Genomic DNA, 72,089 nt, shown 5'->3' with positions numbered 1-72,089 from the left:
ACCCAGCTTCACTTCCCTACAGATATTTCTTTCTTTCTTTCTTTCTTTCTCTCTCTCTCTGTCAGGTGCGCAAGTGTGAGCATCTGGTGCAGGTGGGGGACGGAGAACGAGTGTGAGCGTTTGAACTTTGCTTTTTTCACAGTGGTAATTCACTTTTTCATCCTGTTGCAAAATTCTTTTTCACTTGTTTTTTGTTTGGTATTCTTTTCGGCAGCGCTGAGCTCTTAGCTCGGTGCGATGGCCGGAAGAAATCATGCGACGGAGGGCTTTCGGAGCCTCTCCCGGTGGCATGGTATTAAAATACCGGTTGGTACTGATTTTTCTGTAGAGGAGTGTGGTCTGGCTGTAGGGGTGGTTGTTGGGTATGAAAGTATAAAGGCAGCTTCTAGGATGAATAATGCGGTTGTTATGTTTCTGGATTCTATTGACAAAGTGAATAGCGTAGTTGAGAAGGGAGTTGTTTTGAGAAGTACGTATACCACGGTCTTTCCTCTAATGAACCCGGCGAAGAAAATCATTCTGTCTAATTTGCCGCCTTTCATCAGTGATGATATTTTGCTGAAAGAGTTGTCACGTCATGGTCAGATTGTGTCAACTATGGTTATGCTCCCTCTGGGTGTAAATCTGCGAAGTTACGGCATGTTGTTTCATTTCGCCGACGGGTGTATATGATTCCTAACAATGAGAATGAGGAGCTGAACATCGTGATGAAATTTAAGGTTGACGGGTTTGACTACACAATTTTTGCAACGACGGAAAACATGAGATGTTTTGGGTGCCATCAGGAAGGGCATTCGGTCTGTAATTGCCCTGAGAAGGTGCGTAATGAGGCTGAAACTGTGCAGGTCTCTGACGACGCAGGGGAGGGGACTTCAGCGGGTACTTTGGCAAGGGTCTCAGCAGGTGAGGGGGACAAAGGTGTTGCTGCAAGTGACGCACGGGACGGTTCCCCAGTTTTCGATGTCGGAGATGGAGAGACGGGCGGAGTTTCAGGATGTGAGACTCTTAGCAGTCATGATACCAGTGAGGTTGCCGCTACTTCTGCTGAAGTGTGTCAGGAGTTTGGCCAGACGCCTACGTCAGTAGGAGTGCAACAGGAAATGGATGTGGATGGAATGGTCCACAGTGACGGGAATTTGTGTAGGGATAATGAAAATGTTTTTAAGATTCCACATACAAAAAGGAAACCTAAGGACTTTAAAGGTGCAAAGCCAAAAAAGATGCAGGCGAAAGAAAAGGGTGGAAGAGAGAGGGAGTCGGATGTTTTATCCGATTCTGATAGTGATAGAGAGTCATCTGACTCTTCTATTCCTGATGGTCAGAGAAGTAATGGGTACAGTTTAGAACAAATTAGGAGTTTTTTGGAAGTAACCAAAGGGAAGCGAGATGTGGTTGTACAGGATTTTTTTCCCTGATAGATAGTTGTTTCTTGATTCAGCTAGATGGTTGATACGACAAAGAACCCCTGATGGTTTGAGGGACACTGAAGTGTATAGACTGCGAAAACTGATGCAGAAAATTAGAGCCAGAGTTTGATGTTATACCTGACAGGGGAAAAACAGCAGATAAGATGCTGTATTCTTGTTTTTTCGTCGATCTTTTTCTGTGTGGCTATGAGTAGCTTTAAAATCTCATCCTTGAACCTTAATGGTGCAAGGGATATGAAAAAAAGGGCGATGTATTTTGACCTTTTAAAATCTAAATGCATTGACATAGCGTTTGCTCAAGAAACTCACAGTAGTTTTGATATCGAAGTTGACTGGAAGAAAGAATGGGATGGTAATATTGTTTTGAGTCATAACACCTCACTGAGTTCTGGAGTTGCTATTCTCTTTTCAAAGACCTTCCTTCCAGTTTCTATTGATGTAGATGATATTGTACCTGGGAGGTTGTTAAAGGTCATTGTCACATATGAAAATTCAAAGCTAACATTATTAAATGTGTATCCTCCAGTGTCTCCACATGATCGCTGTGTCTTTTTAGACAAGTTGACAAGTACGCTGTTAAGTTGCACATCGACTGATTATTTGATTTTAGGAGGTGATTTTAATTGTACTATTGATGATCTGGATCGGAATCACTTGGAGCCTCATATGCATTCAAGGAGGATATTGAAACGCATTGTCGAGACCTATAACTTAGTTGATGTGTGGCGTTCTAAACATGGTAAAACCCGACTTTTTTCGTGGGCTCATTGTAAGGAAAATTTTATTTCTTTGGCACAATTAGATAGGTTTTATTGTTTTGGTCATCATTTGCAAATTTTCAATTCTTGCAACATGTGTCCGGTGGGTTTTTCTGATCATAGCATGGTTGAAGCTAGTGTGTTTATAAATAGACTAAGACCTAAGAGTGCGTACTGGCATTTCAATATGGTTTTGCTGAATGATGGGTGTTTTAGAAAAGGTTTTTTCTTTTTTTGGAATCAATGGAGAACTATGAAATGTCAGTTTGCTTCCTTACAGCAATTGTGGGACATTGGTAAAATAAAAATTCAGCAGTTCTGTATTCAACACACACATAATGTCACAAGAGAGATGCTGAAATCTATTGAAGAATTAAAGACTGATATAGTGGATCTTCAACGGTTGAGTGAGTCCACAGGAGATCGAGGCCATTTGCAGGCCCTCAAAACTAAAAACACTGTTTTGGCTGTTCTGCTAGGGCTTAGAGCACAGGGAGCCCTGGTCCGTTCACGTTTTCAGACTTTTGCTGAAATGGATGCTCCCTCGAAATTCTTCTTTAGCTTGGAGAAAAATGGGCAGAATCGTCTTATTCATTGTATTCGATCTGAGGATGGGAAGGAGTTGACCAGTGTTGGGACTAACGCGTTATTAAGTAACGCGTTACAGTAACTACGTTATTATTGTGGTAACGAGCACGGTAACTAGTTATTATGCCAAAACCAGGAACGCGTTACTCGTTACTGGGATTTAGATAGGCTCGTTACTCGTTACTTCGTGTGGTGGATATTGCGGAGCTTCCACAGATTCAATAACATTAGCAAGTGGTGGAAGCCAGCAGGTGGATGAAGGAAAAGGGAGGCAAGAGGAGAGACCCAAAGCGGCCGCCGGTCCGCGTGTCAGGTGAACTGAACTTCAGGTAAGAAGTTATGACCTGCAGTCTATCTGGGTCAGATATAAACCAAGTTTAGGTGGAGTTTATTTTCGGTATGCTGACATTTTCGTACTGCGTGCTAGCTAGCATGACGGAGTTTCTATACAGCTGGGTGGGTGCTATGTTACTGATGTTGAACTTTATTTTGTTCATACGGTTAATTATTAGAGTTGCCAACCGTCCCCTAAAAAACAGAATCGTCTGGTATTCAGAGAAAATATTACACGTTTCGTACTGAGGTGAAAAGGAACAGTTTGTCCCGGACTTCAGCTACAATGAAAAAGACACAAAGCTGAAGCTGCACAGCTGCCTCTTCTTCTCTCATTCTCTCCTCTCCTGTTTCTACTTCAATCATGAAACTGATCAATGATCAGCTGATCGGCTTTTCTCTCTTGTTTGTTTATCGCCCACTTTGTGCCAGAAAGAGGAAACCAGCGGATGTCGCGTTAAACAACAGCAGCACGTTTAAGCTTGATCAGCTGTTGTTAGAATTTATTTAATATTAATTTCTAGTATCAGCTGATGTTTGTTGGAGCCACAGCTGTAAAGCTGCTGGTCATGATATCGGTTTGGTTATCTGGTGAGAGGGAAACATGCAGATGAAACCAGGAGATGTCCTTACTGAATCATCAGAGCTGAACAGGTGATGGAGAAACATGTTTACCTTTTAGGTGACATGAATGAGTTGAAGGGAAGTTATGAGCTGTTTCTGAGAGACAAATAACACCAGCATCCTTTTCTACGTAGCTGACAGCTGGTAACTGTGCAGGGGCGGGTCTAGCAAATTTTTGCCAGGGGTCCAGGTAGGGCATTAACAGGGAAAGGGGGGGACAAGGAAATAGTTTTTTTTATTATTCTCATTTAAAATGTCCCGCTTTTAAAAAAACAATTATCTGAGTCTTACAACAAACAATTGATAGATTGATACATATATACCATCAGAACAGTGTACATCACTGTCACAACAGTGTTTGTTTTCATTCAAAGGCTTTATGATTTTTCCTATAATGGTGGGCGGTCTCTAGTCAAAATGCCCGGGACGATTTTTTTTGTCCCAGTCCAGCTCTGTATGCAGCTCATCTGCAGTCTGGTGTTACCTACATCTTCCTATTCAGAAGGCAGAATTTCCAAGTTCTGAGTACAATCAAAAGCACCACGACTGCAGTTTTGTGTTGGATGTAAAAACAGGCTAGAATCATGGCGGCGGTCAACGACGGTCCAGGCGTGGGATTTCTCTCATGGAAATGTGCACATTATTTTTTTCTTTCTATTGGTAGGTGGCACAGTGCACTTGTGGCAAGTAAGCAAGCTAGAAGACTAGCAGTCTTGCTGGGTATCCAGTTACAGAAGCAACACATTAACAAGAGAATTCTGAGTAAAACCAAAGTTACTTTCCCTAGTAACTAGTTAATCTGAAAGTAACGAGTAACTTGAAGTAACTGAGTTACTTTTTTAGAGAAGTAACTAGTAATGTAACTAAGTTACTAATTTAAAGTAACTTACCCAACACTAGAGTTGACTGAACCCACTGCATTGCGTCAAAGGGCTGTTGATTACTTTTCAAAGCTGTATGTCAGCGAGTTTAGAGAGGACTTCGTGGTGGGTGCTGAGTTTCTCAGTAACTTGCCAGAGGTCTCAGAGCAAGACAATATCATCTTGGAGAGTGCCTTGACTTTGCAGGAACTGCAGGACGCATTGTCAGGTATGGAAAATGGTAAAGCGCCAGGAATAGATGGCTTGCCTGTGGAATTTTATAAATCATACTGGTCTGTGTTGGCTGGTGATTTGTTGGAGGTTCTTAATGACAGTGTGGTTAGGGGGAAGCTCCCCCTAAGCTGTCGCAGAGCTGTGCTCACTCTTCTTCCCAAGAAGGGGGATCTTTATGAAATGAAGAATTGGAGGCCAGTCAGCCTCTTGTGTGCTGACTATAAGATCTTCTCAAAAGCACTGGCATGCAGGTTACGGAAAGTGATTGATCAAGTTGTGCATGAGGATCAATCCTATTGTATTCCTGGCAGATCAATAAGAAACAATGTGGCACTAATTCGGGATTATTTGGATGTCTCTAATTTATTGGGCTTAAACTTTGGTCTGATTTCCCTCGACCAAGAAAAAAAGGCTTTTGATCGGTGGAGCACCAATATCTTTGGAATGTTTTGACGGCTTTTGGTTTCCCCTCTGGTTTCATTGCCATGATTAAGACCCTCTATTGTGACATTGAAAGTGTTTTGAAGGTCAATGGTGGTTTAAGTGCTCCATTTAATGTAAAGAGAGGTGTTCGACAAGGTTGTGCAATGTCTGGTATGTTGTATTCTTTGAGTATTGAACCTTTATTATGTCAAATTAGGGGGAACCTGCATGGGATACAGCTGAATGGCATTTCTTTACCTTTTCAACTTTCTGCATATGCGGATGATATTATTGTGGTTAACGGGAGAGCCAGATGTACTTGCTTTAACGCGACTTCCTGAATGTTTTGGTAAAATTTCATCCTCTAAAGTTAATTGGAGTAAGAGTAAAGCTTAGTTAGTAGGTAAATGGACAAGAGCAGGACCCAGTTTACCTGATGGCCTACAATGGACAAAAACTGGTTTAAAATATTTGGGTGTTTATTTAGGGGATAACATGGAGGTCATGAAAAATTGGGAAGGGTTTGTTGAACTGGTAGAGGGTAGGCTACAGAAATGGCATTGGCTTTTACCACGAATGTCTTACAGGGGTCGTGTACTTATTATTAATAATCTTGTTGCATCATCGTTGTGGCACCGTTTATCGGTTTTGGAACCTCCACCTAATTTGTTGGCCAAATTACAAACTATTATTTTGAACTTTTTTTGGGACAGGCTTCATTGGATACCTCAAAGCGTTTTGTTTCTGTCAAAGGAGGAGGGAGGGCAGGGTTTGATTCATCTCGAAAGTCGGAAAGCAGCTTTTAGGTTACAGTTTGTACAGAGTTTTTTGTATGGGGATCAAAATGTTTTGTGGAGGCAGGTCACAGAATACTTATTTTCTAAAGTTGGTAATTTGGGGTTTGGTAAGACCTTGTTTATTTTTGATCATTCAAAGTATGGGGTAAAGTATTTGTCACCTTTCTATGTTAGTGTGCTAAAGGCTTGGGGGCTGATGGAAATAGAACGACGTGGGAGGTCTACACCTTTGCATTGGCTTTTAATGGAACCTATTCTCAAAGGGTCTCGTTTGGGTTCAGCCTGGGATGATGCGGCAATGATGTCGGAGCTACTGAAGAGAGGGGGAGTTACAACGGTACGGCTTTTGCTTGAACTTGCTGGAGCCAAAATGGAGGATGCTGTGTCCTTGGGAAGAAAACTTGAGGTTCGCTCTCTCCGAATTGTGAGCTTGATGTTGACAAGATTCAAGCAGGCACTCTCAGACGATGATAAAAGACTTTTAAATGGCTGGTCTAATGGACTATTGATTCCTGATAAAATGGACAGCTTCTTTGGCCTGTGCTTTAGACCACAGCTCACGGACTTTGAAAGCCCTGGTCCTTTTTTGGAGAAGGAGAAGTACCGCTGGACACCACTGGATTCGGTGACTGGGAAGGTGTTGTATAAAAGCTGTGTTAAGGCAATAAACAAAGCAAAGTTAAATGGTAAAACTGATACGCCTTGGAGGGGACATTTTAAGGTTGGTTTTGATGTGGGCCCTGCATGGGGTCACTGTACAAGCCACCATTGACCAAGAACGCTGGTGATTTACAGTGGCGGATTTTACATGGTATCATTGCGGTAAATGCTTTTGTGTCCATCATTAAGCCTGGGTCTTCAGATGCATGTCCTTTTTGTTCGATGAGAGAAACTGTTTTTCATTGTTTTGTACAATGTTTCCGGTTGATTGATTTATTTTCAGTACTTACTGGTATTTGGGAATCCTTTGGAGAGTGTTTTACACAACAGTGTTTTATTTTTGGGTTTTCATATGATAAAGGGAAGAAGAAAAAGGGGCGATTGCTGAATTTTTTCTTGGGCCAAGCGAAGTTGGCAATTTATTTGAGTAGAAAGTATAAGATTGATAAGGGACGAAATACTGACTGTGTTGAGCTCTTCAAAGGTTTGTCGAGAGCCAGAGTGATGTTAGAGTATAAATATTATTTCAATATGGATGGATTGGATGCTTTTCGAAATCTTTGGGATTATAAAGGCAGTCTGTTTTCTTTAAACAATTCTGAACTTGTGTTTAGCAATGTGTTGGTTTGAGCTGACTGTTTGTATGGCTCACTATTGAGTGAATAAATGTGTTTTTAAAAATCAAATCTTTCTTTCTTTCTTTCTTTCTTTCTTTCTTTCTTTCTTTCTTTCTTTCTTTCTTTTTTTCTTTCTTTCTTTCTTTTTTTGTTGCCTGTCCCACGGCACTGTAGCAATCAGAACTATTGTCTGAAGGCCAAGAAAAATGCCCAACACATTTTTTTCCCAAGTGGATCATTACGGCTTTGGTCCACTTGATTGATCTTTATTATTTACTTATTTATTTATTTATTTTTTACTTTTAAGTTATTACAATCGGAACAGACATGACCAGGGGATAAGAAAGGGAAAGATGAAGACAAAAGAAGTTCAAGAAAAGCAGAGGGAAAGAAAAACAGAGGGAAAGAGGGACAGTGAGAAAAGATGTGAAAAAATCCGCTAGATCACCTGTTAGAAAAAAACAGAAGAAAACAACCCAAAAGAGAACAACACAGTGGGTAAACTACAGCGACAACCTAGATAAGCATAAGCAACGGTAAATAATAAATACTGAATGTCACTGAGCAGCACACAAGACCGACAACACGTGATATGTTTAGAGGCAGCAGCCAAGGAAGATGGTGTGTGTCTTTGAACACCTGTGTGCGTGACCACTTGTATTCAAAAGGTTTCTCCATATAACTATCTAATATTAGGTGTGGGGACCCATAGCCCTGCCCCCCAGGACATGAAGCAGACATGGAGGAGATTCAGGCACCAGACATCTAGAGGCCCCACAGAACATGAGAGCCCAAGGAGGACCACCGGAGGGGTGGCCCGCCACTCTCTGAGAAAAGAGCTGAGGAAAACCCTAGACGGGCGGGGCCCAGAGGCCCAAGGGTCCCTCAATCCCCCCGAAAGGGTCGGATGACTGAACCACAGGCGCCAGGCTCCGCCAAGCAGTGAACCAGTACACACCTTAGCACCCAGCCCCAGACACAGTGAACCACCAATGCACTGAAGGGTGAGGACATCAGTCATTGGGTGGGAGTGTAATGGGGGAGATAGGCCCCCACACTCCCCATTAAGCTCAAATTGGAGAATTTAACACAAGCATGTGAAAATCACCTATCAGACAGTCTTATTTACACTATTTATTTTTATTTACAGCTGAAGTGTGACAAATCATTTCTAACCAAACTTTTCTTTTTTCTGATTATGCTAAGTTGACACATGGAAGGACCATGTGTGAAAACAAGGGAGGGTACAACAAATACAGCAACAGTGGTTTACAAAGCAATTCCAAATGTATCCTCATTTTCAGTTCTTCAGTGGTTTGTGTAACTAACAATCCAACACATCACCTACAAATAGAAGTCACTGAACTCAAACCATACGAAGAAAAAACTATCAATTAGTGTCTGTTGATATTTACTCAAAATGGGTGGAACTTTTCTCTCCTAGCAAACAGGAGGCAGGTGCAGTGCCCAAAGCCTTATTGTGAGAAGTCAACAAGAGCATGCCAAGCTTCAACTGAGTGACATACAGAGTGAGACTCTGTGGCTCACATGGGACCAATGATGGAGCACAGATGACACCTGTTTAAAAAAAGCACACTGGTGTGGCTTGAAAGGTTCACCATGTTGGTAGTTACGGTCGCTGTCGGTAACTCTTCTGAGCATTTTTACACATAAACATTCAAAGAACTCTTCAAACATCACAAACACAGGAAAGCTTGTCTCAATCACTCAGGTTGTTTCCCAGAGAAAGATTTGAACCCTTTCTCTAGTTTGTTGTTACTTGAAAAAAACAAGGCATGTGGGTGATATTTGGCCGTATGTATACCTTTATTTCTGTATTGTAGCAGATGATCTTTACAAAAGCTCACTAAACTGGAAATATTAGCTGATTTAAAGAGAAATTTTGGTAAAAAAACAAAAAAACAAACAAAACAAAAAACAAACAAACAAACAAATGGCTTCTTTAATCAAATAGCAATCTCTTATGAATGAACAACTCAATTTAAATAAACTTTTAAGTCTCTCTATACAGTTTGGGACTATTAGAATGCCAATGTCCAGCTTACAATTCTCTTAAATCTCTATTCTTTGGAAGTTTTTATTTTGTCTTTCTCCAAGACCCTCATCTGTTCTTTTCACACACCCTCCAGTGGAACTGCAGCCCAGGCAACAGCTTGTTTTGAAAAGTGTGTTCACACCTACTGCAGAGTACACCTGGAGCTCCTATCTTCATACTGGGAGATTTTAACCACTGTAGACTTGAACTAACCCTCCCAGGATTTTAGGATTGTGTAAAGTGTGGCACTGAAGATTACAGGATTCTACATAAATGCTATGAAAATATAAAGACAGGCGAAAATGCACACTCAAAGGCCCCTTTGTCAAATTCAGACCATAATAAGAACAGTAGAGCCCACACTAAAACAGTAACTGTCTGGTCATAGTATAGTTAAGGGCTCAATCCTCAAAATACTGAGGCCTTAATCCTGACAGCTCTGCATGTCACAGTTTAAAAATCAATAAATATTATCAACCTTCAGGATCAATAAAGTTTTATTGAATTGAATTGAATATCAGAAGCAGTATTAAATGTTTTGTTAAAACACACACACACACACACACACACACACACACACACCCTAAAGCAACATGCCAAATAATGTCATTTTTCTTGTGCTAGGGGCTAGGGGCTCTCCATCATTTGTCCACTTTTTTCAGTCCCTCAAAACTTTTACTGTGCTACAGCCGGGAGTTCCTTCCAGCTCACGGTGTCTCAGATTAACTGCTGAACGAATTTGTCACAGATGTGTTTCTGAGAAGCCACTATCAACACACCAGAAAATAAATCTAGTTTATATTTTATCTTCAAAAATGCATTTCGTTGCTTGTTATCTTTGAACATGACTCCATTAAGTAAGTAATTGTGCCAGAATTGTATCGCAGTTTTGAAACCAACAAATTGACGCATCTAATTATAATCATGTAGGGTATGTATACATATCTTTATGTATCCCTTCTACCCAAAAATGTGTGGGCAACGTAACACGAGCAAAATTAGAAAATGGAATAAAATGGTCGAAGTAGAAAAAACTTGTACTTGAATCCTTGAGTCTCTCCCGTCCTTATTTGGTCCCTCCAGCTACTTTCTTACCACGTTAATTACGCCTCCCCTCTTCCTCGCTGTCTGCTGTTTCACCTGCTGCTGTGCAACAGCTCCGGCATGCAGCTTACTTTGACAAATTTTGCTTAATCTCTTTCTAGTGTATTTATCTTCTTTCTTAACTGTTAAGTCCGACTTTTTCGCTTTTGTTTATCAATCTTTATCAACTTGCATGAGCGCATTGGCAAGATCGGGAATGGCCGAAAAGGTTAAAAGATCTGATTGGCCAATCCAGTGTCAGTAATGAGAATGAACGACTATGAATAATTATAATTAGCACATGTTTTGGAGAAATACAGCAACATCATATATATATATATATATATATATATATATATATATATATATATATATATATATATATATATATATATATATATATATATATATATACGCGCTGCTACCTAAAAGCAGCAGGTAGCAGCGCATGGAAGTGGGAAGCGAGAATTACAAAGCCCAGTCCAAATGATTGGCTATGGATATCCTGGCGCTGGCTCCTCCCTACCTAGAATATATCACCTTGGGAAACTCCATGTTTTGACCCACACTTTTAAGAAGAGTGTTAAAACATCTGCGCCTCTTAAGCTCGACACACTGTGGACACAGAAGTATCCATATTCCACAGCTATTGGTCCTCCCAGATTCACCTGCAGTGCTCCACCCTGCTCATCAGTAGTAGATGATACTCGTTGTTTCTCACTGACTGCAGTAACTAGTCGCCTGGAAAATCATTTAACTGCAATGGATCTTCTTGTGTTGCTGCTGCTGTGCACTGCTCCACTGATCCGGGGCTACCGCTCAGGTCTGGTTATAGACAGCTGTGAGGACATGAAATTCCACTACTCAGGGCTGAGCGCTCAAACGGCACCATCACCCTTCACTGTCACTACAGAGCAAAGGCGCTACAGACTCGGAGAGGATGTCAAAGGTAAGAAGACAGGAGTAAAAGTAAGCCAGAACGATCCGGGCCGGAGTTGTGCCAAAAGGTGATTTCCGGCACTGTCAGTTATCGAGCGGAAGAATCCGATGTATAGGTTAAGGCATATTGGTGTCGGTGGAGTTCATTTATCGTGCGTTAAAGCCTGGCGTTCTTCCCAGCTGACAATGTTTCATATTAGTTGGTGTCGGTCAAACAGATGAACCGCTACGTGATGATGATTGCGCGATTGATCGACTGTTCGGTGAATCCTGTCGTTGCCATTAATATGCTTTCCACACACTTTTATATGATTTGATGATAGTCAGCCAAACAAATAAATCCATAAAAAGCATTAAACCTCAAAGCAGCAGAATCTCAACCAGAAAACAACAACAAAGAAAAATCATAATACAATGTGTTTATTATTATCTAAGAGTGCTGTTTTCTAAGGTCTAACCCCAAAAGAGGGAAACAGTTATATATTTTCAGACGATTTAAGATGCATCTGGGTTTTAGAGGTCAGTCTCTGACATATTTGCTTGTAATACAGTAAAACTTCTTTTGTTTGTGTGTGATCATCACATGACTGTCCAACTGACTGAATAAAATGTTTTTCTGTGATTCCAAGTTGAGCTACAGGGTCCGGCCTCCACACCGTTCACTGGTTTCCTGTTGGAGGCTATAGAAGTGGGAAGCGAGACTCCTGTGGGTTCCTTTGCCATACCAGCAGGGGCTGCTAAACTCCTCACCTGCAGCCAAAGACCTGTGAGTTTCCTTTAATTTTCTGGACTTTAATGTGAGCAGCATGTATGATCACCATGTTTTACCTTAAGTCTACTGTTAGTTTGATGTCAAACATGTTGCCAAACAAATGGATAGAAAACTGCTAAAACACTCAATGTGTCACCTATGTAAAATAGTGAGAAGCCCTAAAAAACATATCAGTCAATGAAATTAAATGAAAGCATTTAATGTATTTCATAAGTAGCTGAAAAAGAGATTCGTCAGCTTTTTTCTGTACCAAATAATAAGAAAACAATGTGAAGATGTGTAGTACAGCAGATCTTAGACCCACCTATCCTAAAGACAATGTTATTAGTTATAGTGACAAGCTGCAAGGTGTATAATTAAAATCATGTTACAATAAAGTATGCTGTAATGATTGTTAAGGTTAATTTACTAAGACATGTTGACTATCTCTGTGCACTGTTGCTGTTTCTTTAAGAGACATGTTTTGGTTGTGCTGCAGTAAAAGTAATTGAGTGTGCGAGGGAAGGGGAGGGGGTTCTTGTTGTTGTTGTTTGTTAGCTGGAGAGTGAGTTGTACCGGAGGACTCTCCCTCGAGATTAACAGCCTGTTGTTGTTCTGTACCTCCTTAATAAAGCATTGTGAGAACAAAACATCATTAAGCTTATGCGACACTGGTGTCAGAAGTGAAAAAAGAAAAAAAAACTCAAACACCTGGAGCTGGTGCTATTGGCGCCGATCGCTGGTCGGAGACACAAGACCCAAGGATGTTGCCAGTCAAGATTAAGAGAGAGGGAAAAGGGAAAAGGGTAACACCACCTGGGTCTGGGCGCAGTTTCCCCCTCCAGGGGCAAGGGTACCTAGACCCGGGGCTTAGAGTACGCTTGGGCAGTGTGATTGTGTGTACAGCGTCTCTTTATGTCTGTCTCCACGTTGGGTGAGTGTCGAGTAATTGTATATGAGAGCATGAGGGTGGGAATGGATGTTTGTATCTGTGTGTGCCTGTATGTCTGTGTCTATATGTCAGGTTGGGTATCAGACGCCACCTCTCTGGGGACATCTCAGGCCCTCCAAGGTTTGGAGGCCCATCTCCCCCCACCACTTCCCCTGCCGGTGGCAGACGCCCTCAGACATCGGTGCGTTGGTGGTTCTTTGTGTCCGGGGGTGGGTGCCCAGGTACCCACCGGCTCACTCCTTGGTGGCTGCTTATCGGGGCCTGGAGCCTGGGGCTCGCTCGGGCCACTTCGGGGGTGGGGTGCCCTTGGCCTCTCGGCCCGGGGCTTGGTCACTCAGGCACAGCTGGCTACCGGCGGAGCTCACGGGCACGTCACTGCAACCCCCCCTGGCTTCTGCTCCGCGGCTGCTGAGTGACCCCTCATCTGGGACTCTCTCAGCTCAGCTCTTTCTGGGATAGCATGCTGCTGCCCTCTGTTGGTCTTCCTTGGTCTCTTGTGTTCTGGGGGCCTCTGGATGTCTGGAGTTTTGATCTCCTCCATACCTGCTTCATGCCCTGGAGGACGGGGCAGTGGCCCCCCACACCCTCTAGCAGATCATTACATGAAGGAACCTTTTAAAAACAAGCGCGTTCATGCTCACAGGTGTACACACGGGTGATCACACACACACACTTTTTGGCTCCTACCTCAAAGCACACTGTGCGCTGTCAATCTCATGTGCTGCACAATAATGTTTAATATTTAGTATTTACTGTCATATTCCCATAGATCATTGTGATCTTGTTTATTACTCTCGTTTTCTTCTGCTTGCTTTCTTTTTTCTTTCTCAACAGGTGATCCAGGTGATCGATATATGTATTTTTTGTCTGCTTATTCTGTTGGTTTTTGTTTTTTGCCCTTTTTCCCCGTCCCTCTACTCAGGTTTTTTTTTTTTTTTTCCTTTCCCTCTTTCTTTCTCCCCTTTCTTTCCACCAGTCAAGTCTGTCCTGTATTCAGCAAGTGAAAATAAAATAAACAATAAAGGTGAATCAAATGGACCATTACGGCAAGGCTGGGATGGTCCATTTGGTAAAAATAAATCCGTTGGGCATCTTTCTTCGCCTTTAGACAATAATTCTGATGGCAAAAGAACCAAACGGGACAGGTTAAAAAAAAAAAAAAAAAAAAAAAAAAAAAAAAGATTAAGAGAGAGGGTCAGGAGAGAGAAGTTCGTCCGTGCTCACCTGCCCATAGAGTGAGGGACATGGCACTGTGGCTGTCTGCTGAGACTGGATTTTGTCCTGGTTTGACTGGACTCAAGAACTTTTTGTGGAGTTCCACCATGTAATCTTGGGGCACTTCAGGGACTGTTTGGGCAGTCGGTGCTGCTAAGGTCCGAGTTCCACAGCAGACACAGTCTGCCTGGAGAGCCCCTTCGTATTTTGGCCCATGACATTGGGTGTCTTTGCAGGAGGGCTTATGACAACATGCCACCTTCAGTGGCAGGTGGAGTTATCTCAGGATCAGTTTCTGCAGGCCCTTAATCACCGAGCACAGCCTTGATTTTATGTTTTTAACTGAAACTTGGTTGGACCAAAGTAACAGTGGAGCTGTTCTCATCGAGTCGACCCCTCCTAACTACAGTTTTATCAGTGAGGCCAGGGTGAGCAGGAGAGGAGGAGGGGTTGCTGTCTTATTTAATGAATCATTTCAATGTAAGCAGCTATCTCCTGGAAGTTTTCAGTCTTTTGAATATGTGGCTTTACAGCTGAAGGCCCCATCCAAAGTTATGTTTCTTAATGTTTACAGGCCTCCCAAATACTGCACAGACTTTTTTAATGACCTCAGTGAACTGCTGTCTGTGATCTGTGTTGATTTTGACTGTGTAATTATTGTTGGGGATTTTAACATCCATGTGGACAACCCTCAGGACAAAGGGACTAAAGACCTGAGTAACACTCTGGGCAACTTTGGGCTGACTCAGCATGTAACAGAGGCCACACATAATAGAGGACACACTCTTGACCTACTGATCTCCAAGGGCCTGAGCATTTCAAACGTTACTGTGTCTGATGTGGGCCTGTCTGATCATTACTGTGTTTTCTTTGAAAGTAAAATCTCAGCCCACACAAATATATCAACAGCAGTGATCACAAAACGGTGTATAACTGAACACAGTAGTGAGATCTTTAACCAGGTCTTCCCATTAACACCTGACCTGTCCAGAGGTTCAGTCAATGAGCTCGTCAATAGCTTCAATGCTAAAATGTTAAATGTAATGGACACTATTGCTCCCATTAAGGTGAAGGTTATCTCTGGAAGGAAAAAGTCTCCATGGAGAAACTCCACACTGGTGAAAAATGAAAAAAGAGAGTGTAGGAAAGCTGAGCGCAGATGGAGAAAAACAAACCTCCGGGTTCATTATGACATCTATAAAGAGAAACTTCACAATTATAACTTACAACTGAGGAGTGCAAGGAGGTCCTGCTTCTCTGACATCATCACCAAAAACAGTCATAACGCTCGGGTCTTATTTTCTACAGTTGACAGGCTAACAAACCCTCCTGTGTCAGTGGCAGCTGAACTTCATTCGACCATGGCCTGCAATGACTTTGCCAAATTCTTCACAGAAAAAATCCAAAAGATTAGACAAGCAATTAATACATCAACAGCTGATCCAGGAAATGTACTGTGTCCACCGAAAAACTGTTTAAACACCATCAAACAGTTTCACCCTATTAACAGCAAAGACCTGGAGGACATCTTAGGTCAACTGAACTCCTCCTCTTGCTGTTTAGATGTCCTGCCAACAAGTTTTTTCAAAAAGGTCTCAAAGACTTTGGAGTCAGACCTGTTACAGATCGTCAACTTTTCTTTAATATCAGGTGTGTTTCCAGAATCACTAAAAACTGCTGTAATTAAACCTATACTGAAAAAGGACAATCTTGACAAGACACAAATGAATAACTACAAGCCGATCTCAAATCTCCCATTTTTAAGTAAGATTATTGAAAAAGCAGTTTCTCAACAGCTCAATTACTTCCTAAAACAGAATAACTGCTATGATGCCTTCCAGTCAGGTTTTAGACAGAACCACAGCACTGAAACCACTCTGACCAAAGTGTTTAATGACACATGTCTGAACACAGACAGTGGAAGAATGTCAGTCTTAGTTTTACTGGATCTCAGTGCAGCATTTGATACAGTTGACCACAACATATTACTCAAACGACTGGAGAACTGGGCAGGTCTTTCAGGAACTGTACTAAACTGGTTCAAAACATACTTAGAAAACAGGAAATACTTTGTATCAATAGGTAACTTCACATCTGAGCAGACAAGTATCACATGTGGAGTTCCCCAAGGTTCCATCTTGGGACCCCTTCTGTTTAACATTTACATGCTCCCACTGGCACAGATTATAAAGAACAACAAAATAAACTATCATAGCTATGCAGATGACACATAAATATATATCACAATGTCACCAGGAGACCGAGGCCCTGTACTATGGGCTCAAAATGTGGTCATAAATATTTTGTACTTGTAAATCAGGATTTGTATGTGTAAAAGAATTTGTGCGTGCGTAAAAAGATTTGTATGTGTAAAAAAAGATTTGTGTGTGTAAAAAGATTTGTATGTGTAAAAAGAATTTGTGCGTGCGTAAAAAAAGATTTGTATGTGTAAAAAGAATTTGTGCGTATGTAAAAAAAAGATTTGTATGTGTAAAAAGAATTTGTGCGTGCGTAAAAAAGATTTGTATGTGTAAAAAATTTTTGTGTGTGGACTTAGCCAAAAAAACCCTGCAAGTTACAAGTACAATTTTGACCCTATTTTTCTTCCTGTCATCTGATTGGTCAATGTCATGTCAATCACAAATGTAACAATCCAATCAGAGAACAGATGGGTTTGGCTGTCGGAGGGGCACTTTTTGAACTGCAGGTCCTTGAAGGGTAATACAGTTTGAAGCTGGAGGATCTCTATATAAATATCCGATAGCAGCTAGGTCCCCTTACTTTCAGCAGCTGTTGAAAGGATAAAGTTGTGGTATGTCAGTGGTTAGAAATACCATTATTACTTTAGGATTAGTTTAACACAAAGTCAGGGCTGACCCGGGACCATTGCTGTGAGTCACAGTGCGCAGCATAAAGGTCCTTTCACATCGGACGCAGGATGTGCTGCTAATGCTAACTGCTAACTAAAAGCAAAGGATCCAGAATTTGTTGCGCTGGCTGCTGAGCTCTGTGGGTTTTGCAGCAGCTCTACCTGTACTAGATGCACCTGCTCCTTGTCGTTTCTATCTCTGACTTTATGTCCTCTACAACAGTTTCTGGTTTTTTTTGCTAGTTCTTCAAATGTTCAATAAAAACATGTATGCTAATTCATAACGAAGAAAGCTTTGTAATGAAGACTGTCATTTCCAAAACACTGCCCCCCCCCGCGGTCCGCAGCGCTGTTGAAAAGCCTGTGGAAGTCCCTGTATAAAGCACGTAGACCTGTGACACAAAAATCACCAAACTCGGACGACCACAGACTGTTTTCCTTCGTGGTGATGAAGGAAAACGCTGGGTTGGCATGTAAAAGGGCATGTATTCCTTCAAGGACCTGCAGTTCAAAAAGTGCCCTCCGACAGCCAAACCCATCTGTTCTCTGATTGGATTGTTACATTTGTGATTGACATGACATTGACCAATCAGATGACAGGAAGAAAAATAGGGTCAAAATTCGTACTTGTAACTTGCAGGGGGGTTTTTGGCTAAGTCCACACACAAATCTTTTTTATGCACGCACAAATTCTTTTTACACATACAAATCTTTTTTATGCACGCACAAATTCTTTTTACAAATACAAATCTTTTTACACACACACAAATCTTTTTACACATACAAATCTTTTTACACACACAAATCTTTTTACACATACAAATCTCTTTTTACGCACGCACAAATTCTTTTTACACATACAAATCTTTTTTACGCACGCACAAATTCTTTTTACACATACAAAACTGATTTACAAGTACAAAATATTTATGACCACATTTTGAGCCCATACTGTACAGGCTCTTGGTAAATGCATTGAGGAAATTAATGACTGGTTGTGCCACAATTTTCTCCAGCTAAACAAAAATAAAACTGAGGTAATAGTCTTTGGTACAAAAGAAAAACGATTACAGGTCACCAGAGAACTCCAATCTATACACCTAAAAACCACAAACCAGGCGAGAAATTTGGGTGTAGTGATGGATGCAGACCTAAACTTAGAAAAACACATTAAGACAATAACAAAATCAGCTTACTATCACCTCAAGAATATTTCAAGGATAAAAGATCTGATGTCTCAACAGGACCTGGAAAAACTAGTCCATGCATTCATCTTTAGTAGGCTTGATTACTGTAACAGCATCTTTACTGGTCTACCTAAAAAATCAGTCAGACAACTACAGCTCATTCAGAACTCTGCTGCTCGAGTCCTCACTAAGACCAAAAAAGTGGACCACATCAGTCCAGCTCTGAGGTCTTTACACTGGCTGCCTGTCCGTCAGAGGATAGACTTTAAAGTTCTGATGCTGGTCTATAAAGCTCTGAATGGTTTAGGACCAAAATACATCAGTGACCTCCTGACCCAGTATGAACCTTCCAGATCCCTCAGGTCATCTGGATCCGGTCTGTTATCAGTCCCCAGAGTCAGAACCAGACACGGAGAAGCTGCATTCAGCTTTTATGCTCCTTATATCTGGAACAAACTCCCAGAAAGCCTCAGATCAGCTGAAACACTCAGTTTATTTAAATCCAGGTTAAAGACTCACCTATTCTCAGCTGCATTTGAATAAAGCACCAAATCCACACTTAAGTTTACATTTCAAAACCTACTTTTTAACTACTGATTTTATCTACTGTTCTGATTTTATCTACTGTTTTGATATTTGATTTTATATACTGTTTTGTTCGTTTGTTTGTTTGTTTGTTTGCTTGTCTTAATCAAATTTAAATCATGCTTTTTATTTGTTTTTGTTTTTAATGTCTCTGTAAAGCACTTTGAATCACCTTGTTGTTGAATTGTGCTATATAAATAAACTTGCCTTGCCTTGCCTTAGCCCTAAAGAGCTCCGTATACAAACTTGGCTTGCTTGACCAGCCACACTCAGCGCAGCCCTCTAGTTAGCGTTAGACAGGGGAATACTTACAGGATCCTCTGGGTGAGCTGATGACACACCTGTGGTAAGAGCTACGTCAGCACCCGTGGAGCAGCTCGAGAGGCCAGGGGGCCTGTGCAGTATGGTTCAGACAGCTACTCTTCAGTCGCCTTCCCCTCAGGCTGGTCCACGCCGTCGACGACAGAGCTGCTGTGGACAAGTCAGACACCTCATCAGGTAGTGCCCCAAGCTTGCAGAGGTGCAGGGAAATGCCCAAGGGCCCGTGTAGGTGTGAGTACACAGGGCAGGGAGACTGACACCCCCACACCACCTCCATTATCATCTGGTGCAGTCATTGGTGTGGGCTGGACCCAGGTTGGCGACTTTTGCCATGTTCCGGTGATGAACGCAGGGGTGTCCTGTACGGCCCTCCTTGACATCTGGTCCAATGCAACACTGGTCCGACCCGACATTGTCCCAACTGGAGTTGCTGTGCAATCAACTAATGTCCGACTTAAGACGGTGACCGGTGACCTGGCCCCAATTAGAGGGAGGGGAGTGTTCCAGTTTAAGGTGGAGACCTCGGTGTGCCTTATGCTGTCTGGGTGGCTGATGTGCAGGACACGTGTATCCTTGGGCTGGACATTTTGTGAGCAGTTGGTGGTGTACTGGACCTGGGCAAAGGCTTTCTAAGGTGCAGCTGCTCTGGATGCCCTAAGACAAGTGATGGAGAGTGACAGCTGCAGGCCTGAAGCTGCAACCCGGATAGGTACCACTTCATGAGGAGGGAGGTGGAGTTTCTGGGCCACAAGCTGGGTCATGAGGGCATAGGCACTTTGGAAAAAAAAATCCGCACCATTAAGGACTGGCCCATTCCAGCAGACCAGAGACAACCCAAAAGCTTCCTAGGACTAGTTTCTTGTTACAGGAGATTTGTGAAGGGTTTCTCCTCCATAGCTGCACCACTCTTCCGTTTGCTGCAGAAGGGCCGTGACTTCATCTGGACCCAGGATTGTCAGCAGGCATTCAACACCCTTCGCAGATCACTGACAGAGTCCAGAGTCCTCGTCCCTCCTGACCCCAACCAACCTTTTATCCTGGACACTGACACAAGTAACGTGGAACTGGGGGCTGTGTTGTCACAGGTCAGACCCGATGGTGAGAAGGTGGTGGTGTACTCTCTCGCTGCCCATGTGTTGCAGTAGGCTGCTGTTACTGTGAAAAGGGGAGCAACACGGCTTACCTCCAGGGCGCTCCTGGTGGTGGATGCGGCAGAGTGCAGGGCACCACAGGAACAAGATACTGACCTGCAACCAGTCCTGGCTAGAGAGTGAGGAATGACCCCTTTGGGATGAGGTCACTGGGCTTTCCATCTGTACTAAGGGCCTGTGGGCCAAGTTTAATGCTCTCAGGCTGAAGGAGGGGGTGTTGGAGCATGCCTGGAAAGATTCTGCCACAGAGGAGCAGAGGTGGCAGGTTGTGGTGCCAAGGTCAATGAGGTCATCTATGCTGGAAGACTGGCATGGGAGAACTGGCTCTGACCACTTTGAGGTCTCCAAGACCCTGCGCCACCTCAGCCAGGGCTACTACTGGGGTCAGCATCGGAGGGATGTGGAGGACTTCTGCCGCAGCTGTGATGCATGTTCCTCTTACAAAGAGCCACAGGACTAGTCCCGGGCTCAGCTTCAGCAACAGCCAGCAGGAGCACCAATGGAGTGAGTAGCTTTGGATGTCATGGGCCCATTTCCCCATACAGACAGAGGAAGCTGCAGGACTGGCTGGACTCTGCACATTCCTACACCTGAAAGCAGCTGGCGAAGGCACGACTGCGTCAAAAGAGAAATTACAACATCACCACTAAGGGAAGGCACTTCCATGCTGGGGAGCTGGTGTGGGTCTACAGTCCAAAGAGAAGAACGGGATAGTGTCCTAAACTGGAGAGCAGGTGGGTGGGGCCCTGCAGTGTCTTGGAACGAGTTGGGGAAGTAGTTTACATGGTGGAGTTGCCTCCGACAGGGAGGAAAATAGCGCTGCACAGAGACCGAATGGCCCCCCATAGAGGACACCCCCCACCCCCCCTTTCCTTGAGGGATGCGTACAAAGCCCTGATGACCCTGCATAGAGGGATCCCCCACATGTACATGTATAAAGATTATAGACATGTGAAATGACAAAAACAGATGACATGCAGTATATTCAAACAACACAATGATGCCACAGTCTCTCTCATGTGTGTGTGTCCAGAACTCAGCTGTGTCCCACACATCAGGCTTTAATAGCAGCTACATTCAGGTGGCATGGAGATCAGAACCATCCAGAGACATCAAAGCTGTTCAGTTCCGGTAAAGTTTATTCATTCTAGCAAAGCACTTTCATAACACTCAAGTGTTTATACCCCAGTTCACACTGGTTTCGGTCTCCCTACAGTGCATCCTTTGTGCAGAATTCTACAACATTTTGGGTTAATGTGACGAGCCCTGTCCTGACCTTCACTAATGGCAGAGCTGCCAGATCTGCAGGTTCCCTCACTGGGAATGGCAGTACACAACTTGCTCCACTTGTTGTAAGTAATATTATCTGTTTTGAACAGAGTAATTAATTCTCTACCAAACTACAAAACAAGCAGTTAGTCCAATCAGCCCATCGGCCAGTTTAGCTGATTTGAAAGTATCCATTGGTTTTGAGACTGATGGAAGTCTACCATCTTTTATATTCTGCAATGCATCTTATACTTAGGCTGACTGCGGATCAGAAGATAGAGCAAGTTATCTAATTGTTAGATTGGTAGTTTGCTCCCTGTCATCTCCAGTCTATATGTCAAGGCATCCTTTGGCAAAATACTGAATCCTCAGTTGCCCATTATGCATGAGCATGTGTGAGTGTGTGAATATTAGACAAGGAAAAAAGTGCTTATATAAATGTGTGCGTGATTAGGTGATTGAGGCTTGTAGTAAAAAACATTTTACCATTTATACTGGTGACTGTACACCTATCTAGCACAGACACACTAAATGAAAAGCAATCTATAATCTGGCCTGGAAAACTGCTGCTTATGTATTTTATGTAGTTTATGTTTAAATCAGATTTTTTTTTTAGAAATTTGCATCAAGTTAGTCATACACTCTTAAATTTCTACAGCTTGTCTTGAGAGCCCAGAGTTAGCATGACCCACAGAGCTCGGGTGCTTTCATTCAACAGGTGTTTTTCTCAAAATCTGAATTTTCCCTTTCGTTCAACATTTGACTGTCTTTTTATTTACTCTTAACATCTATCAGGGTTGGTGTTTTGTTTTCTCTCAACTTTACCAACAATCATATTTTCAGCAACTATACACATTGTGACTTTTCAAGCAAAGTCTTACACACGCATTTTGGTCTTGCAGGAAATTTCCCAGTTGGGTAAATAGGCAAAAACGTCAGAGGTTGATGTTAGGGCCAACATGGTGGTTCATGGTTAGTACTGTCATTGACTCAGGAACCTTGCATGTTCTCCCTGCGCCTCTGTGGATGATATGCTTGATAGATTAGCAATCCATAGGTGTGTATATGAAAGCTGGACAAGTGGTGAAGAAAATGTATGGATCTATTCATGTACTTAAGCATGTACATGGTTTCTAAATAGGCTGTTAGCAGAACTATAAAACAGTAATGTGCAGTACTGAACGTGGCTTCATGTACATGCAAATCGAGAAACTAAAATGGTAAACGGTATATTCAAGTACAACATAATGATGTCATAGTTCTGTCTCTCTCTCTTCTGTGTATGTCCAGAAATCAGCTAGATCCATCTCTAGTGCTAACTGTGGTGTCACCAAGGTGTGCTTCAGTCACCCTGCAAGCTGTGACCCAGCAGTCAGTTCTAGCTGTTATTTCATGTCGGCCATGATGTCATCCAATGGTACAGCTGTCCAGTATGAGATGACCGGTCCTTATGAAGGATACATCGCTTTTGGATTCTCTGATGATCAGAGAATGGTACCGTAAAGAAAACATTCTTGATTCTATGAAATGTTAAATGTTTACAACAATAAGGCTCTTGGTGTACTTGTATTGAGCAGCACCTGTTGGTGAACAGCTGCTGTCTGAACTTCAATTTGTTTTTGAAAGTTTACAATTTTAAAAAAACGTCTGGTTGTCTTGTTTACACAAACACTCTTTTTTTTAATATCAACAAATTTGGATGTTTTATCTCAAAAGAATAAACCAGTAAATAATAGTTAAAACTTTCATATGTGTAAAAGCATGCTAATTCTTGACTATATTTGTCTTTCCTCAGGGAAATGATGACATTTATGTTTGTGTAACAGACAGTAGTGGACAAGCTGTTGTGCAACACATGTATTCAACGGGACGCACAACTCCACAAGCGCGTCCTCTGGTACTAAGGTTTTTCTAATATCAGTGATTTATATAAGGCTAGAACATTTAGATTTAGAGCTTTGATGCTGCTCTTGGAAAAATTGAACTGTGTGTATTTTTTGTGAATTCTGCTTGATTATATAAATTATATCTGTTTTTCTGTGTCTGTCTGTTTGTGTTTAACAGGGGAATGTTTATAATGTAGCAACGTCATTGCAGAACAATGTTATCAGTTGTTCCTTCACTACTACAGACATCATTTCTATTCAGGGGACTTCAGGTTTCAGCCAGTCCTACTACTTCATGTTTGTCCATGGACGTAGCAGCAATGGTAACGTAATTACATAATATACTCATATGTCTCAAGACATGCGTGCATACGTGATTGGATGAACAAGCTACACAGCCAGTAGCTTTACTGACCAATAGTTCGTCATAGCTTGCAGATTGGTTGGGATCAAAGTGAAGTTTTAAGGTGTATAAAACCTCCATTTCTATTAAGCAAATACAATGTGAATAAAAGGAGGAGGTATGAATATTACCTACAAGCCTACATGGTGTGAGAGTGTGTCGTCCTTAAGAACAATCTGTTCCATCACTCTTTAAATTTAGCGGATTATTTAGATGTGCAGTTTAAGCACTTGACTCTGAAAAAAATGAACTATTAACAAAATTTTACTCCAGTAAATACTTTTATTTTGAAAGTTAAGCAGGGCCTTTGACTGTACTTCCTTTTCCAATAATGTAACTAACTGCAGTGAATTTTTCATCTAGGCCAATGGAGCAGGTGGTTCTTTTCCTTCATTCTTTCTCCTTTTTTTCTGGTTGTTACTGTTTTTTATTCAGCTTATTCTGTGAAACGTGAAAACTTCTGTGTGCATATACACACACAAACATACATATAGAAATATGAGTCTATAAGCTTTGAAATATCTTTCCTACAGGACAAATCCAAAAACATAACACTGACTTTGTCAGCAATACCAAGATGGACATTTCTGCTCCTACGGTTGCCAGTAATAGTGGATTTCCTGATATCATCAGAGACCATGGTAAGACAAATATGATTGTGCAATTACAGTGGTTTTTAATTCATAATAATGTTAAAAAAGTCCTTTGTTGACTTTGTCACTTTTTTATCTGTTGCATTTTACAGCGTTAATTGACTAAATGGACCAAAAACATGGGTTGGGTTTTGCACATTAGACATTCCTTGGCAGTAACTCTTGCCTTTTTTATGACACAAGGACTTACCATCATGCAAAACAATAATTAGTAACATATTGTACGAATGTTTAAAAACTCATCATCGAAATTTACCATTTTATACAGTTTGGAAGCTATAAAAATATGTCTGTATTGTTCTTCTAATGGCTTGCCTCTAATAATTGAAATGTGCTCAGTTGGTTTCATTCTATTTATAGTCAGCTGATATATAGACAACATGGGACCAAGGGAAGAAATTCATCTTAACTCATAAAACAATGAGAAGTGGAGAGAATTCCAATATTTAACTGTGTTTCAGGATCACTGATGCTGATTGCCTGGATGACCACGGGAACACTGGGAATGATGGTTTGTCATGTCATTAATAAACACTAGCGGCCTAGTTCCATTGGCAGTTACAGATACCCATACATTAGCAATGCCTCCACTATGTTTGACAGATGATGTATGTATAATATGAGCTTTTATTTTTTTTTTAAGACTGTACCAGACTGTTGATTTGGCTCCTCTTTTAAGTATAAAATATATACACGTATTCACAAATAAAAATACACATGTATATACACAAACACACACACACACACACACACACACACACACACACACACACACACACACACACACACACCAGTTAATGCAATTGTTAATGCATAGTTAATAACAGAACTTCAATCACATATTTTATGATTCCAAATGGTTTAAATAATATGTAAATTAATTAAAAGAATTTGAAAATAAATGAAAGCTGAAATCGAATAACTTATTCTACAAGTATAAATCAAAAAATTAAAAACAAGCTTGAACAAAACTGAAGTAAACTGAAAAATAAGATTCAGATGTATGAAGTTAAGGTCAACGACACACTCGGGTCGTTGGTTGTGGCCTGCAGTTTTTAACTGTTGTTTCTGTTCTGGATTTCAGATAGTGCTACTGTAGAACTGGAATCAGAATTGGTAAGTTGAAAGAAATATAAAAGCAAATAATAATTAATCACATTATTATACATACATTAACCATAACATTGTGAGGAATTCTTAATCTAATTTATATTGTTTTGTTAGGTAAAAATTAATGGTCTGGTGATCTGTCTGTTCATTCTGGGAAACACATTTTTGGTGGCAGTTTTGGTTGGAATTGGGGAGAGATAAGAGCACCAAAAGAATTGTCTGAAGAATTTTGTTTTGTTTTTTTTTAATCCAAATATACCTGATGGGAGACTGTGCACTGAAAATTTGGACCCATTGAGATTGTTTCCTCTTTCAGTAAGGTCTTTCTTGAAGGAATGAAACAATTGCTGATTCAAAAGTCAATAAAAAAGTGATGTTTTGAATGCTTCCTTCTTAGTTTTATCTTATTATTATTATAATTATAATTATTGTTATTGTTGTTTTCATAATTGTATGACTTTAAAGTAAGAAAGAAAATTCTTATGAAATCTGTGAAATATTGCTTACACTTTCATGTTTAAATCTGTGTATACAAAGAATATAAAGGTTTAAAATAACATTCACCATGAAGTCATATTTACTATTGTCCATAATGAATCCATAAATAATGAACTTTTTAGTGATATTTTCTGTAGGAGAAACCTATGGGAGAAGCTAGTCATGTACATTAGTCCATATAGGGTCTACATACATACATCGGAAAAATAAGGATCAGAAGTTTCAGTCTTTTCAAAGAATATTTAGTTATTAGTTTCAGTTAAAATTGCTGCCATAAAAAGTCACTGCAAGGATGTGGAAGGAAGTGCATTTTGTTGGCTTTCGAATTTATGAGGAAATTTTGTTATTTTGTACACATGTCTGTTCAGAACTCTATGAAAAAAATAAGATCAAATTTCTGTCAGACAATGTAGAGTACAAAATGTCAGTACCTTTCTAATGATATTATAATTATTTATAATTATTCATGGTTTTCACATTCACTCAATTCAAACTCTAATGACAAGTGAAGACCACACTAATTCACCACAAATTCACTTTGATGCAAAGTGACTGCTTAATTTGGCCTACCTTATCTGTTCTGTAGCAATCCTTGTCACATTCTTTACTAATGTGCCAATTTCTACAATGCATTTTGGGCCCTAGAGGGCACCCACATGTCAGCTAGTCCACTCAATTGAAACTTGTGTTGTGTTTGCGTCACTGGTCAATAGATACCCCTTTTACTGAAGAACTCTATGCTGACATACATAGATTATCAATTTAATGAAATTAAAAAATATATTGTCTTATTGTCATTTATTATTGACAGTCTGCTTTCGCTTCCTATGAGATGTAACATATTTACTGTCAGTGGGCAAATAACAACATATATTTGAATTTTGACTTTTTTCCATTAAATGACCACACCTGGCACACATTCTACAAAAACTGCACTCCTTTACGGTCTTTACATGAAACAGATAAATGTAAGTTCATTTTCTTCTTCTGAATTAGTCCAGTGAACTTCTTTATCTTTAGTTAATGCCTTAAAATTTAAGTAGGCAGGCAGATGAGGTTCCTGAGGTCAGGCTAACTAAACCTAGAACACAGGGATATCAAAGGTAAGCAGAAGGCATTTAATACAAAACAAAGAGCACAAGGGAGTCTCTGAGTATAATACTGCTGTAAATATTTTTCTGAAAGTGAGTGGAAGAAGCAAAGGCAGGTATTGTTAGATATTAAACAGGCGTGGCAGCCTGTCATCCACTGGGGACAGGTACAGAGACACGCCTCCAGGAAGGTCTGACAAGCACAGAGAGCTTTAGACACACATTGACATTAGAAAAAAGAACACAGACTGAAAAATGAAATGGAAAATTAATATGGAATTAACTATATACATTATAATATATAGCAATTACTGGATTGAGAATGTTTTAGTGGGTTACCTGACAAACTTTGCAATGTAAGATGACATTTTATTCACTTTAGTAATTAACCAGTTTGTGCTTTATTTGTAAAAGTTTTTAGTTAAATGTCAGTGATCTTCATTTATTTAAACTTCATGTATTTGTTTAATAGTTTTCTGTCAAATTTCTGCTAATATTTTAAATGTACATCCAAAAACACACAAAAGCTGCTGCTTTCAGGCTGTCAACCACTTCCACTGTCCATAAGCCTGTGGCTTTTGATCACAGGCATCGGGTATTGATTTTTGGCCTTGTCGATTGTGCAGAGATTCAGTACTGTAGATGACACTTCCACGTTTATACACTGTCAAAGCAAATATAGAACCGGTTCCCATAATAGAAAGTTATAGGCTAATTAGCACGAGTATTGGATAATTGCTACAAAAAGGTCCATGGCTCTCCAAACATTTTCAGATACAATAGTACCACTTTAGTTTTATTCTACTTGTACAGCAGTTAGGAAGTATTTCTTCTTTGGAAGTTTGCGAAGCACCCAGGGCACAAGGTACAAAGACACTGCATTACCACCTCTTGGCCAAATCTGTTGGGGATTGGCCAATGCTGGAAGAGACCATGTGGATCACTGAACTATACAACCAACATGTGACAGTGACATTTTCAGCATTGCTGACAACAGAGCAAGCTCCTCTTCCTTCTGTTTTAAGTTGCTTTTCACTCTTTGGCTTCAGTTGTGCTCCCTGTATCCTGTTAATTCTACATGTGCCATTGCCATAGATGCCCCTTTGTTGTAATTCCTGAATGAGTGGAATGGTGCAAAAGAAATGGTCAAAAAACACCTTGTAAATCTTTTGCTGTATGTCATCACAGAGACGCATGACTACATATGCAGCCATTCCTAACTGACTGATCTGAAACTCTACCAGCTGAACCCTGATACACTTCAAACCTGTACATGTATCCAGATGTTCCTGCTCTCACCCACACTTTCAGACCAGAGGGTTTGTTTTTTTTGGGATGTATTGCTTGACAGATTAGTGGCCTTTGAAGGGAATAATCTGCTCATCAATCGACTGAAATTCTTCAGGATCAACTGATGAATGGAATGTTTTCTCAAGTGCATCTAACACTGGTCGGATTTTGTAGAGCTCATCAGCGGATGTCGCGCTAAACAACAGCAGCACGTTTAAGCTTGATCAGCTGTTGTTAGAATTTATTTAATATTAATTTCTAGTATCAGCTGATGTTTGCTGGAGCCACAGCTGTAAAGCTGCTGGTCATGATATCGGTTTGGTTATCTGGTGAGAGGGAAACATGAAGATGAAACCAGGAGATGTCCTTACTGAATCATCAGAGCTGAACAGGTGATGGAGAAACAGGTTTACCTTTTAGGTGACATGAATGGGTTGAAGGGAAGTTATGAACTGTTTCTGAGAGACAAATAACACCAGCATCCTTTTCTATGTAACTGACAGCTGGTAACTGTGCAGGGGCGGGTCTAGCAAAGTTTTGCCAGGGGGCCATGTAGGGCATTAACAGGGAAAGGGGGGCACAAAGAAATACTTTTCTTTCTTATTCTCATTTAAAATGTCTAGCTTTTATTAAATAATCATCTGAATCTTACAACAAACGTTTTCATCTGATGTAAAATGTATAGACATAGTAATTTTTTTTAGGGTCCCATCATATTTTCTTCAGAAGTAGCTAAGTACTAGGGGTGGGTTTTAATAATCGATTCATCGATTAAAATCAATTCTGGCTTGGATAACGTGAAATCGATTCATTAAAATCCTGAATCGATTTTTTAATATAAATTTGTTTTGCCCGAAACGCCAGAATCTCAGGTGAAACCTCACAAAATTTCAACAACCACCAAATAGCTAAGACAGTAAATGAGAGCAGGTACACGGATTCTGCACAAGGACGTAAACACAAAGCGCGGACAGGCGGATCATAATCAGTGAGATGTTGCCTTTCTCACGGTCGGGGCTGAAAGCCGACAGCTCGCTGATTCTGATCTGTCGGCGGGTCCGCGCTTTGTGTTCACGCCCTTTTTGCGCTGATTCTAAAGCTGTTGGTTTGATCTCTCTCCAAACAATATTGACCTAACCAGCAGCAAAAGAAGATCCAAACTACGCTTCACATAAACGTCGTCATGAATTCACTCTGACTTTTACTGTTTTGCTTCCACCATGATAAAATCACACACAGCTCTCTCTCTCTCTGTACTTGAAGAACAGTTTCCCGTCTAAAAATCTGTTTTCTGCATTATTCGCTTGCTTGTTACGCACAAGACTACTGTTGTTTACAGCGCTGTCGGACGCTGGTTGTTTTGTTTTTTTTGTTTTACATACTTCCGAAAAGAAAACCTAATTTCTGCCGTTCAGTACTGAACAAATTTAAACTTTTTAAAATGATGCTAAATGCAAAACGCTTAGCCGTGTCTCTAATAAAACCGCTGTAATGTCAGAGGTAACGTTCATATGTTGATTAATGGTTTTCTTTCGTTTTTGATGTACTGCAGAATATTTTTATAAAATCCCAGGCCAGGAAAACCACCTTCATGTTTTTCTGTGTTTTATCTTCAGCTACTTTGACACAAAGGCATCTGCTGTGACGCTTACACCTTTGATAAAGTCTTGCGTGTGTCAGCTTCCTTTTTATAGATACAAAAATATGTAAATGTACTGATCTGAATTATAATATTTCTGACTGTCAAAATTTCCCAGATTCAAATCGAATTGAATTGAATCAAATTGAATCGAATAGAATAGAATAGAATAGAATCGTGGATCGGATCGATTCGGGACTTTGTGAATCGGAAACGAATCGATTCTAGAAATCAGTGACGATACCCTGCCCTACTAAGTACTGTATATGATGCCAGTATTTCCCACATTTTCTAGATTCTGTACCACTACTGTGTGTAAAATGCCATCAAAAAGTCAATTAAGTTTTATTCTTTCTCACCTGTCTTTCTATCTCCTTTCACTTTTTAAAGGTTGCCATGTTAGAAAAAATATTTTGCCCTGCCATGCTATTTATTGATGTGGCAAATGAATGGTTTATGAAAAAATATCTAAATCTGTCATCAGTAATCAGTAATGATCATGTCTCACCTCTAGTCTTCTCTGTCTTAATTTCAGGTTTTCACCATGTGTTCTAGATAGTTCAGGAGGTTAACTCGACCAAGCAGTCTACTTCCGGGTACTGTTTAGAATACCAGAATAGGGAGGATGGTGTAGGTTTAAGTTTATTAGACTGATACATATATACCAACAAGAAAGTGTACTTCACTGTGACAACAGCGTTTGTTTTCATTCAAAGGCTTTATGGTTTTTCCTATAATACCTGGTGGGCTGGTCTCTAGTCAAAATGCCCGGGCCGATTTTTTGTCCCAGTCCAGCCCTGCTACCCTGTAGGTTTTTCTGTCGCCTATTGCACTTGAGCCCTATGAAAAGTATTAAGACAGTAATTGTTACTCAAAATGGATCTAATCTACACAAAATATTGTTTTTGTTACAAAAAAATGGAGGTCAATACAAAAATTAAAGATTACAGTCTAATAACATTTATAGATTATTTTAATGCTGAAGGTGTTACTGCTGTTGATGTATTTTCAAGAACAATAAAGTCAGAGTAATAGTATGAATTTTAGTTGAAATATAGTCAATGATGCATGATGTCCTTTTTAATGGACTGATTCTTAATCCTAATTTCCCACCAATATAAAATCAGTAAATGTTTAACAATTATATGAATCCTTAGTTGTTAATAGATGTTGATAATTTTTTTCAACTTGTAAGGGTCTTCTACTTTAGAAGAACTGGCAAAATAATCCCCAGGTGCTCTGCATTTCTGTCTGTTTGTCAGCTATCTTGGTTTGAAGAAATTTTTTGTCCACTTACACTGGCTGACCAGTGGGTGGCAGGGTATGGAGTGACACATCAGTGTCCAATGTAATGCTTTATGTGCAAGTATACCATCAACACTGACACAAATACAAGAAAACAGCCTTTGAATAGCTGTCCACTGTAGTGACCACTATGCGTGAAAGAATGAACCTAATTAGTTGCAAAATGTTGCTCCTGGTATTTCATACTTTTCCAACACTTTTGCACCAATCTATTTTTTGTTGTGTTGCACAAATGTTGTGTCAGTCAAATTCAAAATAAGCTATTATTTTAAGTGAAACAGTAAAATGTCTGAGTTTAAACATTTGACATGTTTTCTAAATTCTACTCTGAATAAAATGTGGATGTATGAGATTTGCAAATGGTTGCATTCAGTTTTTATTCACATTTAAAAGTTTTTATTCAAATTGAAAACTGTGTCACAACTTTTTTGTAACTGGGGTAGTACTTTGTGTAACTATCATATAATAGTTACACAATAAAGACAGTATTTACTCTGATACCCGTTTCAGTATATTTCAAAATGTTTTGTGAGTCTTCGGCCTGCAAATAATCTTTTACATTTGTTCAATAAAACCTATATAAATTACAAAACAGGATAATACACTGTCTTCTTTTTTCAATAATAATATGCAATCAACTTTTTTGTAGGTGTCTCAGTGTGCATGCTGGACACACTTTATAAGAAATAAAATGTGAACCAGAGCTATCAGGTTAGCTCAAAGTGGAGCTGATCCTAAACAATATGGTGAGAGCACAGCTGTTATATCTCAAAGTCTAAACAGAGTAAAACTGTCAGGAATGTTTGAATATGATTTGTGGAAAGCTGTGACACTCAAAAATGGCCTTTTTTATTTTTACAAGCAAGTGTGCACAGCTGCTTGCTGTTTGAATTGTGATTAGCATTTTTTACATCCATTTTCTTTTTCTTCTCTGGGGCCGGGTCACGGGTGTCAGCAGCCTAAACAGAGAAGCCCAGATCTCCCTCTCCCCAGCAATCCTACAATTCAAGGGAACACTGAAGCATTCCCAGGTCAGCCAAGAGACACAGCAAGGCCTCCTCCTCCTGGGATATGCCTGGTACACCTCACCCAGGAGTCCTCCTTGTCAGATGCCCAAACGCTGCCTCACACTAACTGTTCCAGTGTGAGCTTGACTCCACCACCTGATGAAGACAGCAGGACCACATCATCCACAAAAAAGCAGAGATGAGATTCTGAGGCTACCAAAGTAAAAGCCTTCTGCCACTTGGCTCTGCCTAGAAGGAGGGTAGACCCATGTCTCCTCCTGTCACTTACCATCAGTAGAGGGTTACTGAAACCATCCATGCATTCATTCTCTGCTGCTTATCCTTTTCAGGGTCGCGGGGGGCTGGAGGCTATCCCAGCTGTCTGGAGGCGAGAGGCAGGGTACACACCCTGGACAGGTCACCACTGTGTCGCAGAGTTACTGAAACCCCATTCTAATAATCAGAATATGCATTTTTTTCTAGATTTATTTATTTATTTAACTTTGAAGTTTTAGAAATAAATGGTGTATGTATGCTGTGATGACACCCACCAGGTGGCATTGTTTTAAAACACCTCCTGGCAGCCATAATGATTTGTGGTACTAATACACAATCAAACTGTGACTAAAATGAAATGAAAAAAAAGAAGAATTGTTCTCTGCTATGAATCCTAAAGGCAGCACCAACACTCTTAAACTTGTTTTGTTTAATCACATGGAGATTAACAGATGATCTGAGTGCAGCTGTTTAAAACCAAACAAATATAGCAATCTACACAGGCTGTGGATAAACTGACTAACGTGACCTTGAAGTATCTGTATAGCCGTGCCTTTTCCATTCCAAGCCATAACCTGCTGATATAGTTGGAACATTTATAAACAACCCACAGCTGAATCATGAGTTACTGCTATGAACTATGACTGTTTGATTTGGCTTCATTCACAGAAGGCTTTAAGAAATGCAGGAGTTACGCTGGGTCACCTTTACAGCCAGAAGATACATATGATACATGTGATACATGAGATTAAATAGATATATTTACATATAACTAATCTCACTGTAAGTTATCCCCACCTACTTATGGTAACTGTGAGAATGGTTAAAGCACAGGCAGAGGAGGACTGGCAGTAATAATCTTTCCCTGAAGCTTAATAATCAACCAAAGACATAGTTGATTTATCATTTATTTAAAAGCCGTAGTCGGAGCCTTTCACACTCAAGCTGGGGGAACATTTTTTTCTTTGAGTTCTTATTTCATTTCTCAGACTTTTCATATGATTTAGTGCCCAGGTCAGATAAAATAATTTAAGTGGTGTTTTTAACTTTAATGTACATGTTTAAAAGAGCAAAGTCAGTGCAGCACTTAATTTATTAGTAGACTCATTTGGTTTCTCTCAAACTGTAAATGAGTGACAATGATGTTTAAGCCAATAAAGGGTGTAATGAGGTGTAATGTGCACTTTGAATCTTTACCTTACAATATAAATGACAAGGTGTTCTGTGGTTTGTTACCAGTCTGTTTGTTCAGTCACTGATTGGAGAAAAATTTTACTGATGCAGAATCTAAAATAAGAAGTTTTATGTCCAGTTTAACTATTCTCTTTGAAAGCCCGGCCCAGACAACAGTATGGATCCCTTTCTTCTCTGTTAGCACTGTTTGCACCGTGCTGACATGCCCTGAACTGTTGTTAAGATAAGATAACCTTTATTAGTCCCACACGTTGCTGAAGTTCCTGCTGTTGCAAACCTAACCTTTTCAACTTTTCTAAACACACTTGAATTGTGCTGCTCTGTAGACCCTCTCTACTTTTAAGATTAGGCTTAAACTTTTCTTTTTGATAAATCATATAGTTTGGGCTAGATCAGGCGACCCTGAACACACCGTACGTTACGCCTGTCTGCTGGGGTTTTCCCATGATGCATTGAATGTTTATTCATTGCTCACCTCTTCTCACTCTGTGTTTATACAACACTCTGCGTTTAATCATTAGTTACTGGTTCTCATCTATAGAAGTTTCTTCCGCTTAAAACTGAGTTTTTCCTTCCCACTGTCACCAAGTTCTTGCTTGTCAGGGGTTGCATGATTGTTGGGATTTCCTTTAGTTGACTTTATTTGATGCTATATAAATAAAACTGAATTGAATTGGTGTGTATCCAGTTGTTATGCTGCAGGTTTAGGGCTGTTAAGTGTGTTTGCTTACAGAGCACATGATGTGAGCTTGAAGAGAAGAAGCCAGAGCAGGGTTCACCTCAGAGTATAACAGTGTAGTTATCATCCCTCCCAAGGTGACTTTAGGAACAGAGGAAGAACAATGTGCAGGTGAGGTTCTGCTAAACCTGAGGTGGAGTGGGAGTTGGTGAAACTAGTGTCAGTTTACACATGCAGGGTGTGAATGTTACTTGAGAGTAAAGGTTCAGTTTACAGTAGACACATGAATGAAGTCATTGTGATCGTGCGGCCTTCCTAGTGGTTCCTACACTTTTCAACACTATAGCCAACTGACAAAAGAATCACAGTACCTCAGGCTCTTGTGCTGGAGCTGTATGGACTGGAGTGAGAGATTAATGGACAGACTGGTTTGCCATCTGCAGTGATATAGACACTGTATCTGTCTGCTGTAGTGAAAGGAGAGCTGAGTGTGACAGTAAAGCTGTCGGTTTACCAGCCGACCTATGTTCCTACCCATTTTTGTGGATACTAGGTGTGGGTAGTGATTGAAAGAATTAAATCATTGATGCAAGCAGCAGAAATTAGCTTTTGCCAAAGGATGTCTGGGCTCAGCCTTGATGATAGGGTGTGGAGTCTCAATCAGCTTTTGTTCCGTTTGTTAGCAGAGCTGGCACTCTGTGCTGACTTGCTTAGCTGTTGTTCGTGGTGAAGTTAGCAGCTGTTGCTAATTTGAACCTTTGAACTTGTTGGAGATCCAGCTACAGGAATTAGAACACTGCTGAATGGCAAGACGTCAAAGTCAGCAGGCCTCACCTCTGAGAGTTAAACAGTGAACTTAATGTACAAGGTAACTTTGGGAAGAGGGCGAGAACAATGGGCAGCTAAAGTTTGGCTGAACTATAAATGGGTCGGGAGGTCCAGCTGACTAAGAGTCCAACAGAGAATATATGTTAGTGGTGGGTGGGTCCAATCCACAGAATTTACTTTAGGTAATAGAAGGAGAAGGGCAAAATAACTAAAGGTAGTTGGAGTATGTGAAGACCAGGGTGGTGGAGGAGCCAACAGAGGGATGTGAACTAAACCTGTTGAATGAACTGTTCAGATTATTTACCCTTTCCACACTGCCCACATTTCCACAGGTTCACAGTTAGGTCATAAAGTACTCGCATTAGTTCTTCACAAGATCTGAAGGCTTTTTTTCCTAGCGATTCATAGAATGTGATGTATTCTGCCATGCAGCTAATCAAAATGTTAATGACCTTTCCATGTGCTTCATGAAGGAAAGACTCAAAGTAGTCCTGCAGTGATGAACTAAAATTTAATTGACAAACCCCAACGAAATCACAAACTCATACAAACTCATGACAACCATAGTCTGAAAATGAAAAGAAGCCGCACAACTTATGTCAGACCCCAAAGAGGAGAGTGAAGACTTTGGGGCCCAACTCTACTGTTTTGTAGTGAAATTCAAAACAACAAATAAAGCTGAAATAAAAAGAATGATTATTTTAAATCAATAGCCAGCAATAGGTGACCAGATAATGGCAGCGATTCCAACCCTACAGGGGGCCCAGGAGCAGATAACCAAATGCTCATAACTGCACTGTAAATGGCAAATAGACTGGTTCTTACTGTATATATATATCAAGTTGAATGGAACTGAATTAAGTGATTTCAATCTAACATTGACACACAATGGGAACTTGGTATCTAGTAGCCAGGGATCAAACAACCAACCTCCTACAGTTCAGCATTCAACACAATGATTCCCTCTAAGCTTTTCACCAAGTTGACGGATCTAGGACAGTGGATCCTCAACTTCCTCACAGACAGACCCCAATCAGTGAGGGTGGGAAAACAAGTCTCCCCCTCCATCTCACTCAGCACTGGAGTGCCTCAGGGCTGTGTTTTAAGCCCCCTGCTGTACTCACTGTACACTTATGACTGTGTAGCCACATCAGACACCACCTCCATTGTCAAGTTTGCTGACGACACTGTTGTTGTAGGCCTGATCTCCGACAACATCGAGACAGCCTACCTGGAGGAGATTAGGAACCTGGAGACCTGGTGCCAGGAGAATAACCTCCTCCTAAACATCAGCAAGACTAAGGAGCTGATCGTGGACTTCACTACAAAGCAGGCGAGGAATTACAAACCCCTCATCATCAGTGGCATGCCAGTGGAGAGAGTGGACAGTTTCCGATACCTGGGTGTCCACATCACTCAGGACCTGTCATGGTCCTGTCACATCAACACCCTGGTTAAGAAAGCCCGTCAGCGTCTCTTCTTCCTCAGAAGACTTAGAGACTTCCATCTGCCACTGAAGGTGCTCAAGAACTTTTACTCCTGCACCATCGAGAGCATCCTGAAGGGAAACATCTGCACCTGGTTTGGGAACAGCACCAAGCAGGACAGACGAGATCTGCAAAGAGTGGTGCGCTCGGCCGAATGCATCATTCAATCAGAGCTCCCTGACCTGCTGTCCATCTACACCAAGCGGTGCAAGTCCAAAGCTAGGAAGATTATGATGGACCTCTCCCATCCCAACAATGGACTTTTCTCATTGTTGAGGTCTGGGAAGCGCTTCCGCTCCCTTAAGGCCAAAACAGAGAGAATGAGGAGGAGCTTCTTCCCCCAGGCTATTCGGGCCCTGAACCAGGTGTAGGACTGGACTCTCCCACACACATCACATCACTATAAGACTGGACTCTTACACACATCACATTAACACACGCACCACCACACATTTCCTATAATTTATAATCTTTATAATCTCTTTCTGCTATTTGCACATTTTTTACTGTAAATTTCTAAGTTAATTTGTAAATTTGTAGTAACCTGTGTGGAATTACGGGGATTATTTTACATAACCATCATCTTTATCACTGCATTAATTATCATTTCATCCAAGCATTTATTGAAGTTGCTGGCATTATGTTATAATTTGTATTACAGGGGTTATCATAATCAAATATTAACATGTTTATTACAGGTGCAGTTAGAACCACTTAAATCGTTGAGTTAAATCTATAATCTTAAAAGCTTATATGCTGAGTATATTGTTACAGTAAAATAGTAGCTGAGCAAAGGCCTGAATGTATTCAGCTTCTTGTTGCATTTGAGTTTGCCTAGCAACAGGTGACAGAAGGAGGACAAGTCCATGGGGACCTCAAAGGCCTGACCTCATCACCATATTTGGAAGAGGATGCCAGAAAGGGGAACTTCTGTGTCTGCATTTATCTCTTAAAATTGATCATTATCTGTAGAAGAGGCAAATAATGTTCTTAAGATGCAAATTATGTGCTTGTAAACGCAAGAGGGGGCGTTATAATACCCTGATGTTATAAAAGCAATCTGAAGTGTATTTTAGGACGGGGATTTACAACTGATGTTTTGCAGTTTACATCTCCCCACGCTGCGTGTATTCATTAAAATCAATTGTTTGACCGACCTCTTCTGGACCATCGTTGTTTTACTCTCGTCCTCAATTTCGAACCCGTAACACCTGTAATTGTAAATACTGTAAAACTTTTTTTCTGTCATTTAATGGTCGAGCATTGTACAGCTACAAGCATTTCACCCCTATGTCATACTGTGTATGGTTGTGTGTGTGTGACAAATAAAATTTGAATTTGAATTTCTCATTAGCAGACAACCTGCCCTGCCTTCTGATCTACAGCCACCCCCTACATAACAATTTGATCACTGAATCGCTATGGAGATAAAACCTTTCTAGAAAAAAAGACAAAAAAAAACAACACTTGTTTGGAAAGAAACCTGAGAGAGTCATTAGAGGAGGTTGAAAAAGGAAAGGGCTATGAAACATCGCAACAAAAGGTAAAAAAGAATAGAATAACACAGATAGCCAGTTTGATAAAACATGAACACACATGCAATGAGAATCAGCTTACACTCATGAACATGCCCTTTTCACATATTACTGTGAAACTACAAAAGCTAACAGAGGCAGATTTTTTCTCAGCACATTAGTAAATGTTGAGTTCATCAAATGTTCGCAGATTTTCCACAACTACCTCTCAAGGTTGCAGGGACAACAGGTCAACTTTAAAGTAGATACTGGAGCTAACCAGCTCAGTGGTTTGACTCCATGACCAAAATTATTGGCAGATACACAAAATCTGTAGGAGCAGGAGGCTTTCTACTGAGTTAACATATTGAAGAAAGTCCTCTTTTTCAAAGTTTGCTGGCAAACCTTCTGTTTACAGGTATTGTAACCAGAAATAGCAGAATGTTAATTGCAGAATATTGATTAGAACGTGAATGAACAGAATATTTCAGATGGATAAATATGAGCCAGATCTGCATATGTATGCATGTGAGTGGAGATTCCAACAGACAAATGTATTTCCAGTTTTTGATGAACTGTTGAAGCACACAAGCACATCTAATTCCATGAACGAAGTTTTTATTTATTTGGACACATTTGGTGCATTGGCCGGGGTTGAGGGGGGAGAGAGTTGGAGATTGAGACCGAGAGGGTCCGAGGCGCTCGAACGGGCAGACACGAGTCAGTGGTCGAAGTGAGTGGACATAAGCCGGCTTATTCAAAGGTAAGGCACTACCTGTTGAATTATTTCCAAAATGTGCCAGATTGGATATTGCAAAATTTCTCCGTGAATCGCTACCTTATCGTGGTGGAGGGGTTTGTGTGTCCCAGGGATCCCAGGGGCTATGTTGTCTGGGGGTTTTTGCCCCCTGGTAGGGTCTCCCATGGCAAATTGGTCCTGGGTGAGGGTCCAGACAAAGAGCGATTCAGAAGACCCTTATGAAGAGAATATCGAGGGAACAGTTTACCCTGCCCGGGATAGGGTTACCGGGGCCCCGCCCTGGAGCCAGGCCCGGGGAGGGTGCTCGAGGGCGAGCGTCTGGTGGTCGGGCCTTAGTCCATGGGGCCCGACCGGGCACAGCCCGAAGAGGAGACATGGGCCCATCCTCCCGCAGGCCCACCACCCGCAGGAGGCGCCATAGGGGTCGGGTGCATTGTGTGCTGGGCGGCGGCCAGGAGCGGAGGCCCTGGCGGACTGATCCCCGGCTGCCAAGACTGGCAATAGGGACATGGAATGTCACCTCTCTGGTGGGGAAGGAGCCTGAGTTAGTGCGTGAGGTTGAGAGGTACCGGCTAGATATAGTCGGGCTCACCTCACGCATGGCTTGGGCTCTGGAACCAGTCTCCTGGAGAGGGGCTGGACTCTGTCTCAGTCTGGAGTTGCCCCTGGTGAGAGGCGGGGCTGGGGTGGGTATTCTAATATCCCCGGCTTGCTGCCGGGTGCGCTGGGGTTTTTCCCGGTGGATGAGAGGGTTTGTTCCCTGCGCCTTAGGGTCGGGAACGGGTCCTGACTGTCATCTGCGCTTCACGCGCCGAGTGGCAGTTCAGAGTACCCAGCCTTCTTAGAGTCCCTGGGGGTGCTGGAAGGTGCCCCATCTGGAGACTCTGTTGTCCTGCTGGGAGACTTCAATGCTCACGTGGGTAACAACAGCGAGACCTGGAGGCGTGATTGGGAGGAACGGCCTCCCCTGATCTGAATCCGAGTGGTGTTTTGTTATTGGACTTCTGTGCAAATCACAGTTTGGCCATAACGAACACCTTGTTCGAACATAAGAGTGTCCATAAGTGCACGTGGCACCAGGATGCTCTAGGCCGCAGGTCGATGATCGATTTTGTAATCGTATCACCAGACCTGCGACCATATGTTCTGGACACTCGGGTAAAGAGAGGGGCTGAGCTGTCAACTGATCACCACCTGGTGGTGAGTTGGATCAGATGGCGGGGAGGACGCTGGACAGACCCGGTGCACCTAAACGTGTAGTGAGGGTGTGCTGGGAACGTCTAGCAGAGGCCCCAGTCCGTGAGATCTTCAACGCACACCTCCGGCAGAGCTTCAACAGCATTCCGAGGGAGACTGGGGACATTGAGTCCGAATGGACCATGTTCAGCGTCTCCATTGCCGAAGCTGCTGCAGTGAGCTGCGGCCGCAAGGTGGTTGGTGCCTGCCGTGGTGGACACCAGAGGTGAAGGGAGCCACCAGGCTGAAGAAGGAGTCCCATCGGGCTTGGTTAGCCTGTGGGACTCGGGGCAGCCGACAGGTATCGACAGGCCAAGCGGAATGCGGCTCGGGCAGTGGCTGAAGCAAAACTCGGGGTGGGGAGGAGTTCGGAGGCCATGGAAAAAGACTTTCGGACTGCCTTGAAGAGATTCTGGCAAACCGTCAGGCGTCTCAGGAGGGGAAAGCGGTGCTCTGCCTGCACTGTGTATAGTGCTGGCGGAGCGCTGCTGACGCCGACTGAGAAAATTGTCAGGCGGTGGAAGGAATACTGAGGACCTCCTTAATCCCACTGACACGCCTTCCGAGGGGAAGCAGAGTCTGGGGATGAGGGAATGACCCGCCAATTTCGGGGCGAGGTCACTGAGGCAGTTAAACAACTCCTTGGTGGCAGAGCCCTGGTGTTGATGAGGTCCGCCCGAGTTCCTGAAGGCTCTGGACGTTGTAGGGCTGTCCTGGTTGACACGCCTCTACAATGTTGCGTGGAGATCAGGGGCAGTACCCTGGACTGGCAGACCGGGGTGGTGGTCCCCATCTTTAAGAAGGGAGACCGGAGGGTGTGTTCCAACTACAGGGGATCACACTCCTCAGCCTCCTGGGAAAGTCTATGCCAGGGTGCTGGAAAGGAGAGTTCGTCCGCTAGTCGAACCTCGGATACAGGAGGAACAATGCGGTTTTCGGTCCTGGTCGCGAACACTGGACCAGCTCTTTATCCTCTCAAGGATACTTGAGGGTGCATGGGAGTTTGCCCAACCAGTCTACATGTGTTTTGTGGACTTGGAGAAGGCATTCGACCGTGTCCCTCGGGTGTCCTGTGGGAGGTGTTCGGGGAGTATGGGGTGTCTGGCCCATTGCTATGGGCCATTCGGTCCCTATACAACCGTTGCAAGAGTTTGGTTCGCATTGCCGGCAATAAGTCGGACTCGTTCCCGGTGGGTGATGGGCTCCGCCAGGGCTGCCCTTTGTCACCGGTTCTGTTCATAATTTTTATGGACAGGATTTCTAGGCGCAGCCAAGTGGCGGAGGGCTTTCACTTCGGTGGCCTCAGAATCTCATCTCTGCTTTTTATGGATGATGTGGTTCTGTTGGCTTCATCAGGTGAAGGCCTCCAGCTCGCACTGGAACGGTTCGCAGCCGAGTGTGAAGCAGCGGAATGAGGATCAGCACCTCCAAATCTGAGGCCATGGTTCTCAGCCGGAAAAGGGTGGAGTGCCCACTCCGGGTCGGGGATGAGTTCCTGCCCCAAGTGGAGGAGTTCAAGTATCTCGGGGTCTTGTTCGCGAGTGATGGGAGAAGGGAGCCGGAGATCGACAGGCGGATTGGTGCTGCGGCTGCAGTGATGCGGACGCTGCACCGGTCCGTCGTGGTGAAGAGGGAGCTGAGTGTAAAAGCGAAGCTCTCAATTTACCGGTCGATCTCGTCCCCCTACCTCACCTATGGCCACGAGCTGTGGGTAGTGACCGAAAGAACGAGATCGCGGATACAAGCGGCAGAAATGAGCTTCCTCCGAAGGGTGGCTGGCCTCTCCCTTAGAGATAGGGTGAGAAGTTCGGCCATCCGGGAGGGGCTCAGAGTAGAGCCGCTGCTCCTCCACGTCGAAAGGAGCCAGTTGAGGTGGTTCGGGCATCTGACAAGGATGCCTCCTGGGCGCCTCCTGGGTGAGGTGTTCTGGGCATGTCCCACCGGGAGGAGGCCCCGGGGCAGACCCAGGACACGCTGGAGAGATTATATCTCTCGGCTGGCCTGGGAACGCCTTGGTGTTCCCCCGGATAAGCTGGAGGAGGTGGCTGGGGAGAGGGAGGTCTGGGCTTCTCTGCTTAGGCTGCTGCCCCCGCGACCCGGCCTCGGATAAAGCGGATGAAGATGGATGGATGGATGGAAAATTAAAAGTTTACTCACTGAAATTACTGGTAAATGTCTGTTTTGATTTTGGTGAAAATCTCATGAGAATTGAAATTGAAGTAATGATAATGAAACGTTAAGTGACAGTACTGATTAAAGAAAAGCAGTTGGACTGCTAAGTAAATAAAAGCAGTTGGACTGCTAAGTGATTTTAGAAGAATAGGTAATTGGTTATTTTTAATTGGTGAGACGGTTGGACCGGCTTCGGTCATATACTTAATGTGAAGTTATGATCGTTGTTTTAAATTAAGGTAAATTTCTGTAGAACGGCAGTTGGACTGCTAAGAAGTGCATTGTTCGGAGGTGATGCTCCAAATTTCCTGACGACGGTCAGGATTTTCCTTGGGAAGGGTTAGTCCGATTGGCAATCGTGGACAACTGAGGACGGTCCAAAATAGCTACTGATTGGATCAGTTTACCGTTTGGAACGGTATTTGCGCTTTTTTGGGTAGCAAAGCTTGGAGCTTGGGCGTTGGACGCTTTTAAATTGTGTTAGGGACCTTAGGGATTCGACCAGATACAGTTTAGAACTGATACTGTGTAATTGATAATAAAAAACTTGGAGTTTGTCCCTTGGAGGGTTAATTTAAATTTGTCAAAATTCTGTAGGTTGTGCAATCTCAGGCCTGATAATTGTTGTTATTGTATTTAAGACGTCTTTGTAATATAAAGTAAGAGGTTTGGTGTGAAAGGAGTCTGACCCAGCACTGAGCTGAAGTGCTGATGCCATTTTTAGACGGAGTGTGTGTGAAAATGCAAATGAGGCAGCTGCGAGGTCCCTAGAGTTTTAGGAAGTTTATAGAGACTGTTACACATTGCTGAATGCGTGTGTTTAAGACGCCATTTATGTTTATTAGAGGGTTATAAATAAAGTTTTGAGTTGCTGTAGTGGATGTATAGTAATTGACTGAGTTTTGAGTTATATATATATATATATATATATATATATATATATATATATATATATATATATATATATATATATATATATATATATATATATATATATATATAGTGCATTGTATATACTTAAGACAAACATATTACTTTCAGTAGTAACCTCTCTTCAGAAATAAAGGCTGTGGTGTTTTATTTTTCCAGTTATGCGTGTGCTGTGAGAAGGATTAGAGGTTTCAATTGTTCTTATTTCATTTGCTCTTTCTGAGTTTGAAAAGCATGCCTGTAAAATACTCTTAGGAAAGCGTATTTTGAGTGATTTTAACGGTGTGAATGATGTCACAAAAACTGACAAATGCAAAAACTTAGTATATTTAAAAGTGTGTGTGTGAGAAGAGGGTGTATTGTTTTTAGATCAAGTCTTAGTAAAACTAAAGAGGGTTTGTAGACTGTAAATATGAAAAAACAAGTGTTTGATTAATTTGTAGAAAGAGGAAAAAGAAACAGAAAATATTGTGCTGCTGTGTGTGTGGCTGATGATGTCAGGGGAGCTCCCAGAGAAATAGACAGACCTTAAATTCTAAGAAGATGAAGCGAATGCATGTTTTAAGAAAAGTAATACAGTAATAAAATTATATTAATTACAGGTTTTAGAAAAGAGACAGACCGAGAGAAATAAATACATGAACTAACAATTACATTAATGAATTGAAAACGCACGTGCACAAACCGTGACATGTGAAATTATTGTTGGAAAGTTTAATACACACATGAAATAAAGAAAGCAGTTTACACTCCTTTAATTTCCAGAACCAGTGTGTGCCCTAGACCTGATAACACCCTTGCCCAGTTGGCCCCTGTATCAGGCGAGCATGGAAGGCTGGACAGCCCATGACGGGTAAGATCCCACCTCGAAACCCTGGGACAACCTAAGGCAAGGCGCAGTCACGATTGCTTGAACCTCAGTCCCTGAGTGAGCCTGGAGTCACTGGAGGAGACGGGACTTAAAGGGTAAAGCCGCTGGGCACAGGCGGAGGGGAAATGTCATTAACAATGACCAGTGATGAGTCAAAGAGAGAAAACACACCCTGTCAAAAGGAGTCTGAAACACTGCAAAAGAAACATTTACAAGATCACAAAGATCACAAAGAAACATTTATAAAAATCACACATACAAACAGAAAATGCACTAACCTTACAGAGATAAGCTCATGAAGAGTAATGCATAGATAGTGATTAAAACCTGGCTAAGAACACAAACATATATAATTAAATCAGCTTGCTAATTTCATGAGTGTTAGAATGGTGTGAATGTTGAAGAAAATACACTTAAAACACACTTGGATAAAATAGAGTTGTGGAATAACTCAAAAGAAGCTGTATGACAAGGGAGTGAGTTATGGAAAAAACAAACAAAAAAACAAAAGAGAAGTGATTAAAGTAGTTTAAAAGGGTGACTTAGGAGTGCTCTTGCACTGATTGATCAAAGTAAGTGATTAGTATAGAAAGAAAATGAAAATAATTGAATAATGTGATAAGTTTTAAACATGTATTTTTCTTGCCAAGTTTACTTGTGGAGATATGATTCAGTATGTAAATTAGCTGGAGTGAGTGACGACAGAGGAGCTTCCTGTGTGTGTGATTGAGGCCTTAAGGAAGGGAAGCAAAGTAGACTGTTCAGAGGTGCAGATTTGGACAAGAAATTTATAATTTAGTGTTGACACATTGTTATAACGTGTTTATATTTTAGGCTGAATCTAAGTATGGTGAAGTGTCAAAGGGGACATGGTTGTGTGTAAAACGGTGCAGCTTTGACGAGGTTTTCAGTGCGATGAATGGGTGAAATTTAAGATTGTTTAAGATTTTTTGGGGCTGTTGTTTTTCATTTTAATAGAGGGAGTTTTGATAAACATGGACATGTCTAAAAGGGCCCATAGTTTTTGTAACAGTGCACTTAAAAGAACCTGTCAGGTGATTTTGTTTTGTACTTTGATGAGCTAATAATCAGTTTTCTTTCTTTCTCATTTTTGTTCTGAAGCAGGCCTGGAAGAAAGTGAACTAACAGCACTGACAAAATTTCCGGACAAACAAATATGAGGTGACTTTTCCAGATTTCAATGGGCGGAGGAAAGGCTACCTGTGGGGACCTGATCAGATTGAAAGTCCCTGTCTAAAAGGATTGTAGCGAGCCAATCCAGACAAAAGCATAAAGAACTATTTTCTAAAAAAGAGAAAACAAAATAAATTAAATGAATGATCTCATTTTCCTGATGTGGAGAATCTGATTATTCGTGCGGGGGTCTCGAATATTGGAAATATGATGTGTGAATGCATGTGAGTGAGTGTGTGACTGGACCAAGGTGGGGATGAATAAAATGTTGGCAAACAGGAGGAGTGGAAGACTTAATTCTGGGGATGCTGATGTTTGCTTGGAGGGAATTTTTGTTTTATTTACTGGGGTTGGATTATGTTATTACATTATAAAATGCTAAATGCTAAAAGGGAAACATTTTTTGATATAACTCATGTTACCATTAACTGAAGAAACACATGATTGATGACTGTTCTGTTTTAAGTTTAGTTTTTGTTATAACACAGATTGGATCATAAAGGGGGAGAGCTGAGTATGAAATGTAAAGTATAGGTGTTGTTTCCAGGAAATTCCAAGGATCCAGAGTTCGATGGAGCAAGGAGTTCGAGAAGATTTGACATAATGATGTCAAATCATTATGATTAAATTGATTTTATTCCTTAAACACAGGTTTACAGGGCTGGAGCAGATCTACCGGAGAGGAGGATGGCTGAGGTGTTTGGAGAGATGATATGACTAACCGTTTTCCTTTAATTTCTTAAGCCCGGGTGATGCATTTTGAGTTTTTGAGTTTTTATTTATTTGGACACATCTGGTGTGTCCAAATATAAAGGGGGAATTTAAGAGGTAATTTGAGATGGGTTCTAGGATCATTTTATGACTTTTGGAGTTTTTGATAATTTAGATATGGTAAAACTGAGGCAGAAATTGTTATTTTTAAATAAAGTTATTTTAAAGTAAAATGAACTGAATCCTGTTTAGAAGATAAAATGCTGGTGTTCATGAGAAGTTGTACACCAAATTTAAAGGGAAATTGTGGGACATTTTTGAATAAAAGATATGCTTTGGGGAAAACTAGTGAAGATTTTAGGAGTAGAAAATGTTTGATTTCTTTTTATTTCTAGAATAAGTGGTTATAATGCAGGCTTACACATACAGATATTACATAGATTTATTTCTAGGGTAGAGGAGAGAGTTTCTTAAGAGTGTTAAAAGTGTCGCTGACTCAAATGAATAATATTGGAGATTATATATGTAGAAATGATTTTTTCTTACACATTGCAATCGTGCTCATTAACAGAGTTGATGTTCGGTCCATTTAAGGTCACAAGCTTCGACGAGCGCGATGTCTCAGTCAATATATTGCGGGGGACTTGGAGCAACAGAAGGATAAACAGCATTCACGCTTACAAACACACATGATTTAAACATAGGCGAGGCCAAAGGCCTGGACTTGATGTAGCTTTTAACTGTATAGCTCCTAACTTGCAGGGATGGCGTGGAGTGTAATGAATGAATGCAAAACATGCTTACAGACACAAACATGACATAGATTTATTTTATAGGGCAAGGGTGGAACACATGTTGCTTTGTTTCTGCTAAGCAACTACTGAGGCGGGTGAAACAAAATGTTGTAGATAATGGAAACTTGTCTAACTGGCATTAACAGTAACTTTTGCATGTTATGTATATGCTTGAAGCAAAAAGAGGCGTAAATCCTGATAGAAATTTTGAAGTGTGCTTTCTAGCGGAGAGTTAGGCTGACATGGGGATGGTGTATATTTTACCCTGGGTGTGTTTAATAGAACTAAAAGCGTTGCTCACACACATAAAGAGCATTGAGATTAAGTAAAGTTAATATAAAGGATAAAGCCCAGAACATGATATTGTGAACCAAGTTTGAATAATTAAAGGAACATTAGATGAACACAGTAGATTAGTGAGGTGTAGCAGAGAGAGGCTGTTTGTTTTCTATCCCTTACAGGAGAAGATTTCCGCAAGAGAGGGACCCAGAAAAGGAGCAGAGACCACTTAAGCATGAAGTGTTTTCAAGTGGGAGCTGGCGTTTTATTACTGGGCCACCTAGATGACATGAGGTTATCGTCCGATTTGCTGAGTCAGGGGACGGCTAGAGAGGGTCAGAGCGAAGGTAGTGGACCTGGGAATGGTGGTTTCGGGGCCCATGATGCCATTAATGGATCCAGAGGTGACAGAGTGGGTCAAAGAGTGACACAAGAAAATGGTGTAGTGACGTCTTTGGAAGAGACGTCAAGAGAGGGAATTGTGGAATTACAGGGATTATTTTACATAACCATCATCTTTATCATTGCATTAATTATCATTTCATCCAAGCATTTATTGAAGTTGCTGGCATGTTATAATTTGTATTACAGGGGTTATCATAATCAAATATTAACATGTTTATTACAGGTGCAGTTAGAACCACTTAAATCGTTGAGTTAAATCTATAATCTTAAAAGCTTATATGCTGAGTATATTGTTACAGTAAAATAGTAGCTGAGCAAAGGCCTGAATGTATTCAGCTTCTTGTTGCATTTGAGTTTGCCTAGCAACAGGTGACAGAAGGAGGACAAGTCCATGGGGACCTCAAAGGCCTGACCTCATCACCATATTTGGAAGAGGATGCCAGAAAGGGGAACTTCTGTGTCTGCATTTATCTCTTAAAATTGATCATTATCTGTAGAAGAGGCAAATAATGTTCTTAAGATGCAAATTATGTGCTTGTAAACGCAAGAGGGGGCGTTATAATACCCTGATGTTATAAAAGCAATCTGAAGTGTATTTTTGGACGGGGATTTACAACCGATGTTTTGCAGTTTACATCTCCCCACGCTGCGTGTATTCATTAAAATCAATTGTTAGACCGACCTCTTCTGGACCATCGTTGTTTTACTCTCGTCCTCAATTTCGAACCCGTAACACCTGTAATTGTAAATACTGTAAAACTTTTTCTGTCATTTAATGGTCGGGCATTGTACAGCTACAAGCATTTCACCCCTATGTCATACTGTGTATGGTTGTGTGTGTGTGACAAATAAAATTTGAATTTGAATTTCTCATTAGCAGACAACCTGCCCTGCCTTCTGATCTACAGCCACCCCCACATAACAATTTGATCACTGAATCGCTATGGAGATAAAACCTTTCTAGAAAAAAAGACAAAAAAAAACAACACTTGTTTGGAAAGAAACCTGAGAGAGTCATTAGAGGAGGTTGAAAAAGGAAAGGGCTATGAAACATCGCAACAAAAGGTAAAAGAATAGAATAACACAGATAGCCAGTTTGATAAAACATGAACACACATGCAATGAGAATCAGCTTACACTCATGAACATGCCCTTTTCACATATTACTGTGAAACTACAAAAGCTAACAGAGGCAGATTTTTTCTCAGCACATTAGTAAATGTTGAGTTCATCAAATGTTCGCAGATTTTCCACAACTACCTCTCAAGGTTGCAGGGACAACAGGTCAACTTTAAAGTAGATACTGGAGCTAACCAGCTCAGTGGTTTGACTCCATGACCAAAATTATTGGCAGATACACAAAATCTGTAGGAGCAGGAGGCTTTCTACTGAGTTAACATATTGAAGAAAGTCCTCTTTTTCAAAGTTTGCTGGCAAACCTTCTGTTTACAGGTATTGTAACCAGAAATAGCAGAATGTTAATTGCAGAATATTGATTAGAACGTGAATGAACAGAATATTTCAGATGGATAAATATGAGCCAGATCTGCATATGTATGCATGTGAGTGGAGATTCCAACAGACAAATGTATTTCCAGTTTTTGATGAACTGTTGAAGCACACAAGCACATCTAATTCCATGAACGAAGACTAAAGGAACTTAGGTTGGGCAATTGGACCAATTTATCGACCACTGATGATAGGCTGAGCATTTCGTCGATCATTTTTGCAAGCGCGATTAATTTATTATTATTATTTTTTTTGCTAATATTGTTGGTTGAAGCTAAGAGAAGTACTCAACGGGAAAAAATAATAGCACTGTTTTAACCACACCCTCTCCCAGCCTCCTCAGAGTGCGCCCAAATGCAGCGATTCACTTACTCAAACTCATAATAGAAAGAAAGAAAGGCAGTAAACTATGTTAAGAAAAAAGCAAAAAAAAAAAAAAACTCAAAAAGAACATGTGAGTGTTTAAGGGAGCTGATGAACTTGTCAGTTTTTATTCCTCCTGTGGGGTCAACTTGGTTGCAATACACTGATGCTTTAATGATCTGCTCTCCCTCTAAGCAGGACTCTGAGACCAACACAAAAGTGCTGCTGAAATGTCTTTCTGAGAAAATCCTCAAGATAAGCCTCTCCAAATTAGTCACCTATGTGGGACACATGATCATGTCATATGGTAAAGCCATCTCTCATGAAAGGATTGCAGTGAGTTAATCCACTCTAAAATCACAAAGAAATGGTCAAATTGCTACCAATAGATCAGATTTTACAAGAGGCTAAACTGTCAGCAGGAATACATTGGAGGGGAAAGACTGCATATAATAATGGGCTAATGACACAGACAAAGTTTTCACTGACTTAAAACTGACAACACAGAATGTACCCAGTTTAGAATTACCAAATCCTGACTAAGCATTCACTCAGAAGACAAAAAGAGTGGATATATGATCTCTGCTTTGTTGCAGGGACATGGGGGATGACGAAAAACTAGTGGAACATTTCTCACAGACGTAACCCTTTTGCTGCCAAATTGTGTGTCACTCTTCCTTCTAGAGCAAAAACACTATTAGCTACTTATTGGTTATGGTATCACTACCATAGTTAAAAGATGTACGGTTTTTCACTTCTTCCCACAGATGTTTCTGAAATCTGTTCACTGAGGCCGGACCTACAGGACACACCATTGGCTAAATCTGATCCAGTGGTCTTCATGGATGATTCAGCATCATGCAGCCCAGGCACTGGTAAAAATCAGCAAGAAACTGCAGTGATCACATAAACATCTTACCATTAGGCTCATTACCATCTCAGGATTCAGCTCAAGTTGGAGAATTTAACACAAGCGTGTGAAAATCACCTATCAGGCAGTCTTATTTACACTAATTCTAGATATGCAAATTGAATGGTATATGATTTTGGCACATTATAGAATCAACCGTTTTTTACTGATTAAAGGGGAACTGTCCTCATTAGGATAGGGGATTTGTGGGAGTGTACCTATATTAAATATATTATATTGACAAATCATTTCTAACCAAACTTTTCTTTTTTCTGATTATGCTAAGTTGACACATGGAAGGACCATGTGTGAAAACAAGGGAGGGTACAACAAATACAGCAACAGTGGTTTACAAAGCAATTCCAAATGTATCCTCATTTTCAGTTCTTCAATGGTTTGTGTAACTAACAATCCAACACATCGCCTACAAATAGAAGTCACTGAACTCAAACCATACAAAGAAAAAACTATCAATTAGTGTCTGTTGATATTTACTCAAAATGGGTGGAACTTTTCTCTCCTAGCAAACAGGAGGCAGGTGCAGTGCCCAAAGCCTTACTGTGAGAAGTCAACAAGAGCATGCCAAGCTTCATCTGAGTGACATACAGAGTGAGACTCTGTGGCTCACATGGGACCAATGATGGAGCACAGATGACACCTGTTTAAAAAAAGCACACTGGTGTGGCTTGAAAGGTTCACTATGTTGGTAGTTACGGTCGCTGTCGGTAACTCTTCTGAGCATTTTTACACATAAACATTCAAAGAACTCTTCAAACATCACAAACACAGGAAAGCTTGTCTCAATCACTCAGGTTGTTTCCCAGAGAAAGATTTGAACCCTTTCTCTAGTTTGTTGTTACTTGAAAAAAACAAGGCATGTGTTTGTGACATTTGGCGATATCTTTATTTATTTTAACTATACCGTAGCAGATGAGCTTTATAAAAGCACAACAAATGGCTTCCTTAATCAAATAACAATCTCTCATGAATGTACAACTTAATTTAAATAAACTTTTAAGTCTCCCTTTACAGTTTGGGACTATTAGAATCTCTGTTCTTTGGAATTTTTTATTTTGTCTTTCTCCAAGACCTTCATCTGTTCTCTTCACATACCCAACTGCAGAGTACACCTGGAGCTCCTGTCTTCATTATGGGAGATTTTAACCACTGTAAAATTGAACTAACCCTCCCAGGATCTTTTTGTGTAAAGTGTGGCACTGAACATAATAGGATTCTATACAAATGTTATGGAAATGTAAAAAAGCACAAAGCACAATCAAAGCCCCCTTTGTCAAATTCAGACCGTAATAAGAACAGTAAAGCTCAGACTAAGTTTGCCTGGTCACAGTATAGTCCAGTAATACTCAAAAACAACCGTGTCTTTTCATGGTGTGAAAGTTGATGAGGTCAGTAAAACAATCACAGAGTATATTGATGTGACTGTTTGGCTGAAAAAGGACATTAAGCTGTATCCTAACAATGAGCCATACATTATAGAAGAGATTAAGAAGTGCATTAATCACAAAAACGGCCAATGACATATAAATGACATATAAATATAGAAATAATTTAATCACAATGGACTCTAAAGCACTAAATCCATAAAAGCCACCAGCAACATGATGACTAATATGAAGTGCAGTGTAACACACGATGAACCGAGTAAAACAAATGAACTGAATGATTGGTTTTCTCAGGTTAGATACACAGGACCCTTTTGTAGATTGGAATAAGGTGTTGCAGACAATTACAACCACTGATCAATGTTTAAGCCTTGATGTTGATTTTCTTAAAGTCCAGCCACTCATCAGTGATATTTGCAAAAATATCTTCAGGCTATCTAAACTACTCTTGGAAAGAAGTTTACAGTAGAGCTCAAAAAATCCACCGTAATTTAAATTCCAAAGAAACCATGTCCTACAGAAAGCATTATTCTGTTGTATTACTCCTGCTGTCAATAAATGTTTTGAATACTATATAGTCTCTATAAGGAAATCAGACGTAAATTCTAAATTAGATCTACTGCAGTTTCCTGATAGGCAGGGGAGGAGCCTGGATGACACAATCCCTCGGCAGTATCGCTCACCTGATTCTTAAGCACCTGGAAAATCCCAAGGCCTATGCCCACATTTTGTTTATTGATTTTAGTTCTGCTTTTAACACGTTGGAGCCTCATCTGTTTTTACAGAAACTGAGTCAGATGAGTCAGAACAAATCCATCAGCACTAGCGACTGTGTTACCTCACCTGTTTCTCTTATACAATAGATTGTACAAACTGTAACCCCAGTAATTTAATTTTCAAATTTCCCAATGAAACTGCAATACTTGGGCTGCTATATGAGAAATTGGATCCCTCGCTGTACTTCACTGAGGTAAAGACTTTTGTCTTTTGTTGTGATGATCACTAGGTCGTCATCAATACAAGACAAACTAAGGAGATGCTGCTTGACCCTGAAGCAGTGAGAGCTGATGCCCCAGTGCTTATCCATAAAGAAGAAATCATTCAGGTTAAATCCTATAGGTGTCTTGGTATTCACCTCGATTACAGCAAAAGGTTTCAGTTTCAAATTTTAAATGGAAGAGGGGTGCTACTAAGTACTGACCATGTTGTGCAGCCAGACCGTTGCTCATTGCCTTGTTCACTTTTCTCTATTTTTAAACTGTATGAAGGGAAATAAAAAATGACTTGCTTTAAATAATTTAGCTCAAGTATTCACCTGCTTGGCTATTCAAAGTAGCAAAGATTCTATCCTGTGTGAAAACTCTGCATGCCACAGTTTAAAATTACATTATCATAAATATCACAAGTAGTGTTGAAGGTTTAGTACAAAAAAAAAAAAAAAAAAAAAAAAAAAAACGCCCTAAAGCAAAGTGCCAAGATGTTGACCTCACAGCAGAGGGGACCCCCCTGAAAGATGATGTTGAAAAGGAATATGAAATATACAGTTTTATTCTTCAGAGAAAAGAGACTTATTGTTGCTGATGAGTGAGTTTTATTGCAAATCTGTCCTGAAAATCTAAACCTGAAAGAATACTGCCAAGTCATGATGCAGTCATCAGTTACTGGCCCTCCCAGTTTCACCCCCAGTACTCCAACAACAGCATTGTGTTATTTATGGTCTGTTTTTCACTGACTGCAGTAACAAGTCGCCTGGAAAATCATTTCATTGCAATGGATCCCCTTGCATTGATGCTGCTGTGCACTGCTCCACTGCTCTAGGGCTACCGCTCAGGTCTAGTTACAGACAGCTGTGAAGAATTGAAATCCGACTACTCACGGCTGAGCGCTCAAACTTTGAATGAATATTGGCACACATACAGTGATTATTAACACATACATGTTTTTATTAGATTAATTTAAAAAAAAACATCACAGATCTTTGGATTGTTGTAAGAAGGCTCTCCGTTTCTTCTTTGTTTCATGTGTCATGTTGATTACCAAAATTTGTATCCGTGACGGAGTTTTGTTTGACCACCAAGTCTGGACTAGGACATAAAATCAGTCATTGGTCCAGGTGGGGGCACCATGATCGGTCCAGTTAAATCTGTGCACATATATGTGCAATTCCTCAAAGCAATGTTAAAGTTAAATACCACGAGCAAAATTAGAAAATGGAAAAAAAAAAAAAATGGTCAAAGTAGAAAAAACTTGTACTTGAATCTTTGAGTCTCTCCCGTCCTTATTTGGTCCCTCCAGCTACTTTCTTACCACGTTAATTACGCCTCCCCTCTTCCTCGCTGTCTGCTGTTTCACCTGCTGCTGTGCAACAGCTCCGGCATGCAGCTTACTTTGACAAATTTTGCTTAATCTCTTTCTAGTGTATTTATCTTCTTTCTTACCTGTTAAGTCCGACTTTTTCGCTTTTGTTGATCAATCTTTATCAACTTGCATGAGCAAATTGGCAAGATCGGGAATGGCCGAAAAGGTTAAAAGATCTGATTGGCCAATCCAGTGTCAGTAATGAGAATGAACGAATGGGCGGCTGTCAGTGATTGTAGGGCAGGTAGCAGCAGCTCTTCGATCCCGTAGCCCAGTCCAAATGATTGGCTCGTGGGTTTCCTGGCTCTGGCTCCTCCCTGCCGAGAAGCAGCAGGGAAACTCCATGGTTACGTGACGTGGGTATTTTGACCCACACTTTGAAGCAGAGTTTCAAAACATCTGCGTTTCTTAAGCTCGACACACTGTGGACACAGAAGTATCCATATTCCACAGCTATTGGTCCTCCCAGATTCACCTGCAGTGCTCCACCCTGCTCATCAGTAGTAGATGATACTCGTTGTTTCTCACTGACTGCAGTAACGAGTCGCCTGGAAAATCATTTAACTGCAATGGATCTTCTTGTGTTGCTGCTGCTGTGCACTGCTCCACTAATCCGGGGCTACCGCTCAGGTCTGGTTATAGACAGCTGTGAGGACATGACATCCCACTACTCAGGGCTGAGCGCTCAAACGGCACCATCACCCTTCACTGTCACTACAGAGCAAAGGCGCTACAGACTCGGAGAGGATGTCAAAGGTAAGAAGACAGGAGTAAAAGTAAGCCAGAACGATCCGGGCCGGAGTTGTGCCAAAAAGTGATTTCCGGCACTGTCAGTTATCGAGCGGAAGAATCCGATGTATAGGTTAAGGCATATTGGTGTCGGTGGAGTTCATTTATCGTGCGTTAAAGCCTGGAGTTCTTCCCAGCTGACAATGTTTCATATTAGCTGGTGTCGGTCAAACAGATGAACCGCTACGTGATGATGATTGCGCGATTGATCGACTGTTCGGTGAATCCTGTCGTTGCCATTAATATGCTTTCCACACACTTTTATATGATTTGATGATAGTCAGCCAAACAAATAAATCCATAAAAAGCATTAAACCTCAAAGCAGCAGAATCTCAACCAGAAAACAACAACAAAGAAAAATCATAATACAATGTGTTTATTATTATCTAAGAGTGCTGTTTTCTAAGGTCTAACCCCAAAAGAGGGAAACAGTTATATATTTTCAGACGATTTAAGATGCATCTGGGTTTTAGAGGTCAGTCTCTGACATATTTGCTTGTAATACAGTAAAACTTCTTTTGTTTGTGTGTGATCATCACATGACTGTCCAACTGACTGAATAAAATGTTTTTCTGTGATTCCAAGTTGAGCTACAGGGTCCGGCCTCCACACCGTTCACTGGTTTCCTGTTGGAGGCTATAGAAGTGGGAAGTGAGACTCCTGTGGGTTCCTTTGCCATACCAGCAGGGGCTGCTAAACTCCTCAGCTGCAACCAAAGACCTGTGAGTTTCCTTTAATTTTCTGGACTTTAATGTGAGCAGCATGTATGATCACCATGTTTTACCTTAAGTCTACTGTTAGTTTGATGTCAAACATGTTGCCAAACAAATGGATAGAAAACTGCTAAAACACTCAATGTGTCACCTATGTAAAATAGTGAGAAGCCCTAAACATATCAGTCAATGAAATTAAATGAAAGCATTTAATGTATTTCATAAATGTTAGTTATAGTGACAAGCTGCAAGGTGTGTAATTAAAATCATTTTACAAAATAGTATAGTGTGTTTCACAGCTTTGATTTGCTTTCATTTGGCGACTTTAAATATATACATGTATCAACAGTATAAACATGTGAAATGACAAAAACAGATGACATGCAGTATATTCAAACAACACAATGATGCCACACTCTCTCTCATGTGTGTGTATCCAGAACTCAGCTGTGTCCCACACATCAGGCTTTAATAGCAGCTACATTCAGGTGACATGGAGATCAGAACCATCCAGAGACATCAAAACTGTTCAGTTCCGGTAAAGTTTATTCATTCTAGCAAAGCACTTTCATAACGCTCAAGTGTTTATACCCCAGTTCACACTGGTTTCGGTCTCCCTACAGTGCATCCTTTGTGCAGAATTCTACAACATTTTGGGTTAATGTGACGAGCCCTGTCCTGACCTTCACTAATGGCAGAGCTGCCAGATCTGCAGGTTCCCTCACTGGGAATGGCAGTACACAACTTGCTCCACTTGTTGTAAGTAATATTATCTGTTTTGAACAGAGTAATTAATTCTCTACCAAACTACAAAACAAGCAGTTAGTCCAATCAGCCCATCGGCCAGTTTAGCTGATTTGAAAGTATCCATTGGTTTTGAGACTGATGGAAGTCTACCATCTTTTATATTCTGCAATGCATCTTATACTTAGGCTGACTCCGGATCAGAAGATAGAGCAAGTTATCTAATTGTTAGATTGGTAGTTTGCTCCCTGTCATCTCCAGTCTATATGTCAAGGCATCCTTTGGCAAAATACTGAATCCTCAGTTGCCCATTATGCATGAGCATGTGTGAGTGTGTGAATATTAGACAAGGAAAAAAGTGCTTATATAAATGTGTGCGTGATTAGGTGATTGAGGCTTGTAGTAAAAAACATTTTACCATTTATACTGGTGACTGTACACCTATCTAGCACAGACACACTAAATGAAAAGCAATCTATAATCTGGCCTGGATGGACAAATATGAAAGATGAAAAAATCAGTCTTGGAAAACTGCTGCTTATGTATTTTAAGTAGTTTATGTTTAAATCAGATTTTTTTTTTTAGAAATTTGCATCAAGTTAGTCATACACTCTTAAATTTCTACAGCTTGTCTTGAGAGCCCAGAGTTAGCATGACCCACAGAGCTAGGGTGCTTTCATTCAACAGGTGTTTTTCTCAAAATCTGAATTTTCCCTTTCGTTCAACATTTGACTGTCTTTTTATTTACTCTTAACATCTATCAGGGTTGGTGTTTTGTTTTCTCTCAACTTTACCAACAATCATATTTTCAGCAACTATACACATTGTGACTTTTCAAGCAAAGTCTCACACACGCATTTTGGTCTTGCAGGAAATTTCCCAGTTGGGTAAATAGGCAAAAACGTCAGAGGTTGATGTTAGGGCCAACATGGTGGTTCATGGTTAGTACTGTCATTGACTCAGGAACCCTGCATGTTCTCCCTGCGCCTCTGTGGATGATATGCTTGATAGATTAGCAATCCATAGGTGTGTATATGAAAGCTGGGCAAGTGGTGAAGAAAATGTATGGATCTATTCATGTACTTAAGCATGTACATGGTTTCTAAATAGGCTGTTAGCAGAACTATAAAACAGTAATGTGCAGTACTGAGCGTGGCTTCATGTACATGCAAATCGAGAAACTAAAATGGTAAACGGTATATTCAAGTACAACATAATGATGTCATAGTTCTGTCTCTCTCTCCTTCTGTGTATGTCCAGAAATCAGCTAGATCCATCTCTAGTGCTAACTGTGGTGTCACCAAGGTGTGCTTCAGTCACCCTGCAAGCTGTGACCCAGCAGTCAGTTCTAGCTGTTATTTCATGTCGGCCATGATGTCATCCAATGGTACAGCTGTCCAGTATGAGATGACCGGTCCTTATGAAGGATACATCGCTTTTGGATTCTCTGATGATCAGAGAATGGTACCGTAAAGAAAACATTCTTGATTCTATGAAATGTTAAATGTTTACAACAATAAGGCTCTTGGTGTACTTGTATTGAGCAGCACCTGTTGGTGAACAGCTGCTGTCTGAACTTCAATTTGTTTTTGAAAGTTTACAATTTTTAAAAAACGTCTGGTTGTCTTGTTTACACAAACACTCTTTTTTTTAATATCAACAAATTTGGATGTTTTATCTCAAAAGAATAAACCAGTAAATAATAGTTAAAACTTTCATATGTGTAAAAGCATGCTAATTCTTGACTATATTTGTCTTTCCTCAGGGAAATGATGACATTTATGTTTGTGTAACAGACAGTAGTGGACAAGCTGTTGTGCAACACATGTATTCAACGGGACGCACAACTCCACAAGCGCGTCCTCTGGTACTAAGATTTTTCTGATATCAGTGATTTATATAAGGCTAGAACATTTAGATTTAGAGCTTTGATGCTGCTCTTGGAAAAATTGAACTGTGTGTGTATTTTTTGTGAATTCTGCTTGATTATATAAATTATATCTGTTTTTCTGTGTCTGTCTGTTTGTGTTTAACAGGGGAATGTTTATAATGTAACAACGTCATTGCAGAACAATGTTATCAGTTGTTCCTTCACTACTACAGACATCATTTCTATTCAGGGGACTTCAGGTTTCAGCCAGTCCTACTACTTCATGTTTGTCCATGGACGCAGCAGCAATGGTAACGTAATTACATAATATACTCATATGTCTCAAGACATGCGTGCATACGTGATTGGATGAATAAGCTACACAGCCAGTAGCTTTACTGACCAATAGAATGGAGATTGGTTGGGATAAAAGGGAAGTTTTAAGGTGCATAAAACCTCCATTTCTAGTAAGCGAAAACAATGTGTTAGCCTGGCAAGTGGAAAAAAGGAGTGATGAATATTACTACCTACAAGATAAGAAGTGTCCACACTCTTCATGTCAAGGATACATGGTGTGAGAGTGTGTCGTCATTAAGAACAATCTTTTCAATCACTCATTAAATTCATGGGATTATTTAAATGTGCAGTTTAAGCACTTCACTCTGAAAAAATGAACTATTTACAAAATTTACTCCAGTAAATACTTTTTTTGAACATTTAAGCAGGGCTTTTGACTGTACTTCCTTTTCCAATAGTGTAAAAAAAATTTTAAAAAGTCACCCTGTCCCTCCCATTTTATGAAAAAGTTAAAACACGTTTCATATCTATGCAAACCTTCAAGCGTTTTACTTTCTTGTATATACACACACACATATACATATAGAAACATGAGTGTATAAGCTTTGCAATATCTTTCCTACAGGGCAAATCCAAAAACATAGCGCTGACTTTGTCAGCACTACCAAGATGGACATTTCTACTCCTGTGGTTGTCAGTAATAGTGGATTTCCTGATATCATCAAAGCTCATGGTAAGATCCTGCACAGAGAAATCTGATTGTGAAATAACAATGATTTTTAATTGAAAATAATGCTAGCTAAATCCTTTGTCACTTACTTTGGCCAAACAGGTGACAGTCAGTATACTGCGTTAAAAGGTGAATAGTCAGGATCCTCAGAGGATAAATGCTACTGGCAACACGGGAAGACATTCAGGACATTGAAGTTTTACTTCCATTAAGATTAAACTATTTAATCTATAATACCAAGTAGACTTACATTTCTTTAAATGAAAGTGCATGCAGCACCCTCAATACTGATGTTGGCACGATGTAGAGTTAAAAAACAGAGTTTATTCTGGTCTTGCCAACCTGTGAGAACTGCTCATGAAGAAAACAATAAAAAAAAAAAATCACATCAAAATGCATTCTTGTACTTTGTGTCAATCAATCAAAAAGTCATCAATCACAGAAAATAAAACATTAAAAGTACACAAATCTCATGAGCTGACATCCAGGTGGGGCTAAATAGTCCTTTGTGTCTTTAGCATCTTATTCTCTATCTTCTTTCTCACTAGAAGAAATAAGTGAGAAGTGAGAGCAGCAGCATGCAGACACCATGTGTGCTAGCAAAAAAGTGGCTGGGTGGAGACCCAATCTGCAAACAACTGTACCCTCTATGGTTCACCACCAGATGGTGCAATGGAGCAAAATCCGGGCATACAGCTCAACAAAGCATCAAGTGCAAAAGAATGTTATAGTTCATCTGTTGCATTTTACAGCGTTAATTGACTAAATGGACCAAAAACATGGATTGGGTTTCGTACATCCAGACGTATTCCTTGGCAGTAACTCTTGCCTGTTTCATGACACAAGGACTTACCATCATGGAAAACAATTATTTGTAACATATTGTACGAATGTTTAAAAACTCATCATCATCAAAATCGACCATTTTTATACATTTTGGAAGCTATAAAATATTTCTGTACTGTTCTTCTAATGGCTTGCCTCCAATAATTGAAATGCACTCAGTTGGTTTCATTCCATTTATAGTCATAGACAAAATGGGACCAAGGGAAAAGATTCATCTTAACTCATAAAACAAAGAGAAGTGGTGAGAATTCCAATATTTAACTGTGTTTCAGGATCACTGATGCTGATTGCCTGGATGACCACAGGATCACTGGGAATGATGGTTGCCCGATATCTGAAAAAAATGGCCAAGGGAACGAGAATGTGTGACAAAGATCTCTGGTTTGTGGTGAGGCATCATAGAAAAAAAACATGTGTTATGTCTTTTCAACATCAACACAACGCCTCTGTGAACCAAACTAGCTCTGAAAACAATAGTAAAAAGCCACAGAAAAAAGTCATATAAAATGTAGATTCTAGTTGCAAATACGCTAAGAAAATATAAAGTGCTACATTTCAGATATGCTAGACTTTTAAGACAGTTGGTCAAAGTCTAATGTCTTGTTGGGAACAGGGGACTGGTTTGGTTGGCTTAATATCATGTTGTATTCTTTATGTTCCTCCAGGTCCATGTTGGAGTAATGTGTATGACGGTAGCAGCTACAATCATTGCTTTCATCCTCGTTTTCTCTCATGCTCGGGACTGGTCTGGGGTTAGTACACCAACTCTGCTAGAACCAGAATTATTACAGATTTATATTTTTTTAATTACAGGTCAATCAAATGACGAAACTAGGTTTACCTGTGTAACACACTTTTATTTTCCAGGAAATAATGATTTTTATGATATGAACCTTATGATATGAAAGTTTTTGGTTGAAATCACGTAATACAAACCATTGTTTATTTGGTACATGAATCCAAATATCCTTCAGATTATATTGTATCACATTTGAATCTCCTTTAATACCAGTTTTAAAATGTAACATGTAAAGTAAGTAAAATTGTATTCATATAGCACCTTTCAAGATAGATATCACTAAGTGCTTTACAAAAAACCCAAACAAGAATAAATTTATACTCAGGTGGTAGAGCAAGTTGTCTACCAAACGGAAGATTGATACATTGTTGTGCAAGCAGTAAATCTACAGACAAGATACTGAGCCTTGAGCTGCACCTCATGTACACACATGTGTGAATGTTACAGTTTTTCTCAAATGCTAAAACACATTTCACAAACGTTCCCACCATGTTCCCCAATGTCTAAACACAACACCCTTTTCTAAAGCTACATAAACACAACCACACCTTCCCACTGCAAAACTCAAACTTTCACACCAAAAGAGCAGCTCGAAGCTTTCAAAAATGTAAACACTATACACATCATTACACACTACAGCAAAACAATTGAAAACACAATGCTCAATTTGTGAGAAGGTTCTTTGTGCACATGCATATTTTTCAAAACTATACAGTAACGGATCGTCGTAGAGGATTAGGCATTTAGATTTGTGAGTTTCATATGAAGAGTATAAATCTATAGAAAATCCTGCATGTACGTACACTACTGTAACACAACTCAATGCAAAAACAGAATCTATTGCACACAACAGTACTCTTGAAAACATGATCAGGGTGTGAAGTTTTTTTTATTTACTTTATTCACACCACACACACACCACAATCACTGTGCGGCATCATGTCGCTGAGCTGCATCGGGCCACATCACCTCATCCACATCGCAGGCTATATTGTCTCTCGCCAGGCACCGTGGGAAAAATGCCCTGGAATGGCGAATCCATCCTTGGAAGGCCTCCGCTGGGATGTCAACACAGGCCAGCTCCATTGCCCTTAGGAGGTTCTCTCTTGTGTATGGTTGTCTGTCATAAACCTTCCATCTCCACGATGAGAAGAACTCCTCTATAGGGTTCAGGAAAGGGGAGTAGGGTGGCAGACAGACGTTTAAAAAGTGGTCACTGTTGGTGGTGAACCACTCTCTGATTTGGTTTGTTCTGTGGAAGCGGACATTGTCCCAAATGATCACATAAATGTGATGTGCGGGCCCAGGATGGTGTTGTTGGCGGTCCAGGAGGATGTCTTTTAGCTCCTCTAGGAAGGTGAGGAGACGTTGGGTGTTGTAAGACCCAAGGACAGCATGCTGGTGGACAAGCCCCTTCTGAACCCATGGCCGCACAAAGAGTAATATTACCCCCCCGTTGGTCAGGGACCTCAGTGATGGCTCTTTGGCCAATGATGTTACGGCCTCTTTGCCTTCGTTTCTGCAGGTTGAAGTCAGCCTCATCCAGGAAGAGGTACTCATGAGGTCTGGCCATCGCGTCCAACTGTAATATCCTCTGTGAAAATGTGAAAGTGCACAGGTGTTCAGAACAACAGTCAATCAGGTTGCACAGTATTGTCCAGAAGTAATGTAGGCCACTAAGCAACACAGTATGTCCACTAACTGTACTGTGAACATGGATGTATACTTACTTGCACATACTCGTAACGTAGGTCTTTGTGTCGCGCAGAGTTGAGCTCAAAGGGAACCCTATACACCTGTTTCATCCACGTCTTTTGGCACCGGAGAACTCGGTCTATTGTGGCCAAGCTGGCATCGTCAATGCTCTCAAAGTTGACCTTATCGGCAATGACTTTGTCTCTGATCTCCCGGAGTCTGATGAGGTTGTTCCCACGAACCATATCCACAATGAGGGTTTCTTGTGCCGCTGTAAATATGGCAACGCTCCCACCTCTATGTGGCATTCTTTCAACTCTAAAGAAAGAAACATGTGTTGTCAATTGACATGTGTTACAATCAGAGATGGGCAGTAACGCGTTACTTGTAACGCGTTACTGTAATCCGATTACTTTTTTCAAGTAACGAGTAATGTAAGGGATTACCATTGCAAAAACGGTAATTAGATTACCATTACTTTCCCGTAGGAACGCTGCGTTACTGCGTTACTAAAACCGTGAGTTTTTTGCGAGAATGTCTCATGACAGTGACGTAAGCGAGTGCGACGTTCGTGACAACAGCTGTCTGCAGATCAACAATGGATAATATATCGAAAAGCGGAGAAAGTATGAGCATGCAGCGTTTAAAGTGTGGAAGTACTGACCTTATTTTGAGTTTGATTCCATAAAAGTGACAAAAACATTAGTGTCCGTTGTGCGTGGAAAAAACTTCTTTTACAGCGAAAACCCCCTAAACTTCCAAGCAAGCACCAAATGCGCTACGACTGTAATGGGAAATTCACAGAGAAACTCGCGGAGTCTTCAACTGACCGCTGCGGCACACCTGCACCAGGGCAAACCTCCGCCTAAACCTCCTGCTTTACAGGTGAAAATAGAGCAACTAGTCTTTGACTTTATTTATTTTCTGCTGTGTTTTACTTGCATCTATTTGAAAGAGTGAGTGTAAACACAAAAAAAATATTTTATTTTATATGCTGGAATGTGCAGAAAATAGGTTTAAATGTTAAACAAATTTCTTCCAGTCAGAGAATGTTGCATATAATTTAAGTTAAAAGATTAAAACTAATAAAACAAGTTTTAAAAAGAGACTTTTCCATTTGATTACATTTTGTATGATGGATTATGCAGAAAAAGTAGAATTGGGCTGAAGGATCTATCGCTTTATTACCTATTCAGGTTGTAAATTGTGTTTTTAAAAAGTAACTAAGTAATTAATTACTTTTGAAAATAAGTAATCAGTAAAGTAACGGGATTACTTTTTTGGGGAAGTAATCAGTAATTAGTAACTGATTACTTTTTTCAAGTAACTTGACCAACACTGGTTGCAATACAGTCCGAACTGATCTGCAACCAATAGCCTACTTTCACAGGTTTGTAAAACTGTATTGTGACAAAGAAAGCAATAGAGTACAATACCTGTTGTGTTGTCTGAATGCCCTGATAATGCTGGCCACGGTGAACCTACTCAGGTTTGGACGGACTCTTAGTCCTGCTTTAGCCATTGTCATGCCATGGACAATGACATGGTCAATGACTGTTGCTCGCATCTCGTCCGTAATGATGGTGCGAGGTTGTCTTGCTCTCCCTCCTGGACCTTCTCCTCTCCCATGTTGGCCTCCTCCTCTTCCTCGTTGACCTGCTCCTCTTCCTCTTCTCATTTGAACTCCTCTTCCTCGTTGACCTGCTCCTCTTCCTCCTCTCATTTGAACTCCTCTTCCTCGTTGGCCTGCTCCTCTTCTTCCAGGGCCAGCTCTTCTCCCTCCTCTGCATCGAATTCCTCTTCCCCTGACTCTGCCTTCATCCATTGTGTTTGTTTGGAATCTTCAGCAAACTGTGCACTCTGAACTTGCTTTTATACATGTGGTCACAGCATTAGAAACAAGTGTCTTCAATTTTGAGTCGTTGTGTGTAATGAATGACGCCAGGTGTGTTCATTGTGTTCAAATATTGCTGACTGTGGCAAGCATGTTGCATCACATGAGCTTTCATTTGAGAATATGAGCAGAGTTCTTTTGCAACTTGTGTTTTAGCAAGGCAAAATGTGGTTAGATTTATGACAATGGAGGATTATGTTCTGTGAATTGTGTCTTCATGTGACATGTGTTTATGATATTGGTAAATGATGGCTAGATTTAGTAAATGTGTTTAGACAAGTGGTCATTTGGTTTAGAGGTTTGGCGTTTGTGTTTTAGCATTTGAGAAAAACTGTAAAAAAGCACTATAGCATTATTTATTTATGTACCCTCATGTAGGATCTCAGGTCTAAATCTGACACACACAGGCAGCTGCATACTGGATACTCAAAGGAACTCTCTACAATGTTGTTTGCCATGACTTTCCATTGTTCTTCATCAAAGTCACATTTCTGCATTTTTTAGGTGTCTCTCTAGCAAAGCTTTGGCCATCATCTTGGTTTGTCAGCTCACCATAGAAGAGTTGCTTTGGTTACCTGTTATCATGTATCCATCTTAGCTGACACTGTATCAGTGAGTCTATCCTTGAGAGAGTCCAGGACTTGCATCCATACCTCAATGCAAGTCCAGGACTTGCATCCATACCTCAATGCAGTAAGGACTACTGCTCTCTAAAATGCACACTTAGTCTCCAGTTTTATATCCCTTTTGGTTCCATACTTACTTCTGGAGTCTATAGGAAGCACTCGCCTTAGCAGTGCTGCTGGATACCTAAATACTAAGACTGTTGGAAGAGGATAGACTGTTACAAAGTTAGGTCAAGGAGTTAAAATTGTCAAGTACCTTATCGTTGATCTTTATTTCAGGCATGACTATAGAATAGTAATCAGCACTGAGGAAGTCATGAAGAAGTGATTTAGTGACTTCCGTCTTTGCCTTTAGGCGCTGAGTATTAATGATATCTCCATCTGTTTTGTATGTGATCTGGATCCCTATTTTTAAGTCTTTATAAGCCGAGAGAAGCAATGCCTAAAATGGAAGCTGAAGGGTGTTGGAGCATCCTTGCTTGACTTCATTATTGATGAGGAACTCATCATCGTCTCAGCCAATGTCTAGTCCTGCTTTTACACCATCATGAAAGCATCTGATTATTTTTACCATCTTGGGAGGAATTCCAATTCAGAAAACAGCTTCTTGGCATGACGCTATGTTGAACACCTTAACAAAGAGGTTTTACAGATTCATATTTTGTTTCTTATATTTCTCTTGAATCTATCTTATGGCAAAAATTACGTAAACTCTACCTCTGTTCTGGGGGAAACTGCACTGGCTTTCTGGTAGTGTCTCTTCTGAAGATAGGTATTCAACCTTTTTAAAATCACCTTATAGAGGATTTTGCCTGCAATGCTTGATAGTTGTCACAACTGGACTTTTCACCCTTGCCTTTGTGCAGCTGCCCTATTCTGGCATATTTCAGATCTTGGGGTAAACAACCATCCTCACACCACATACCAAGGAACCGAGTAGGGAGGTGCTAAATAAGTATCCATTTACCATTTTAGACCGGTAGACTAATGTCCTTTGAGTTATTATGCAGTTTGTCACTGTGTTTTTAATTTCATTTAAAAATTTGTTTATCACTGAAAACTCCTTCGCAACAAGAGATAATTACACCTTACAGTAATTTAAGTTATGTAAATTAACCATTAAACAATACTAAACAATACAGACCAAAAGCACAGCCAACATACTGGAAGATATTATTAAGTAACTCTTCTTAATATTAATGGTAATTATTAAAAACATCAAGGGGGGCTTTCTTTGGTTTATAGCCAAATGATGCATCTCTATAAAATCAAAGTATCATTTAGTTTTTTTATTTGTCTTGATATTCTTTAAACACTCTCTTTAGTTACGTATTTCCACTGTCAGACTGATATTTACGTCATCATGATTACCAGTCTTAATGCTTGTGGTTTCCAGGGAGCACATCCAGTGTTGGGTTGCCTGGTTATGATCCTCTCCTTCTTCCAGCCTATAGTGGCTATGCTGCGCTGTGGACCACAGCATCACCTGTATGTATCCATCTGTGTGTGTTTCTAATTTAATTTACTATGGCATGGCAACACACATTTTAGAGTTTAATTACTGTTTTACACACATTACTGTTTTTTAGTACACTTATTTGACAAATTTTGGAAACACCATCAGCCAAAAGGATGGGGCAGCACCTGCTTAATGACTGCATTCACTGTTCACTTGGTTCAGTTCAGTGTAGTTGATAACCTCTGATAGCTATATTCATATGTCTTCCATTAATGTCATTACATTTTCAATTTTTTTCCATAGGGATTTATCTCATAGTGTAACCTTCACATGAGTTATTGGTGCACACATTTTCTTGAAGCCCTCGCAAATTTAATTCTTTGTATTCACTTAGCAATATGGCTTGTGGTTCTCTGCCTGTCTCACTGGCATTTTCCTGTTCATTGTGTCAAATGTTTAGTTATTCCATTGAATGGCTGTAGCTTTGTAGGCCACAGTCAGTGAATTGGAGTCTTGGCTCCGCACTGTTTTAAAATAATCCCAACCAGTAGTTGGAGTGAGCCAAAGTACTTTGGCTCCAGTTAAGTGACTGTGAAAAGGGAGCCACCATCATGGATTGAATACTGAACAGCTAATCCAATCTCCCAGTCTCACCAATTTAACCATCCACCCAAAATACTAAATAAGAATGCATATCCATAAATGAAGTCATTTCTACAAAGGGAAAGGAAACTTTTTTTCCCAGTGGAAACACTCAGGCCATCTTATATCTACAAGACCTCGCAGTACCTTATTATCAACAGAACACTTTGCTGTCAGACTGGCTGTTTTTCCTACCATGAAACCAGCTCTCAGTTTGGATTCAGGAAACAGTCGCTCTCTCAACTTTTAATTTTAGGCTTAAAACTTTCCGTTTGTTACAGCTTATAGTTAGAGCTTAATCAGGTGACCCTGAACCATCCGCTGGTTATGATGCAATAGGCAAAGGATGCCGTGTGGCTTCCCATGCTGCACTGAATCTTTCTTCTTCACAGAGCAAATGACATGTTCTCTCCTTTTTTTCTTATATTGATTTCCGCAGTTGATTTCATTTTTATTCTCTCTTGTTGACAGGCGGTATCTATTCAACACATCACATTTTTTGAATGCAGTGATAATAAAATCTTTAGCCGGTAAGCTTTTGTTTTACTTGATACTGTTTTGCACTCCTTAATAATTCTAACATTTTCAACAGCAGACACACTGTCACCCATGCTGCTGATCTTTAATGCCTGTTTCTTTGTGTTACACAGTGGCAGCCATATTTACAGGCCTGGGCTTGATTGACAGCAGTGATGGATGGCTAATGAAAGTGATGGGTGGCTTTCTTGCCTGGGAAGCTCTCTTTTACATCATGTTGGAGATTCATAATGGGAGAAATAAGCATACAGGTAAATGTTTTTTTTCCCCTTATTGACAAAAGAAAGAAATCATCACTTAAAAAAGTGCATCTAAAGGTTGACTGACCATTGTGAAATAAAATAAGCATTATTGAGATAATACACAACTGATATCACACCTTAAGATACTTTCATTTTTACGACTAGACAGGGACTTGGCTCAGCTGGTTGCTTTCTAGTTATATTCCTATAGAACAGGAAGGTAATGAGTGCAAATGTAAAAGTTATGGACTTTTGTTCCATATGAATTTCGGTCTAATAGGACAGCAACCGCAACTTTGTCGTAAAATGTTATAGATCGCACTACTATCGTATAGTGAGTGAAGTACTGTAATAATACCAAAGATCGTCTGGTGATTCTAGTCTAGCAGTCTATCCTGCTACTTGTATCAACAGTCATATCATTATTAAACACTAGCAACCTAGTTCCATTGGTAGTTATAGGTACCCATACATTAGCAATGCCTCAACTATGTTTGACAGATGATGCATCACTCTTTATAATATGAGCTTTTTTTCTCTCCTTCCCCTTTTCTCATCATTGTAGTACAAAAAAACTTTGTTTCTCTGTTTGTCATTTATTTTATTTTTTTTTAACTGATGTTCCGATGTTTTTTTGACAAAGTCTAATTGATCTTACTATTCTATAATGTAACCAGACTGTTGATTTGGATCCTCTTTTAAGCTTTTCCTATTTTAGTTTTTTCATTCTAATATTGGCCTCCCTCCCTTACAGTGATGCCTCTTTTGGAGTCATATTATAGAGAGAGAGATAGATATAGATATATAAACAGTTAATGCAATTGTTAATGCATTGTTATTACAAGAATGTTAGTCACATATTGTAAGACTCCAAATGGTTTAAATAATATGTAAATGAAATTAAATGAAAGCTGAAATCGAATAACTTATTCTACACGTATAAATCAAAAAATTAAAAACAAGCTTGAACTAAACTGAAGTAAACTGAAAAATAAAATTCAGATGTATGATGTTAAGGTCAACGACACACTCGGGTCGTTGGTTGTGGCCTGCAATTTTTAACAGTTGTTTCTGTTCTGGATTTCAGATAGTGCTACTGTAGAACTGGAATCAGAATTGGTAAGTTGAAAGAAATATAAAAGCAAATAATAATTAATCACATTATTATACATACATTAACCATTGTGAGGAATTTTTAATCTAATTTTAATCTAATTTACATTGTTTTGTTAGGTAAAAATTGATGGTCTGCTGATCGGTCTGTTCTTTCTGGGAAACATTTGCTTTTTGGTGGCACTTTTGGTTGGAATTGGGGAGAGATAAGAGCACCAAAAGAATTGTCTGAAGAATTTTCTTTTTTTTTAATCCAAATATACCTGATGGGAGACTGTGCACTGAAAATTTGGACCCACTGAGATTGTTTTCTCTCTCAGTAAGCTCTTTCTTTCTTTCTTAAACTCTCTTAAGCTTTCAGTTTCATAGCTAAACTTAATTTCAATTACTAAAGTAAATTGGCAATCAGCATTTAACCAGACTTTATTAGGTCAGAACTGATTGTCTATTATATAGTGCAATAATGTTTTTCCATGAACATTATAGAATTTTTAGTTCTTGATATTTAGGAATCCTAGTTCCTGTTTAGTGTTTAGAGACCTTATTCCTGTCATCCAATGTTTTCTTGTATCGTGTTGTTGAGTCTTTGTCTTTGTATTCCTGTTATGTTGTTTCCTGTTTTATTTTGTGAGATCTTATTTCTTGTGCTTTGTCCTTGGTAAGCTTAAGGTATGCTTCATACACCCATGTGTTTCCAATGCATGCATAGTCTTAGATTCCCAACAAAGGTTTGTTTGAAAATCAAAATAACATCAAAATAAAATGAAAAAAGACCAACATATTGCAAGAAAAAGAATAAAATGGGTGGAGGACAAAGAGCATGACAAAAAAAGATTTTTTTACCATTCGTAGAATATCAATTGTAAGTGATGGCAGTCAGTAATGAATTTCATTTTTAATGAAAGATGAAATGAAAGCTGACATATTTTTAAATTTAAAGATTAAAGCTTACACCTTTACATTTTCTAATTTGTTTTCTTTACCTGCATTTTTTCTAATTAACTCTGAGCAGTTTGTGGTTTTCCTTTTCTTTCTGATGGAATAAATGACCAAAAGGCAATTTAAAAAGTTATTGTTGTTATTATTATTATCATTATTATTATTATTATTATTATTATTATTATTATTAGTATTATTACAACAGCGTGGGAAATTATTATTTGATCGCCAAGCAAAACATTTCTTATTATTTGGTAGAGAAACCCTTGATGGGTATGTGCATGTACATGGTAAGCTGTTAGTGCTAAACATCTGCAATTTTTGATCATGTCTGGTGAAGGAATGAAAAGATTGCTGATTCATAATTCAATTTAAAAAAAGTGTTGTTTTGAATACTACTGTTTTGAATATTGAATATTATTTTATATTATATAATAATAATAATTATTATTATTATTGTTGTTTTCATAATTTTAATAGTTTTAAAGTAAGAAAGAAAATTGTCATGAAATCCTTGAAATATTGGTTTCACTTTCATATGTTTAAATCTATGTATAAAAAATAAATAAATAAATAAAATAAAGGATTAAACATTCACCATGAAGTCATATTTACTATTGTCCATAATGAATCCACAAATATTGAACTTTTTAGTTATATTTTCTATAGGAGAAACCTATGGGAGAAGCCAGTCGTGCAGACCATATAGGGTCTACATACTGTCATGATCCTGAGTCCATGACTCAGCGGTTTTGGGGTTGGTGTATTTATTGTTATTATTTGTGGGCTGTTTGGGATGGTTTGTGTTTTGGGATTTTGATACTGGGTTTCTGGTTTGTGCTCCTCTGTTGGTCCCTGGTGTGAGTGTTTCCCCTGTCTCGTCAGGTTAACCAGGTCCAGCTGTGTCTCCCACCTGTGCGTGATTTCCCAGTGTCCCTCTGTGTATTTATTGTGTGTGTGTTTGCCTTTGTTCCTCGTTGCGTCGTCTGTGTTCATTCCCTATGTTTCTCTACGTCTCCCTGTTCTGCTGTCCTCATCTGCCATCTCGAGTTTCTCCCGCTGACCTTATGTTCCAGGTTTGTTTGTTAGTTTCACCCAGTTTAGGTTTATGTTCAGTCCTGCCCTCACTTCTGTTATCTTCACTGTAAATAAACCTCCACTCATCTCTCCATCACCGTCTGCATCTTGGGTCCTCATTTATTCATCACACGACTGCTGCCCCAGTCGTGACAGTACGACGCAACCACAAGATGGACCCAGCAGCACTTAACCCATCTAAAGAGCTACGGGAGAACCTCATCGATGCCACTCAAGAGCTCATCGACCTGTGGCTGGAAAGCCAGGATTACAAGTCCCAGCGCACTATAGAGAGGCGGCTACAGCGTCTGGTGACCGGTCTCCCTTGGCTTTTGGGCTCGCTATACCCGTGGGAGCAGGAATTTCTCCTTTTGGATTTGGGACTTCATCCCCCACCTGCATTTCCTTCCGAGCAGCCAGAAGCGGTGAGTGAGCGGGATGCTTTGGCTCCCCCAGATTCCGGGTCTTTGTTTTCTGGGGCTATCCAGAGCGGGATGAGAGACAATATGTATAGCTTACCCACCTTCGTGGTGACGGACCCTTCCCAAGTGGGGGTCTATACACCGTCTGCTAAACCTAAAGACCGTATCTCTGCCGCTCCTTCCGAGCCTGGACTTTATTG

The 72,089-nt window shown here is 40.4% G+C and overlaps 2 protein-coding genes across 2 annotated transcripts; both read left to right on the top strand.

Annotated features, from left to right (window-relative positions):
- Positions 1-11,048: 11,048 nt before the first annotated feature.
- On the top strand, positions 11,049-26,160 carry LOC116315354 (putative ferric-chelate reductase 1). Its single transcript, XM_039620130.1, has 11 exons — positions 11,049-11,409; positions 12,029-12,165; positions 21,464-21,561; positions 21,647-21,782; positions 22,990-23,193; positions 23,495-23,596; positions 23,764-23,908; positions 24,522-24,629; positions 25,103-25,152; positions 25,726-25,757; positions 25,866-26,160. The coding sequence occupies exons 1-10, from the start codon at positions 11,223-11,225 to the stop codon at positions 25,738-25,740; spliced, it is 1,182 nt and encodes a 393-aa protein (XP_039476064.1). The 5' UTR covers positions 11,049-11,222; the 3' UTR covers positions 25,741-25,757; positions 25,866-26,160.
- A 28,512-nt stretch (positions 26,161-54,672) lies between these two features.
- Positions 54,673-70,968, top strand: LOC116315357 (putative ferric-chelate reductase 1). Its single transcript, XM_039619193.1, has 15 exons — positions 54,673-55,210; positions 55,830-55,966; positions 56,398-56,495; positions 56,581-56,716; positions 57,962-58,165; positions 58,467-58,568; positions 58,738-58,882; positions 59,494-59,601; positions 60,717-60,832; positions 61,110-61,196; positions 66,855-66,946; positions 68,031-68,089; positions 68,210-68,347; positions 69,426-69,457; positions 69,572-70,968. The coding sequence occupies exons 1-15, from the start codon at positions 55,024-55,026 to the stop codon at positions 69,659-69,661; spliced, it is 1,731 nt and encodes a 576-aa protein (XP_039475127.1). The 5' UTR covers positions 54,673-55,023; the 3' UTR covers positions 69,662-70,968.
- Positions 70,969-72,089: the final 1,121 nt, after the last annotated feature.

This window comes from Oreochromis aureus, linkage group 11 (genome assembly GCF_013358895.1).
Source record: "Oreochromis aureus strain Israel breed Guangdong linkage group 11, ZZ_aureus, whole genome shotgun sequence".
In the NCBI taxonomy this organism is placed as follows: Eukaryota; Metazoa; Chordata; class Actinopteri; order Cichliformes; family Cichlidae; genus Oreochromis; species Oreochromis aureus.
This window is presented reverse-complemented; position numbering and strand designations above follow the sequence as displayed.

Bases quoted from the DNA above. Each gene is read 5' to 3' on its own strand.
- LOC116315354 (XM_039620130.1), top strand. From the start codon at position 11,223: ATGGATCTTCTTGTGTTGCTGCTGCTGTGCACTGCTCCACTGATCCGG. The intron at 11,410-12,028 runs GTAAGAAGACAG...TGTGATTCCAAG, and splicing joins ACTCGGAGAGGATGTCAAAG to TTGAGCTACAGGGTCCGGCC. The intron at 12,166-21,463 runs GTGAGTTTCCTT...GTGTGTGTCCAG, and splicing joins TCACCTGCAGCCAAAGACCT to AACTCAGCTGTGTCCCACAC.
- LOC116315357 (XM_039619193.1), top strand. From the start codon at position 55,024: ATGGATCTTCTTGTGTTGCTGCTGCTGTGCACTGCTCCACTAATCCGG. The intron at 60,833-61,109 runs GTGAGGCATCAT...ATGTTCCTCCAG, and splicing joins ACAAAGATCTCTGGTTTGTG to GTCCATGTTGGAGTAATGTG. The intron at 68,090-68,209 runs GTAAGCTTTTGT...TGTGTTACACAG, and splicing joins GATAATAAAATCTTTAGCCG to TGGCAGCCATATTTACAGGC.